This window comes from Lactuca virosa, chromosome 9 (genome assembly GCF_052849685.1).
Source record: "Lactuca virosa cultivar CGN04683 chromosome 9, Lactuca_virosa_CGN04683_v6, whole genome shotgun sequence".
Classification (NCBI taxonomy): domain Eukaryota; kingdom Viridiplantae; phylum Streptophyta; class Magnoliopsida; order Asterales; family Asteraceae; genus Lactuca; species Lactuca virosa.
The window spans coordinates 112158760-112230848 of NC_136434.1; the positions used below are offsets into that span (position 1 = coordinate 112158760).

The following is a 72089-nucleotide window of genomic DNA, read 5'->3' on the forward strand; positions in this document are numbered from 1 at the left end:
AAATTGGGCCCAACCCCTACATGGAACAACCCTTTTGAATCCATTCCATACTTCATAACCCTCCAGGGGTCAACCATTGTCAAATTCAAGTCAAGATCAAAGTCAACATCCAGGTCAAAGTCAAAGTCAGCGCTCCGAGTTGACTCAACTCGTCGAGTTATTCCTTTAACTCAGCGAGTTCCCATAAACCACAGAATCGTGATACTTCGAATCAACTCGTCGAGCTCTCCCTTAACTCGTCGAATTCCTACCCTTTTAACAGAATCGGGTCATACTCACATCAACCCGCCGAGTTCCTTCATGAACTCGTCGAGTTCTTCAGTTTGTTTACTCTTTCTTAATGCATTAAGCCCTTATTTTTCAGATCTGAACCCAATACTCTAGATCTAGACTGGAAATACCTTTTAGAAGGGTAAAGTTTCCAACTTTACCCATTAATCCCTTCCTAAAGAGAATAAGCTCAAACCCTAACCCAAAAAGACCAAAGTCTTAATCTAAAACCCACCAAAACTACAAGATAGACCATAAGGTCATAGATCTGGACTCTAGGGACTAAAATATCACGTAAAGCTTTAAGCTTTATCCACATGCATGACCATTTGGAGCAAGAAAGGCCAAAATAGAAGCTTAGAGGTTGCGTGGGACTTCCATGGCCATAAAGTTGGCACCTTTATGCAATGAGAGCCCCTCTAGACACTAGATCTGAAGTGTTTGCCCCAATGGGTCGTAAAAATCCTATCAACCATCATACTTGGACCAAAACAAGCAAAAGGTGCTAAAAAGGAGATCTAATCAACTATTAGGAAAGTTTGACACTTGATTACCAGAAAGTGACGAAAATCGAGGGAGGTTTCTGGATCTAGCAACTCTTCCTTGTTCCTTCAAACTTTCCTTCCTTCCAAGAACTTCAAGCACCCACAAGAACACTCAAAATGGCTCACAATCACTCACAATAGCATTAGGGTTTCGAGATCTAGGTTTAGGACAGTGGAGGCTTGAAATGAGGCCAAACCCTAGAGCATAAGGTGTTTAAATAGGGTGCAAAATCCTGGATCTAGGGTTTCCCAAACCCCTGCAACTCGTCAAGTTGGTCCTCCCCAACTCGTCGAGTTGGTCTTTAAATTCCCGCGTGCCCAATTATTCCAACACGTCGAATTCTCACCCTTGAACTCGACGAGTTGGCCTCTTAATTGAAGACTTTCTTTCCTTAATTAGCCTTTTGAATTATGGGTGTTACAACTAACTTCGCATTGGTGATCAAGAGCATGGAATAGTTTCGCATTGGTCACCGATAGATAGACTAACGTTAAGGCTATGGGGAGTGATCACCACCAACCCACCGAAAAAGTGTTACCACCTCTACGTCACGTCAGCTTCACCACCAACCTACCACCAACCTACTAGAAATTGGAAATGGTTACCACTCCACAATATTCCTTTTTTTATTATTTTTATTTTTTTAACTTTATATTAAATAAAAAACATAATTTATAACATAAATAAATTTTTTGAAAACATAAAAAAAATAAAATCATATTTCATTAATGAAAAACATTGAAATTTAAAACCTAAATTACTAAAATAAACATAAAACATACCAAATAAAACATTACACTGCTTAAAAAACATAAAAATTTTAAACATAAAAAACCATAGAGAAATACTACTCGTCGTTGTTGTCGTCACCGACCTCATCCGCTTCGTCATCACCGTCCTCATCCGCCTCGTCGTCACTATCCTCATCCTCTTCGTCTTCATTGTCATTTTTCACTTGGAATTGTCTTTCCCATATGTGCTCGGTCAAATTGTGACGTAAATTGTGATGTGTTTCACGGTTTTGTATTTCCAAAACCCTAGAGAAGTATGTTGGGCTGCCAACTTGTATTACTGCAGGTGGATTAAGTATATCGTTCCCCGTATATGAACAAATAGCCCTACCCTCTTCTTATGTTGTCATGTTATGCAAAATAACACAAGCAGTCAACATCGTCGTTAGTTTTGCCCAATCCCATGTTCGTGTCGAATGTTTGATTATGTGTCACTTTTGTTTTAGGACTCAAAACGCTCGTTCCACATCATTCCTTGCAGATTCTTGTGCTAACTTGAACAATTTTCGTTTTTCATCGGCCGGAAATGAATATGACATGACAGTTTTAGCATACTCTGGATATATCCTATCACCTAGGTAATACCTATACTTATATTCATTTCCATTCACAACGTATGACATGTTTCGTGCTTTACCCTGCAAAATATTGTCAAGTAACATAGACGTTTGGAGCACATTCAGGTCATTGTTTGACCCCGCCATACCAAAGAATGCATGCAAAAACCATAGGTCCTGTGAAACAACTGTCTCTAATATAACAGTCGGGACCCCATGATCACCTCGTGTGAATTGACCACGCCACGCATTGGTACAATTTGTCCACTCCTAATGTGTACAATCAATACTACTAAGCATCCCTGGAAACCATGTTTAGTTTGATGCGCGACATACAACTATTCGACATCACTTTTAGTCGGATGTCGCAAGTATATGTCACGGTAAAGCTCTATAACATACTCACAGAAAAGATATATATATATATATATATATATATATATATATATATATATATATATATACACACACACTAGCCGTTTACCCGCGCCAAGCGACGACTGCAAATAGTTTTTCCAGAAATTAGTTTCTAGAGACGATTAGCTAATGTGCACAAATAGGTAGTACATCTAAACAATTATCAATAAACAAATATTAAATCAGAATGTATACTTTAAAAATCTAATATTTTAGGACCGGTATTTCCTTTTACTAACATTGTAAGTCCGATTTCATTGTGTTGCACTTATTAATTCATAGCGTTTTTGTTAATCAATTTATACTTGGGTTTAAATATTTTTCTTAAAATGTTAACCGTAAAAAAATAAATGATTAATAAAAGTAAAACCAAAATAAATATATTTAACGACATAGTTTTTTGAGGATTTAAAAAAGGTTCCTATAAGAAAATTTGAGGACCGAACAACTATTATAGAAGCAGAAACATTTGACTTCAAATATGAAAGACTTGCAAATTTCGTTCTCCAATCTAATAATGTACAATGACATATCCCATACCACATTGTTTCTTAAATCAATATCCAACTTCTTTTGCCCAATATGCTTACAAAGTACAATACCGAAATAAGATAAAATAAATTGAAATTAATACAATGTTGTGAAATAAAAATCAAATGCTAGAATACTCAAATACCAATCAATTGATAAATAGGATAAATGCAAGATACAACAATAGCAATGTACATTCATTAAAAGTGCTTAACTTGGGTGGAGTTTTCTACAAAGAGGTGCTTACATTCTAGTTTATTTAAAAACTCACTTTCAACAGGCTTAAGAGTGCTGCTCATAAATGCAGTCAAAAGATTTGTGTTGTTTTCATCATCGGAAGTGGTGTTAAAAAGTGTATCCAAAGTGGTGATTCATTTGGTTGGAAGTCATTTTTCCAAACTTTAGAAAATTTCAATTATTAATAATAATATGTTCAAAGTATAGGATAGCAAGCTTAACCTCTTTCCTAACATATACATGAGTTGCATAAGACTGTACCACATAGTTGTGTTAGTTTATTGGAATTCAAATTGAAAATTTTCAATAGACTTTATCAAAATAAATTTATTTTATATTGTAATAGCAAGTTACTTCCAATTTTAGCAACATATAAATGGTTATTTTTTGTAATTTTGCCCTTCTATTTTTTCAATATATGTAATGATAGAATTTTGTTCTTTTGGTAATAAAATAACAAAATTGAATTCCATTAACCCTCACTAAAGAACGGTACAATCCAAATCTTTCACACGACTCCTTTTGAAAGATAGTTACTCTAAAAATAACGCTTGTTTGCTATTATTCATTCCAATGTTCAAAACAAAAATGACAACTTAATAAAAACAATCATAGCACCAACAAAGATCCTATCAACAATACTATTTTCTACTTATTTTCTAAAGTTTATTGTTATGTTTTGTTTTTTTTTTTCTGAGAAATACTTAGAAAAGATATAGAAAATCTGTTCTTGTTACATTACAAGGCTATTTTCTTGCTAATTTTTCTTTCGTAAGGAAAATATGCAGAAAACCTAATTTTTTGGAGTCCAGTGTTATCTTTTAAAGTTGTTTTCGTAATTTTCATTTCTAAAAAACTGCTAAAAATCCTCTTTTTCTGAAAATACCATGTTATTTTCGGCATGTTTTCTAAAAGTTTTTTCGTTAGTTTTCATTTTTTTTTTCAGAAAATATGCAGAAAATCTAATTTTTCCAAAAGTATAATGTTATTTTATAAATGTTTTCTATGTTTTTTTTTAGTTTTTGTTTTTTTTTCTGAAAAATAAGCAGAAAATCCAATTTTCTAAAAGTACGATGTTATTTTCTGCATATTTTCTAAAAATCTTTTGCCTTTTTTTTTGGAAAATATGCAGAAATCCCATTTTCTAATTGTAGAATGATATTTTCTACATAATTTCTAATATTCTTTTTTCGCAATTTGCATCTTTTCCTAGTAAATATTATATAAAATGAACATTAGAGTGAAAAAATATATTCAAATACATAAGATAGATTTCAAACCTTTTTGTTCAAGCATTTAAGTTCTTCATCTGTAGCCTGACCCCAACCATGTCCTAGCTGAAAAATCATAAAAAAAGTGAAGTTAATATACAAACAAAAAAAATTGAATTAAAAAAGACAATGTGATTAACCTACAATTGGTAAATGGTGAAAGTAAGAAAAAGTTTCTCATCTGCAGGAATAACGTGCATTTGATGAACCAAATCACACCATCAAATCTTCAAAGAAGTTAAAATAACACCTTTTGCAAGAACCAAAAACCAAAAATAAAGTTGTTATATCCAAAAAGAAGAAAATGAGAGAATTTTTACCTGGTTTAGTAATAGAACCAAAAACCTAAATGACCATAGTAACATGTAAATACTAAATAATAAAGATCATAAAAGAAAAAAACAATATAACAGTACATAAGTTATGCTTTTTTGAGTTTATCAACAATTAATAAGCAATTAAATAATAAATATATATAATGTATGTTCATTCTTACCTGATGAAAAACTCACAAAGAGACAAAGACCACCCTGTCTCTACACTCCAGATATCATAAAAACTACTTGATATTTTTTACAATTTTAAGTAAACAGAGTCAGAGTATGGGAACATCAAGAATGGAGTAACAATTTTAATTTATATTGACGAAAACGCAGCTACAAGAAGTTTTTTTTTTACCATTGCTTGAAATTTTTAGTGGATTGGAGAGGGGCATCTAGAACCGCATGGTTATAATTTTTTGTTTTTGTCACTGTTGTCTTGGGATTAGTGTCAACATAACTAAATCTAAGGCCTCGAGTAGATCACCAACATCATCAATCTTCAAGTGTTCATCTTTCCTATATCCCAAGCAACAATGAATGATGGTAATGTTTTAACCAAATTGATCAGTAATCTATAATACCTCATAGATAGTTATGTGCCAGACTATATTTTACCTGATTTGTCATTACAACAAAATTCACACTCACATCCTTGCAAATTTTTTTTTGTAGTTCTCTTTTAGTGCACACACCGGTATATGATGAACTTTCATTTGGTTGTCTAATAAAACATGCTCTTAACACAAAAGCGATTATTTTATCCCTTGTGTTTCCTGTTGCTACCACCTGATTTCTGATGGATGAAAAAAATTTCAACACCCTTAGTGTCCAAATCATTGACATGTACAGTAATATGATGTAGAAGTAGAATATATATAGAGAAAAAAAATGAAAATTATTAATAAATAAAATATGAAAGATATAACCAATAATAACTGAAAATAGTAACAACCTCTTTTATTAACACCGTTAAGCAACATAAATATCTTTCCAAGAAATGATATGTTGCAGTTTTTATGAAAATGGAATGTAATGGAATGATAAAAGAATGGTATTCATAGAATAAATGACACCATTCTGACCAACATCCCATCTATGAAAATGTAATGATGAATACTCACCCAAAAGTGGAAATTCTTTCACAACATAAATCCATGTCTTCGAAAAGAAGCAGGAACTCCATGGCCTCTGCAAAACCATTAAATCCCAAATTCAATCAGGCCTAGTAAATAATTACTCTTTTACCCCTGTTTTCAACTTCCAGCAAAGTAAATTACATAAAACAAATAACAAAGCTATCTCTTTTAAAGTCTTTATGCCATAAAAATCAAAATTTTTTGTTTATAAGAAAAGAAAAAACAACAATCTAAAACACCATAAGGCCTGAAAAAGCTTGATTTGAGGATTTCTAAGAAGTTTTTCTTTGCTCAAAGTGACCTTCATGTTTTTTGTTATGTCACCATGTAAGGATTTGATTATATATGGAGTGAAGAACTTACTTTTGTAACCTGAAAGGAAGTCTGAATCGAAGCAATTTGTGTAATGGTTCATATACCCTAAAACATCACAACCACCTAAATTATATTGGAAAAAACACAGAATAAGAGAGAAATATAAGCAACAGAGCATAAGAAAATTGCAATACCATCTATTTGCAGTCTACGTGACCTGTGCCATCATCAAGCAAAAATGAAACATCGGTAACCCTCTTAGCTTTGTTCAATACCACCTGTTTCGTTTTTCATCTGGCCATCACGAAAATGAATTCCATCAAATTGGAACTCTGATGAACAAACGAAATACATAGCCAGAAGCAAACAAAGAAATCAATTTCATTGCATTGTAGAAGCGTGTTGGAGAAAAAACGAAATACCTAGAACCAGAAGTGAAAAAAGAAAATTAATTTCGCAACCGACCTCTATCTATCATAAAATCAAAGCAGTGGCGACTTCATCTTCAAGAGATGGAGGCACAACAGGTGGAGAAAAACATATTGGAACTGTTGTGTAAGTATTTCTAAGAGAGTTGAAATCGCCAATTGAGAGGAGATACAGATAGAGAGAGCAGTGTGGTGACAAATTGGGAAGCGATAGAAATAAGGGCAAGGCGGTGGGAATGAGAACGTTATGTGGAAGAGAAAACAATGGATTAATGATGCCTGAAGGTAACAATTTCTTATTTCTCTCGTGTATCCTCACCCTCTGTTGCGTCAATATCTAATCTCTTTTACCTCCTCCAAATTCAAGGCTCCAAGTTCAAGTTGGGATCCTGGTAGGGGGTTCATTGTCGGAGATACGGGTGGTTGTTCGGACGCAATGACAAAAAAAAGACGATCGATTTCAGGTTGAGTAACCAAAACAAAGTTTTTGAGTTGGGAAATAAGAGTAGGAAAGGAGAAAGGGTGAGATTTTTTTGTTGTTACCTAGAACTGATGGCTGGAAGACTTTAATAGTGACGATGGCGGCAACTGGCGTTGGTTGTTGTTCTTCCTTAGAAACGGACCGGTGGTGGTAGAAGATAGTCTTCAAAAAACCTAAAAAATACCAAATATGGTGGTCTTTGTGTCGGTTCTGTAGGTGGAAATAACATCATCGACCATAATTTATTAGTAATAGACCCAAAACTCAAACCGATCAAAAGAAACTCACACACATACATGAACGGAAACAGGGAAGGGACATCAACTTACCGAGGAAGCTCTAGGATGTAAGGTTTGTCGTTGCTCTTTCCCTTGCCCTAGATTTAGAGAGAAAACGTGGATGACGGGAGAGAGAAAGAAAAGGAGGCAAGGCAATGAAAGTTGAAATGGGTGCTAGGGTTTTTAAATAGATTGTTGAAGAGAGCTTAACTCAAATTCAAATTTTGAATAAAATCGAGATTGAGGGATGTTGATAGGAACAACTGTCATTGACCGAGAACGTAGGTGACTTGGGTATTATGTTTTTTTTGACTTTTTCAATAGCCGAATAAGATCTGATTTTTTCGAATGCAAAAACTTATTGTAAATATTGCATAAGGTCTTGTACCTCTTAAGATTCAGCAGAACATGCTAAATGTTTTTTAAGGTATATATATATATATATATATATATATATATATATATATATATATATATATATATATATATATATAGGGAAGGGTTATTTGGAAAACAAAAAAATCCTAAAAAAACCCTAAAAATCATAAAAATGCATAAAAAAATACTTAGAAATCACAAAAAAATTTTTTGAATTTTTTTTTGAAAAAATTTCTATACAAATCCGCTGAAAAAAAAATTTGAATTTTTTTTTTTACAAAAAAAAATGATTTTTTATTTTTTTTTTCAGCGAATTTTAAGAAAAAGCTGCGATTTTTCATAAAAAAAGTTTAAAATTTTTTTTTGTGATCTCTAAGTATTTTTTTATGCATTTTTATGATTTTTAGGGTTTTTTGTTTTCCATAAAACCAAAACGTGTATATATATATATATATATATATATATATATATATATATATATATATATATATATATATATATATATATATATATATATATATATATATATATATATATATATATATATATATATATACAGAGAGAGAGAGAGAGAGAGAGAGATAGGTTCATTTGTTTAAACTAATTATTGTGTTATTGTATGGACAAATGTATACCAATTATTCTTAAAGGGTATTAATGTAATCTTCCAATATAATTTATATTTTCCCAGTTAATTAAATTTTGATTGATATCAATCAAATTCCTAAATATCAGGCTATTAAATATGCATTTTATCAACGAATATAACATATATATATATCTATCGTATACGTTTTAATCTATTGCAGATTAACAGTTCATCATCTTCAGAGCAATTTTCTTATTCTGATATTTCGTTAATGGAGGTATGTTGTTCATGGAAGTTTTTTTTTATAGTGTTGAAGTATCGTTTATCATATGCATATAAATTTTTTTATATTCATAGTTCAGAATAATCATTTATCAGATTCATATCATATTTGTTCTTTACGATATTTCAGTGATGAAATTCATTTTTTGAATTTTATTGTTGTGTTTTTCAGAACAAAGATAATATTGATAACAATAAGAAGGACTTTTCTGATAACAATGATCGGAATGTCAATCAATGCCAAGTGCATCAAGATCGGAAGAAAATAAGAAGATGTGGGATTTGTTTTGGTGTTGGTCATGACAGGAGGAACTGTCCTCAAACAAGGGTCAATAGAGAGTAGATGTTTACTTCGTCAACATATTTTATGATCTGAATAATGTTTTCAATTTAGTCTTATCGGATTTTATGGAGGTTTATTTCAGTATAATAATGATATGGATTCATGAATTATAGGGGTTTCTCCTTGTAAGTTTATGTTTTCATTCAATTAATATTAATAATTTTCATTTTGAGTTTGATTAAAATTCCATAATTTTCTTATTTATCATATGACTACAGAGATGTTGTTGTAAATGTATTGTTGTTCTAATATTTCTGGATAAAACAGTTCTTCGTAAATTGTGTTATACTTAATGTTATATGTACACATTCTGTTAGAATGTTTGATATAAAATTCATAATAAAATTATTCGTACAGAACAAACAAAAACACAATTCTTATTATCAACAGTAGTAGAATGTAACTGTTGATTACAATATACATAAAAAACAAAAACACAATGCTTATTATTCTTAAAGAATAATAAGCATCTAAATTCGTTTTAAGATTCCGTTAGAATTCTTGGGATCAAATTCTACCAGAATGCTAATTTGTATTACAATATACAGATCAAACATGAGCAAAATAAATTTACTGTTATTATTATCACATATATTTTTACAGAATAAGATTGTGGTATCATGATATCGTGGTATAAGTATGTCTATGTTAAGTTGTACGAGAATATACAGAACAAATGTGTGAAAAATAAATTTACTGTAGATCTTGTTTGAAATTTTCTCACAGAATAACACTTTTTTTTATATATTAATTGATTTCTTAGTATACGCGTTTATGCCATAACAAACCAGAAATCATTTGTAATTTCAATAAATTTTTTTTTAAAGTTTGCAGAATTAATTTATTAAAAGTCTAATTTAAAATGCAGGATGTGTTGAAGTCATATCTATGCAATTTATTATATTTGGAATTTGAATATGTCAAATATTTACAATATCATGATGAATAATACGATTTTGTGTTGATTATTATCCTTACAATCTTTCTAAAAATTTTAAAAAACCAAATATTTGATAACAATGAATACAGATATCACGCATTTTTAGTTACATATCAATTACACGGTTTCTCCTTTTTTAATATATACTGAATTGGCTCAAAGTTTGTAATATTGAATTTATTTTGCTTTCCCCAATCAACTGGTGTTCAATCGTGCTGTTACTTATCTTATGGATGATACAGTATCAGCTGGTGACGATCATATTCATGATCAACATGAATATCCTAATGAGTATGAAGATTTCGTGTTACGGGATCATGATTCTTTACATAATGTCGACTTTCAATTATCTGAGAGTAGCAATCTAAATTTAGGTGAATTTACTTTATAAGTTTTTTATATTTGTTAATTTGTATAATAATAATGTTGAAATTTTATATTGTTTTTTGTGATATGGCGTAACTTGCACTTGCAAAGATGAGGATCCATTAGAACACATTCAAGATCACATATATGACAATTCCAAATATCATTTCGGTGATTCTAGTAATCATAACCCAGGTGATGTATTTTAAGTATTTTTTTCGTTTTTATATATATTTATGTATCCATTACACATACTCTTATTAAAAGATGCAGAAAAGGAATTCGAGTTCAATGATAATGAGGCAGATTATACTATAGACGATGATAACATTGATTTTCAGAAAGGTTAGTATATGAAAAAAAAAGTTTAATAAACTAGATTAATTCTTTGCTACTTTTTTAATTTTTCTTTTATGCAGAACAATCTCATGTTACACATGATTATGTTTCTCCTGGTGGATCATTGTATTGGATTCCTGTTGTTTCAGACAACATCAAACCTAAAATCAATTCAATTTTTGATTCATATACAACAGCATTATCAATGTATTACAATTATGCATCATTAGCAGGCTTTGATGTCAGGCTTGGACCATTTAGAACAACCGAATCCGGCATTACCACACAACGACATTTGCTATGCAGTCGGAAAGGTAAACCACCAACCGCTAAAGTGGATACTTTGGACCCTCAACATAATAAGATTCAGAGAAGGAAAGACTCATTTAGGTGCGAATGCAAAGCGAAAATTGTTGTTATTCTAGTACATGGTACTAATAAATATAATGTTGCTGAATTTGTCGAACAACATAATCATAAGTTGTTTGGTAAGGACAATATGTTTTTGTCTCGTACAAAGAGGAAACTTGATTATTCACAGGAGATCTTTATTCATAACTTGTCAAAGCAAAATATTGGTGCCTCAAGAGCACATAGATTGTATTCCGGACTTCAGGGTGGTTCTGACATTCGAGGTGGGTTGGTTTCTGATTTCAAGAACAGTACGAGAAATCTCAATTCTTACATAGGTGTCAGGGATGCAAAATTCCTTGTAGTGAAGATGCTGGAAAGGAAAAAAAATATCCCAAGTTTTTCTTTTGATTTTGGAGTTGTTGAGAAAAAATTGAATTCGATTTTTTGGGCTGACGAAACTGCAAAGTACAACTACAATGCTTTTGGAGATGTTGTTTCTCTGGATGCCACATTCAGCATGAATAAGTATTTTTAAATTTTGCAATGTTTTCACATAATTTTTCTTGCTTCCAATAACGCTTACCAAGTTTTATATTTTTAAACAGATATGATATGGTTTTCGTACCTTTCACTGGGATAGATAATCATAAGAAATGTGTGACTTTTGGTGATGGACTTTTGAGTAGAGAAGATGCTAGTTCTTACTCTTGGCTGCTTAGAGCATTTTTGAAAGCATTCAAAAAACAACCTATGCTTGTTCTTACAGATCAAGATCCAGCTTTAAACAAGGCTGTTAATGAAGTATTTCCAATGTCAGCACATAGGTTTTGTATGTGGCATATTACAAAAAAACTTCCAAACAAGGTAAATATTTTTTTTATATTCAACCCAAACTCACTATGTTTACCTTGTTTGCACATATTGTTCAATCAGAAATTAACTATTTCAGAACAAAATCTATGCCACAACTACAATTCAAAACCGACTTCTGCTAGAATTTAAGATACATTCTGTTAGAATTTTTACAGAAATTCTGTTAGAATTTATAGTTTACAACATTCATACCCTTCATTCCTTGTGCAGCACAATTATATATTTTATACTAACATATATATTTTTTTTCAGATAACATCACAACTAGCCACAAACTCAGCCTTTCGCAAGCGTTTTCACTCTATAATTTGGAATTCTAAGCTGGAACCATATGATTTTAAAAAGGAATGGAAATCTTGTTTAAATGAGTTTAACATTTCAAATAACAAGTGGTTGCAAGAGATGTATGGGTTGCGTAGACGTTGGGTACCTGCATTTTTCAAGGACATACCGATGTCTGGTCTTATGAGAACTACATCATTGTCGAAAGGTCAAAATTGGTCGTTTCAGAACAATACCCTTACTGGTTCTTATCTCTTAATGTTTATGATGACATTTGAGGGTGTTACGGAACGACAAAGGCGTAATCAAGTTGTCAACGACTTTAACACTGCTACAATACTTCCTAGATTCATCACATCTAGTCCAATTGAACCACATGCTTCAAAGGTTTACACTCGTAAAAATTTTTATCAGGTGCAGAAAGAGATATCAGATTCTGATAACACTTGTTTCCAAATGAGTGTTACTTCTAATAATGGTGTTGACACTATTATTGTTTTGGAGAAGCAAAAGAACATAACAACAAGGCAACCATCAAGTCCTGTTGTTGATGACAAACTTGAGGAATACCATTACGATCGTCTTACAGAGGATACCCAATACATCGTACGTTATTACTTTAACAATGCATAATTTTTCTTAATCACACAACAATACTTTATTACTGAAACTCATATTTTATCATACATATTCCAGGTTACACACTCAACAATAGATGGTTCATACAAATGTACCTGCATGCATTTTGAACATGTCGGTATTTTGTGTAGGCACATATTTTGTGTTTTTATGTACTATAGTATTGAACAGATTCCTGAAGAATACATTATGAGACGGTGGCGTCGGGATGTTGTTCCAACAGAGTTGCTTAAAGGCGTTTTTCTAATTCTTTCCTAGACTTTAACTCTGACATGACGGCGATTGAATTTTTTTCAAACGTAGATCGTTGTGTTTCATTTTTAAGCCATGATGCATCGAAGTTAAAGTCATACCTTGAAGAGTTGAATAAGCTGAAGAAAAAATTTGTAGATGATTGTCCAGCCCCTGAGATGCCATCAAGAGAATCATTCTACAACCATATTATAGGCGTAGAATTAACTAATGATGCTCCCGATATTGACAATCCATCAGATATTCGTAATAAGGGAACTGGCAGTCGTGGTAAGAGATTAAAATCAAAAAAAGAAATGTTGGAAAAAGTTTGTTCGAAGCCTAAGCGAAAGTGTGCTTTATGTAAACAGATGGCTAACCATGATAAACGAAATTGTCCTCTTAAAAAACGTGTCTAAGTAGTATGCTTTTCATGTAGTTTTTCTTTTAATATTATATTACAGTAAAACTTTTTTGTTTCATCTTTATTTATTTTAATGCTTACAAATTTCATAGTCTTTAATAAAATTGTCATATAGTGTAATACACTTTTGCATAATTTGTAACAATTCTTATCTACCATTAATGACTATCCTAACTTGTAACAACATAATCTTCATACATTCTATCACGATTAATGTGTATCCTATCTGAAATATAACATTGAAACAAACATGGAAAATCATAATGTTCATACATTCTACCACTTGTAAAACAGCACATATATTCTATCATAATATCTTATACACATAATATTATTGAAAAACAAAACTTACATGTGCATTACAAACCATCTTTCAACAACTTATTTTGTTACACTTTACCAATTGTAACATAAGTTATTATATTCTTCTTCTCATAACATAAGTTATGATTCTATTAGAATTGATTTTCTTCTCATAGAATTCTTCCAGAATGCTAATAAGTATAATGTAGACACATACACAGACAATTCTAACAATTCTTACAATTAATCTATTAGAATTTTAATTATTGGGATCAAATTCTACCAGAATGCTAATAAGTATAGTGTAGACACATACACAGACAATTCTGACAATTCTTACACATTATTATTTTGTATCCTATCAAACATTTAACATTGAAACAAACATGGAAAATCATAATCTTCATACATTCTACCACTTGTAATCAAGCAGAAACATTCTATCAGAATGTCATGTAAATATACTTAAAACAATTTACATACACCATTAATGTCTACACTAACTTGTACCAAACTACCACAACAAATGCATATCATAATTACATTCTTTAATAACAAAACTTACCTGTACATTACAAACCATCTTTCAACACATTGCATATTTTCATAACTTTCATATCCATTTACACATTCCAACATCAATCAAATACTAATGATTTCCAAAAAAAAACTACTAGAACAAACATCATTCAAATTCAACAATTTCTCAAAAACAAACAATTATAGAACATAATAAAACACATCAACATTTTTCCCCAAGCAAAATACTTAGACCAAAACAAACCATGTTACCAAAAGTCTTACACCATAAACCATCCTACCATGATAAACTCTTACCCCAAAACACACAATACTAGACCAAAATAAAACAACATAACAAGTTCCCTAAAACCATCCTACCATGATAAACTCTTACCCCATCTTAAAATCGACGCCTTCCACGTTTCTGCTTCTCCCTGATTTCCTTCACTTCATTCATCATAGCCAATATCTGCAATGGATCGAGCCTCTCATACGCTTCTGCATCTTTCTCCAACATACTTTTATGTTTGTTGTACTCCGATTTCATAAGCTTTGCCATGTATTTGATTCGTAGATTATTTAATGCAAGTAAATCACTCTGTTTTTTTCTTGTAAAACCGCAATCCCAACGCCCTTCATTTTCCCCCATATATGACTCCATATGCCTCATAAGATATACTCCACAGTCTGATCCTTCTTTCTCTACTTTCCATGTCATTTTCATGACACGAGCTTTAATCTTGTTGAAAGCTGTTGACTTTTGGTAATTCTCTGTTTTTAAATAGTTCCCAAGCAACTTTTTCTGCGATATAATACAATCATTTTACAATTCAATCATAAATTCATGTATTTTAAATCTTTCAAAAAACAAAGCTTCAACATACCACATGAACGGGTTTTATTCCATAGATTTCCTCAACATAACCATTTCGGGTCACATGGTCTATAATGTAGTATGTTGGAACCCTTAGATCAAAGCATATCAGATAATATTTGCTTTTATCAACTATTGGGAAGAAAACCTGTTACAAAACACATAGTAGTCCAATAAGATAGGTTTGTATGTTAGGGTTGTAATTGATAAAAAACAATGTTTAATTAAATCACCAGTCCAATATCCTTCAGCTTTTCCTGTTTTGGTAGACTTTTAAGGTGGAGTTTCAACATCGAATCAAATAATTTTTGAGTTCTTTCAGGTGACAATGATCCACCCAGTATCTCGTCTGCCTGTACACATTAATAAACCAATCAATAAAACACATATTATTGGACTGGAACTAAATTTAATTTAAAAACTTACCAAAAAATTTGTGTCAAAGAAAACTCTAGAAACTGATCATACATCCCTTAGTTCCTCCATTCTGTTGAGTAATGATGACCAACAGTCAATGATTATCGCATGAATAAACGTGTTGCTTTTAAAATGATATGCGAATCCTTGATGCAACACATGCCCGCTCCCAATGTTCCATATTTCTTCCCTGCTCGACAATTATAAAGTGATCAATGTTATAACACCACATTTTAAAAGCAAACCACTAAATTGTATTATTTAACTTACCCATAATCTCTTTTTGATGCAAAAACTGAATTGATAACGACATTTCATCCTTCTTCACCTTGTCACTCATTCTAACAATCCTTTCAACAAAATGTGATTTTCCATATACAGGTACCTTTTGATCTCTTTTCCCCCTTTTTCCATTGTCATCATCTTCCTCACATACCTCAAATGTTTCCAAGATTTTATTTCCTTTTTTTTTCTTTTTTATAACTTTCCAACACAGCCTCATCTGTCATTTTAATTGTTGTTGCCAACACTTCAGGATTCTCCAAGAATTGTGAACAGGTTAGATTATCTGTATTATCTACCTTATCCATATTAGGTGTACTGAAACCTCCACCATCATCCTTATTTTCCCCATGAACTACCAATCCTCTAACTGGAGAGAATTTTGCTTCTTTTCCGCCATCCGCCTCTCCTTTGTTACTATGACCATCAAAACTAGCTTCTTTATATTTCATTCCTCCAGTCTCTGCATTATTCACTTCTTTGAACAATTTTTCATTTTTTTCACACCACTCCTTCAAGATCATGATGTCTGGGAATTTCTCAATTCCATGTTTTAGAGCTTTTTCAATATTCTTCTTTTCGGACAATATTACTCCATAGCTATGCTCGATAACAGCCACGTATGCCTGTAAGTTTTATATTAACATATCATGATTAATATTATAAAACCATTAATGTTCCACTTTCCAAATAAATCAATAACTATAAATCAAATCATACAATTTAAATCAGCCACATATGCGTTTATGTTTCATATTAACTTATCATTTTTTACAATTCTGAAAGAAATATTTTTCCATATTCTTAGTGAATTTATAGCTTACCTCCTCGTCACCATAATCCCTCATCATCTCGTCCAACATCTCATCTTCATCAACCATTCCATCATCATCACCAATATCTTCAAAGTTTTCCGGTAACTGCCTACCAAACCCACCAGCACTAATCTCCAACTTCTCTATTTTTTCAAGTAAAGCACCCGTAACATTTCTAATAAACGGTAACCTTTTCACTATCTTCAAACCTGTGAACTTCATACTATATACATACACCGGCTACATCAAAAAGATTAAAATTCATTAATTAATTCATTATACATATTCCTGTTGTAAAGTAAAGTAAATATTTAATATAGACAACAATATTACCGTCAAAACGAGTATAGGTCCACTGTAATAGCATGTCTTATCATCTATTCTCCACAGTTGTTTTCTGCTTACCAAACAATCAAGAATATACTTGCACCAATCAATTTTAGAGAAGTCTTTTACCAAGACCAACTTATTCACAACATTAATTTGATTGGTACCACTCAAAGTTGATTAAGCAAATGTGTTAATGAAAAGGGTCAGGAAATTCAGCCTAAACATAAGACTGTCTTGCTTTGTGTTTTTGATCCTTTTCAGGTATTCTTCTCCATTGAACCCTTTTTTTATCATATTGGCCTTTCCATTCTTGCAGAACTTCATTATCTTTATCACAACTACTCAAGCTCAAAAAGTCTTCCCCCATATTTGGTAAACCCAATATGTCATGCACTGTGTCTTTCGTAATTGTTATGACCATATTTTCCAGAACTAGACAGCTACTATCTGGATCATAGTGATCTAACAGATAGTAGTTAAGTAAACCCGGAGTAGTGTCTATGTCAATATGAAGAAGTGAACCAAATCCCATTGACACAATCCCATTTTTCTGTGTGGGTGACATTACTTTCACAGCTGAACTTATCCTTCCAGGAGTCATCCTAGTTGCAAGTCTTCTATAACCTTCTAGATTGTCCTTGCTTATTTTTCTGACCTTCCCCTCCATTGTTTTGATTTTATCATTTTCATGTTCTACTTTTCCTTTTTTTCTCTTTGGACTTTTCTTTGAATGTGCATCTTCTAACATCCGGATTCCCAGGTATCTTATTTTAAGCATTTATCTTGAGTTTAGGGAGGGACTCGGCGAGTAGGCGCTCAGACTCGCCGAGTAGGATCGCGAATTCTAGTCTGGTTTAATGATCGGACTTGACGAGTCGATGTGTGGACTCGGCGAGTCCGCGCTGTAAAGTGAAACCCTAAATCTCAGGGCCTAAGCCCTATTTAAAGGCCCTTATGGCCGTCATTTGCAGCCACTACTCCCCTGTGAAAACCCTAGAGAGCAAAGAGAGCTTAGAGAGCATTTTGGAGGCTAAATCTTCATCTTTTGGTGTGATCTTGCAAGAAGGAGTGGAGAAATCCAAGCTAGATCGATTGTTGAGCTTGGATCTGTATTGTTCACACCGAGATTCACGTTTTGAGGTACAATCCTTCCCATTTCGTGTATTTGATAGATTCCTTGAATCTAGGGTTTCCTTTGCACAATTTTGAGTTAGATTGTGAAGTATATGAGGTCCCTTTGGGTAGAGATGATAGATCTGAACCTTGAGAGGTCCAAAAGGTCCCAAGCTTCCAGCTTTATGAGGTTTCATGTGAGCCTTGAGAGTAGAACCCCATTTTAAAGGTTATTTCTCCATTTTTGGTCTTATAAGCATTGCATGAACGTAAAGTTTGAACCTTTACGTGACTTTCGAGTGTTAGAAGGTTGGATCTACTGGTTGGTGAAGCAGATCTGACCTCAAAAGATCTTTTTAGTGTTTTCATGGGAGGAACTCGTCGAGCCCATAAGGGACTCGACGAGTCGAGTCGGGTTGCCCCGCGACTCGCGACCTGTGTCGACCCGTTGAGTGTTGGGTTGACTCAGCGAGTCAGTGAGGACCAGAGGCGAAGAGGACATGCATGTACTCGCCGAGTCACTCTTGTGCACTCGACGAGTCTGGTCAAGTTTGACCGTTGACTTTTGATTGACTTTTAGGGTTGGGTCAATGTTAGGGTCTTTGAGCCATGAGAGGGGTAAAATGGTCTTTTACCCTTCTGAGAGTACTAAAAGAGGGATTAGTCTAGCTTGGAGGGTTATATTGATTAGAGTGCTTATTCCATGTGATTAGGCGGGGGCTAGACCAGATATTACCGAGTTCGAGATTTACCGAGTTACCCGAGGTGAGTCTTCTCACTATACATTACCTAGAGTGGTATCTATGTATAGACCGGAGGATCTTGTGTGCTATGTGTATGTATGAGATTATGTGCATTGTGATATATGTATGCTATGTGTTGTATAGACCGGACCGGAGGGTCCAACGATATAGACCGGACCGAAGGGTCCAACGATACAGACCGGACCGAAGGGTCCAACGAGCTATGACCGGACCAGAGGGTCCAACGAGCTACGGGACTGGAGGGTTCCGCTGAGACACATCGATCGGAGGGTCGCACTGTAGCCTCGAGTGGCGTATGTGTTGTATGTGGTATTTTGGGGAACTGACTAAGCTTTTATGCTTACCGTGTTGTGTGTTATGTGTTTTAGGTACCAGTGAGGATCGCGGGAAGGCGTCGGCATGATCAGTACACACTCATAGAGATTATGTCATGATTCTGGGAATTGTTTTGTGATGATGACATTGGATACATTATGTTTGATCTTGTTTTATGATTAAAAGTATGATTTAAAAATGAAAAATTGTTTTGGAAATTTACGTTGTTACAAGTTGGTATCAGAGCCTTGGTTTGAGGGATTCGGATGCACCTTCGGGCGTATCTGAACTCAAACTGAGGGTTTGAGGAAGTTTTTCACAAAATAAACAATTTTTCTAAGGAAGTAAAAGAATTTGAGAAAAGCGGAAGGAAGCAGTGTGTACGATTAGCCAGCGCCCGAACGGTGATTTCCCAAAATACCCTTATATTATGTGTTATGAGATATGATATGATATGTTATGCATGCTAGAGTAGGCTAGGTATTCATATTAGGACTAGAGTGGCCTGATCTATGATGCCTTAGCCTAGGGGTTTTGCTGCCAGGAGATGCTTGAGAGTGAGTAGATAGCAGCGAGGAGCTTATGAGAGATCTGCTAGAGGGTAGCCTATGCTAGCGAGATGTAGAGTACTTGGGATTTGGGATCCTAGGAGGATTTGGGGTGAATACTGATGCGGTGTGGACGGTAGTATTAGGCCCGTACTACTGAAGACACCGGATCGGTGAGCAGTCCAAGTAAGAATCCTTAGGGTACTAAAGAACAAGTAGGGTTGAGTATCGAGTGCGAGTATACTCGAGCGAATCTCTGATTTCTTTTGTGTTATATTTCAGAGACATCATAGTTGGGACGCGCCACCACCCAGGAGGCAGTGGTGTCAGTGGTACCAGTGATGAGGAGATCCGTAGGTTGATTCACGAGGAGTTGGCTGCGGCCATTCGAGCTGAGATACCAGAGATGTTCGGGTCTATCAAGACCACGCTGATCGAGACTTTTGATGAGCGGTATGCTGCTCTTACTGATGCTGCTGTTGTTGCGGCCACCGCAGCCGTCGCTGCTGCCAGGCCGCAGGGGGGTGACTCGTTGCTGTACCGAGAGTTCAGCAACACGAAGCCACCAGAGTTTGATAGTACGCAGGACCCGATTGCTGCGATGAGGTGGATTTCTGATGAGGGATGCTTCTACACCTGCTCGTGTCCGGAGCATCTGAGGGTTCGGTTTGCGCTGAACCAGCTTCGCTTGGGAGCGAAGGACTGGTGGAAGTTTGTGACGACAGACTTCACTACGGCAGAGCTTACTGCGGTGACCTGGGAGAGGTTCACCACGATGTTTCGAGATGAGTATGTTCCCCCTATGGAAAGGGAACGTCTAGCCCAGGAGTTTTTGTCCCTCAAGCAGGGAACTGAGTCTGTGACGGTGATTATGAGGATGTTTCATGAGAGGGCGTTGTTTTTCCCTGAGCACGTGTCGACTGAGCAGGCACGTATGAGCCGGTACTTGAGCATACTGAGGAAGGATATCCGTGAGTTCGTGGCGAACTCGTCATACCGGACATTTGTGAGCTCTAGGCAAATGCCCGGAAGAGAGAGATTGAGCTGGAGACTCAGGTCAGGGAGGAGGCCGAGTCTCAGAAGAGGGACAGGCGACCGACACAGGCGCAGCCGGTAGCCAAGCGGGTAAAGCCCGCCGATTCGAGATCTGGGGGTCCGAAGGGCCGCACTTGTGGGAAGTGCGGCAAGAGCCACGAGGGAGTGTGCAGAGCTGGGGTGTGTTACAAGTGCGGAAAGGAGGGGCATTATGCGAGGGATTGCCCCAAGGGGTTCACGGTTTGCTTTCATTGCAACCAGACCGGCCATCGGAAGGCCGAGTGCCCACAGCTACTACAGAGATCAGCGCAGGTATCTGCACCTACTGCTCGAGCTACTGAGATCCGGCCAGCGAAGGCTGAGGCACCGAAGGCTCGCGGGAGAGCCTTCCAGTTGACAGCGGAGGAGGTCCGCGCAGCGCCCGATGTTGTGGCTGGTATGTATTCTTTCATTTATTTATGCTGAGTTATGAGATCTTGTGCTTATATTATGATATGCGTAGGTATTTTTCTTGTGAGTTCTGTACCTGCTTTGGTGTTATTTGACTCGGGTGCGAGTCGGTCATTTGTGTCTCTAGCGTTTAGTCAGCACATCAGTATCCAGCGGAAGGCGTTGAGTCGACCACTACGGGTTTCCATAGCTGACGAACGAGCGGTATATGCTACGGATGTGATTCCAGGTTGTGTACTCGAGATCTTCGGCGTTGAGTTTCTGATTGATTTGGTCCCTATTGCGATGGGAGATGTCTGTGTCATCGTGGGCATGGACTGGTTGAGCAGGGTTGGAGCGGTTATCGACTCCGAGCGTCAGTTGGTGACCATACGAGACCCTAGTGGGGGAGTTCTTACGGTTTATGGCGAGGGTACCCGTTCTGGGTCAGCATTTTGTTCGACCGCTAGGGCGAGGCAGAGCCTACAGCAGGGCTGTAGTGGGTTTGTGGCTTATGTGGTGGATACGAGAGTAAATGCAGAGAGACCGAGGTCGATCGATGAGGTCCCGATAGTGCGAGAGTTCCCGGATGTTTTCCCCGAGGAGTTGTCGGGTGTGCCTCCCGAGAGGCAGGTAGAGTTCCGTATCGATTTGGTTTCGGGGGCAGCGCCTATCGCCAAGGCGCCCTATCGCCTTGCACCATCAGAGATGCAGGAGTTATCCTCGCAGCTTCAGGAGCTGCTGGGGAAGGGGTTTATTAGACCGAGTAGTTCCCCTTGGGGAGCGCCGATCCTTTTTGTCAAGAAAAAGGATGGTTCACACCCGATGTGCATTCATTACCAGGAGTTGAACAAGTTGACGGTCAAGAACCGTTATCCCTTACCGAGGATCGATGACCTGTTCGATCAGTTGCAGGGAGCGTCTTGGTTCTCCAAGATAAACTTGAGGTCGGGATATCATCAGATGAGAGTGCGGGATGAAGATATACAGAAGACGGCGTTCAGAACTAGTTATGGGCATTACGAGTTCGTGGTGATGCCTTTTGGGCTCACCAATGCACCGGCAACATTCATGGATCTCATGAACAGGGTGTGCAGACCGATGCTAGATCGGTCGGTGATCGTGTTCATTGATGATATTTTGGTGTATTCGAGATCTAGAGAGCAGCACGAGGAGCATCTGAGAGAGATTCTCGGGGTATTGAGGTCGGAGAGGCTTTTCGCCAAATTCTCCAAGTGTGATTTTTGGTTACGAGAGGTCCAGTTCTTGGGGCACCTCGTTAACCAGAATGGGATATTGGTCGATCCGGCCAAGATTGAGGCAGTTATGAGATGGGAGGTGCCGAGATCACCCACCGAGATTAGGAGTTTTCTAGGATTGGCCGGCTATTATCGGAGATTTATCAGGGATTTCTCGAAGATCGGCGTGCCTCTCACCAGGTTGACCCGGAAGGGTGTTGCTTTTTCGTGGGGTCCGGAGCAGCAGACCTCGTTTGAGACACTTCGCCAGAGACTATGCGAGGCTCCGATGTTAGCCCTCCCGGAAGGGATGGAGGATTTTATGGTGTATTGTGATGCATCGATACCGGGGTTGGGCGCAGTACTTATGCAGAGGGGGCATGTGATAGCATATGCGTCGAGGCAGCTGAAGCCTCATGAGACGAGGTATCCCACCCACGATTTGGAGTTGGGGGCAGTAATGTTCGCCCTCAAGATCTGGCATCACTATATGTATGGGGTTCGGTGTACCATCTACACTGGCCACAAGAGCTTGAAGTATTTGATGGATCAGCCCAACCTGAATATGCACCAGAGGAGATGGTTGGACGTGGTAAAGGATTACGATTGTGAGATCCTGTACCACCCGGGCAAAGCTAATGTTGTAGCTGATGCCCTAAGCCGTAGGGCGGAGAGTGCCCCGATTCGAGACATTAGTAGGCGGTTGACAGTGATGACTCCAGTGATGGACACCATTCGGGAGGCCCAGGCAGAGGCCGTGAGACCGGAGAACCGTAAGATAGAGCAAGTGATTGGGCAGGTACCGGAGTTCGTTACCGATAGCCGCGGGCTTATGACCTTTCAGGGTCGGATTTGGGTGCCGTATGCAGGCGGGGCGCGCACCACCTTGATGGAAGAGGCGCATAGATCGAGATTTTCGATCCATCACGGGGCGACTAAGATGTATTTGGATCTGAAGAAAGATTATTGGTGGCCTTGTATGAAGAGGGATGTAGCATGGTTTATTGAGAGGTGCTTAACCTGTCGCAGGGTTAAGGCCGAGCACCAGCGTCCGCATGGCAAGTTGCAGCCACTTGAGGTTCCCTAATGGAAGTGGGAACATATTTCTATGGATTTCATCACCAAATTGCCAAGGACCGCGAGGGGTGTCGATGCAATTTGGGTGATCGTCGACCGACTGACGAAGAGCGCGCATTTTCTGGCTATCAGTGAGAGCTCTTCTGCTGAGAGGCTGGCAGAGTTGTATGTGAGGGAGGTGGTATCGCGGCATGGAGTGCCGATCTCGATTGTGTCAGATCGAGATGTACGTTTCACTTCCAGGTTCTGGAAGAAGTTCCACGAGGAGTTGGGCACGAGGCTGCATTTCAGTACCGCTTACCACCCTCAGACGGACGGTCAGAGCGAGCGGACGATCCAGACGCTCGAGGATATGCTTAGGGCATGTGTGTTGGACTTCGGAGGAAGTTGGGACACGTATCTGCCGTTGGCTGTATTTTCTTATAACAACAGCCACCATTCGAGTATCGGTATGCCTCCCTTTGAGTTGTTGTGTGGGAGGAGATGTCGGACTCCCATTTGCTGGGGAGAGGTAGGTCAGCGAGTGATGGGCAGCACTGAGATAGTGCTTCAGACGATAGAGTAGATACAGCAGTTCAGACAGAGGTTGTTGACATCCCAGAGTCGCCAGAAGAGTTATGCGGATAGGCGACGATCCGAGCTTGAGTTTCAGGTGGGAGACTTCGTACTCCTGAAAGTATCCCCTTGGAAAGGAGTGATCCGATTCAGGAAAAGGGGCAAGCTGGGGCCCCGGTACATTGGTCCGTTCAGGGTGACCGCGAGGGTGGGCAGGGTAGCATATCGTTTGGAGCTACCTGCGGAGTTGAGCCAGATTCATGATACCTTCCACGTGTCTCAGTTGAGGAAGTGTATAGCCGACGAGTCGGCAACGATGCCAATGGAGGATATTCAGGTAGATGCGAGCCTGAATTATGTTGAGAAGCCAGTTGCGATCGTGGATCGAAAGATCAAGGTTCTGAGGAACAAGGAGGTGCCCCTGGTTCAAGTCCAGTGGCAACATCGGAGAGGGTCCGAGCTGACCTGGGAGCCGGAGTTGGAGATGCGGGAGCAGCATCCAGAGTTGTTTGAGGAGCAAGACTTCGAGGGCGAAGTCTAATTTTAGTGGGGGAGAATTATAACATCCGGATTCCCAGGTATCTTATTTTAAGCATTTATCTTGAGTTTTAGGGAGGGACTCGGCGAGTAGGTGCTCAGACTCGCCGAGTAGGATCGCAAATTCTAGTTTGGTTTAATGATCGGACTCGACGAGTCGATGTGTGGACTCGGCGAGTCCGCGCTGTAAAGTGAAACCCTAAATCTCAGGGCCTGAGCCCTATTTAAAGGCCCTTATGGCCGTCATTTGCGGCCACTACTCCCCTGTGAAAACCCTAGAGAGCAAAGAGAGCTTAGAGAGCATTTTGGAGGCTAAATCTTCATCTTTTGGTGTGATCTTGCAAGAAGGAGTGGAGAAATCCAAGCTAGATCGATTGTGGAGCTTGGATCTGTATTGTTCACACCGAGATTCACGTTTTGAGGTACAAGTTCCTTCCCATTTCGTGTATTTGATAGATTCCTTGAATCTAGGGTTTCCTTTGCACAATTTTGAGTTAGATTGTGAAGTATATGAGGTCCCTTTGGGTAGAGATGATAGATCTGGACCTTGAGAGGTCCAAAAGGTCCCAAGCTTCCAGCTTTATGAGGTTTCATGTGAGCCTTGAGAGTAGAACCCCATTTTATAGGTTATTTCTCCATTTTTGGTCTTATAAGCATTGCATGAACGTAAAGTTTGAACCTTTACGTGACTTTCGAGTGTTAGAAGGTTGGATCTACTGGTTGGTGAAGCAGATCTGACCTCAAAAGATCTTTTGAGTGTTTTCATGGGAGGAACTCGCCGAGCCCATAAGGGACTCGACGAGTCGGGTCGGGTTGCCCCGCGACTCGCGACCTGTGTCGACCCGTTGAGTGTTGGGTTGACTCAGCGAGTCAGTGAGGACCAGATGCGAAGAGGACATGCATGTACTCGCCGAGTCACTCTTGTGCACTCGACGAGTCTGGTCAAGTTTGACCGTTGACTTTTGATTGACTTTTAGGGTTGGGTCAATGTTAGGGTCTTTGAGCCATGAGAGGGGTAAAATGGTCTTTTACCCTTATGAGAGTACTAAAAGAGGGATTAGTCTAGCTTCGAGGGTTATATTGATTAGAGTGCTTATTCCATGTGATTAGGCGGGGGCTAGACCAGATATTACCGAGTTCGAGATTTACCGAGTTACCCGAGGTGAGTCTTCTCACTATACATTACCTAGAGTGGTATCTATGTGTAGACCGGAGGGTCTTGTATGCTATGTGTATGTATGAGATTATGTGCATTGTGATATATGTATGCTATGTGTTGTATAGACCGGACCGGAGGGTCCAACGATATAGACCGGACCGAAGGGTCCAACGATACAGACCGGACCGAAGGGTCCAACGAGCTATGACCGGACCAGAGGGTCCAACGAGCTACGGGACTGGAGGGTTCCGCTGAGACACATCGACCGGAGGGTCGCACTGTAGCCTCGAGTGGCGTATGTGTTGTATGTGGTATTTTGGAGAACTGACTAAGCTTTTATGCTTACCGTGTTGTGTGTTATGTGTTTCAGGTACCAGTGAGGATCGCGGGAAGGCGCCGGCATGATCAGTACACACTCCTAGAGATTATGTCGTGATTCTGGGAATTGTTTTGTGATGATGACATTAGATACATTATGTTTGATATTGTTTTATGATTAAAAGTATGATTTAAAAATGAAAAATTGTTTTAGAAATTTACGTTGTTACACATCTTGCACTACCTTTTTCCTTTTTACAACATTTTCCTTATCTTCCATATCCACACCAATTTTAGCCTTTTCATTGTCTTTCTTTGCCCCACTAATACTCTCCATAAAAATCTCATTTAAACCTCTTGGTTTTTTCCTTTCACCACTTGCCTCTGACGATTTATTATTGTCCTTAACAAGTGTATTTCTAGCAGAAGCTTTCCTTTTCAGCCTTCCTACACTTGTGCTGTCAATTTGTATTGTGTCTTTCTTATCTTTGTTAAAATCTGTTGTATCACACAAACACAATTACTAATCGTCTAATACAACTTCAATAGAATAATAAACTCTATATTAGCCATATCAGAATCATATAGTTGAACTCATTAATTACAAACACTTATTATCTAAACTGACTTACCAGATTCTACATTGTTCTTTCCATGTTCTGATCTTGGAGTTGTTTTCCTTTGTTTCTTTGTTTTGCTTGATCCAACAATATTCATATCATTTGGTCCACTTCCGACACCTTCTGCTTCATTAATTAACAAGAAATACATATTGACTACCAACATTTTCAAATTTTTTTGTTATTTTCCCTCATCAACCAAAAAAATTAAATCTACCTGTAGGTTGAGTACTGATATTCTCTTTAACGGGTGTTGATCTGGTATGGTAGTTCCTTCTCACATTTGTTTGGCTTGTAGTATCAACATTAATTAGGACTGGATCAGCTTCTGCAACAACTAATGAAATGAATGATTAAATTCGATTAATAATAGTTTTCAAAGTAACCAACCATACTTCATTACCTATAAAAACTACAAGTATTATATAAGTTTTTATTCTGTAAGAATGAAACACATATCCAAAACCTGTTTCTACCAGAATTAAAACCAGATAGTAAATACAAATAAATTAAATCATCAAACATCACAGTAATAAAAACATATACATTTACTTAATAGCAATCTCCAGATTAACCAGTCACAATCCAATCTATATGACCCCTATATACACTTATTTATGTTACAATTCAGTAAGCATGTACACACATACCTTTACAATGAATCTATTAGAATTTTAATTCTTGGGATCAAATTCTACCAGAATGCTAATAAGTATAATATAGACACATACACTTCTGTTACAATGATTCTATTAGAATTTTACTTCTTCTCATTCTGTAAGAATGCAACACACATAAGTATAATGTTTATATTACAATTAAGGCCAAAGCTTTGCTACAAAAAAACTAAATCATCAAAAAACACAGTAACAAAGACAAACAAACAAACACATATACAAATACTCAATATTAATCCCCATATGAACATTAATTTTTAAAGATTGTGTGAGAATTAGATTTATTTAACCACTACATCCCCTTCTCATGTTCCACATTCTTTACGAATTTAACACATTTAATTAAACTACTTATGTTAGAATTACATACACACTCTAAATACAACTAAACTGCAACATCAAAATAATAGGAATAAAACTACAAATTATAAAAACAAAAAAACCAAATAAAATAAAACAATACAACATTATATTACAAAATTTTATCATAACATAAAGACCTTGAAAGATTTATGCATTTTTTTTAAAAAATATCTCAAAATACTAAATTTTTTTTTAATAACAAACAAAACCTTCACACCCTAAATTACCACAACATCAACTACGTTGCCTCCTTTTACATATTTAGTATTCTGTAAGAATGTACTTCACATAAAATCAACACAGAACCTTTTAGTTCTTACAAAATATCCTCAAGACTGACTTATATCACAAATACAACAACATATTTCTAAGAAAAAAATGGACAGAAACAACATCGTTTTTGGTGGTTACAAGACACAACAAAATACACAATCACAGACCCTGTTCTTGAAGAATCACATTACCATATCTGTAAAGTAAAAATTTTTACTTAGTTTGTAAATCCCCAATTTCAGAAAACCCTAATGAAAAAAATACTCCATTTTTACAGACTTTTGTTCTGTGTTACTTAACCGAACTTAACAACCACATGCATCTACTTCATTGTTCAAAAATTCCAAAAGAATGTTCTCTAATCAAACAATTACCTTAAAAAAAAACTAAAAAAAAATACCTCTAGCCGGAGTAACGAAATCATCATCGTCTTCATCTAGATTCAAAACCGTTGCTTGTGTGCTCTTAAATTTCGATTTGAAAGAAGTCGTCCTTGTATTCCTCATTCTACTGCAATTTCTTTTTTTTCGAACGATCACAGTGCAATTTCTTTGAACAATCTTCGATAATATAACACTTTATACTAAGTAAACAACAGAATCTACCGCTATTTTTGGTTGATTATACAAGATATACATTGATTTCGTGTTCCGATACAGAGGGAGTGGAATCCGGATTTATGCGAAGTTGTAGGGATTATGCGGGAAGTGATGAAAATAGAGCAGTTTCCTATTTTAATGGAGAGGACAAATGTACACATATACCCTTCCTGATCCCTTTTTTTAAATGTGAAGACTTTTTAATTTATTGGATATCAATTTAATGATAATCATTTTCGTTTAAAAATTACATATTTCATTGGCCCACAATTAGTAATAGAATAACACAATAAATAGTGTTAACAAAATAACCTAAGTATATATATATATATATATATATATATATATATATATATATATATATATATATATATATATATATATATATATGTTCAGGTTCATTTAAGACCATGCTAATTTTGTGAGACCGTGAGACCAAATCTAAAAATAATATTAAAATTCAAAATAAAAGGAAAAATCCAAAAATTCTTTTTTTAATTATTATTTTCGGAACTTTAATCACCTAAAAAAATAAAAAAAATAAATAAAAATAAATAAATAAAGTTATTGTTTTTTTTTTTTTTTGAAAAATACGTGAAATATTCTAATAGAATATTACACTATAAATATTCTAATGTGATTTTTAGAATGTTAGAATATGTAGAATATTCTAATATTCTACTAGAATATGTAAAAAATGTATTTTATTTATTTATTTTGGTATTTTTTTTATTTTTATTTTTTGGAAAATATAAATTCCGAAAATAATATTTGAAAAAAAAAATCGAAAATTTTCAATTATTTTGCATTTTAAAAATGTTTTATTTTATCTACTAAATGTGTGGTTTGGATTGCGTCTCGCGGTCTCACAAAATTAAGCTGTCTCAAATGAACCTAACCCTATATATATATATATATATATATATATATATATATATATATATATATATATATATATATATATATATATATATATATATATATATATACTCTCGACCCGTCCTCTCAGACATTTTTAAATACTCATCTGATGCGTTTGTGGCTATGTTATATCCCAATTGTCTAAGAGCGGATGTACATTTTTATATTGTAGTAAAACCACGTTTACCTCTAACATCCCTGCTTAATTGGAAAAAAACTCATAATTACGTTCCAAATCTCTAGCTATACGTAAAAATAAATTTCTACTAATACGAAAATGTTCTTCGAATTTCGATAGATCATATAAACTATCAAAGGCAAAATAATCACGTACCAAAAGTTCACGCGTCTTAAGGCACGCCACCTCAGCACTCACACATGTTTTTCCTTCCCCATTCCGATTAGCCTAATGTCTTCATATATTTCTCGATTATTTCAATAGACTTGCAAAATCAGTTTTTAAGATGTAACAGTTATAATACATGCACTGAATTCAATTTAACCATTTTGTTACTCAACTAATATTTAGAGTTGATTTTGACACTTGTATAGATATAGAACGAACATACGATTTTCCTTTCTCTTGAGGGATCCTTCTCACCTCTTGTTGATGCCAACGTAGCAAGTGCTTACCCCACACTTGAATGGCTTTTCAAACGCCCAAGTCTTGTTGACTCTTCATTTCAAGACAATTATATATAAATATTTAATTTTTTGTTTGATCGCTCATGTTGATTTTAATTTATTAAATCCTTCGATGATAAGATGTCTTTGATAATTTGTCATCAAAATATTATTAGATAGTAAATATATTATTTTTTTGAATGGTTGATGGTTTGGTAAATGTTTTAAAGTGCATTGGAGATTTAATTTAAAAACAACTTATTGATTTATTGAGTTTTTTAAAAAGTCAATAAGTAAAAAAAAATGTTTATTAATATAAAAAAAAAATTTAAAATAACTTTTTGTTAACTCTTAAAAAAGGAGAGAATTACTAATGTAACCATTTTCCCTAATTAACTATCCAAAATAGCCAAAAATTATTAATTGTTTAAAAATAGCCCACGAAACCGTAGGTAATTAGAGTGAGCTACTGTTTCGCCAAATCGTCTACTGTTTCAGGTTAACTATTAATTTTTTTTTTTATATTTCGAAAATCTAAAACTGTAGGTTATTTTATAACCTACGGTTTCCTCTTGACGAACTACGGTTTCCCAAACCGTAGTTTACGGTTCTACGTAAAAAGTCTATGGTTTTAATATTTTTAGTTTTTTTAAATAAATTGAGAGTAGATTTACAAAAGATATTTTTTAACAAAATAATTGTCAAAAAATACTCTACAATTTACACAATATTTTTATCAAAATAATTATCAAAAAACTACTCTCCATTTATTTAGAAAAAAAAAATTAAAACTATAGACTTTTTACCCAGAACCGTAGACTACGGTTTGGGAAACCGTAGTTCGTCGAGAGGAAACCGTAGGTTATAAAATAACCTACGATTTTAAATTTTTGAAATGAAAAAAAATTATAGTTAACCCAAAACAGTAGACGATTTGGCTAAACAATAGTCATTGCCCTAAAACCGTAGATTTCCCCTTTTGACTGTAGTCAACGCTCGTTGAGCGCAGTCAACTTTGGCCAAACTACTATTTCGTGGGCTATTTTTGGCTAATGTATTTTTTTTGGCTATTTTTGGATAGGAAATTATGAAAAATGACTAATTTAGTCATTTCCTCTAAAAAAATGAGGTTGCAACAAGTTATGATTCTTAATTTTGCAAAAATTCTTATAACTTTTTGGGTTGTAAAAAATAATTCTCTCTTAAAACGTGTATATGCATCATCTGGATAAAGGAGGGGAGGGATATATATATATATATATATATATATATATATATATATATATATATATATATATATATATATATATATATATATATATATATATATATATATATATATATCAATTTTCAGAGCGAACTCAAATAATGGGAGCGAACCAACGAACTTACTATCAACCATCTGATTCATCAGATCATTCAATTGTATTGATTTTGGAACAACGACAAAGGCAACATATATCTTCCATTACATATATTAGAGCAAGTATCAATCAATAGGCGATTACAAACTTTAGAACAACGATCATTCAATTGAAACATGTAGTTCAGGTTTGCAACAACAATCAATTCAATTGAAATTCGTTCGATTAATTATTTGTCATATTTTTGCAAAGATTGATTCTACTTAATTGCAAATATAGAGATTAGTGCAACACTCGTGTTTTAATTGAAATTGACAATATACGTGATTCGAATTAATTGGAAAATATTTGAAGAATTCTTCCCGATATTGATTGTTTTTTCATGTTTTACAGAGAGAGGAGAAACTGAGATTTTCATTTTTTACAGATAAATAAACAACACATCCTTATTTCAAATTTAATGAATTTGTGACTATAAGAAATCATATGCATCAAACTTGAAAAAAAAAGTTCAATGTACACTTCAGTTAATAACTAGGATTTGTTAATTGACTTATGCATATGATATAGTATACAATTACCTAATTAGTATTTGGTATAACTAATTTACAAGTTTCTTAATATCAAATGCATAATACGCATGACTGAACATTAAAGTTATAATTATTTTTCAAATAAACATATGCATTGGATTGATGCATATGTTTTTTTACATGGTTTTTTAAAATCCAAACAACTCTTAAAAAATCGGAAAAACGTTAGAATCTATTAAGATAAAGAAACCCATTATGCATATTATGTTGGTTTGTTGGTTTTATACGTATTTATCGTCTAAAAAGAATGTACAGAACATTATTTTTTCATGCATGTTGCTTTTCGACTCAAACGGTTGACTTCCGAGGCAAATTTTGAGTCGAGGTTTTATAATTATGCTTAAAAAAATAATAATTTGGACCTTGTGATACTAACCATAGGAAGCAACTAGATATTGTTCGTAAATAGAATGAACAATAAAAGAAAACCATTTGGAAGCAATTTTCATTTTGAAGCAACCTTTACATTTATGCCCACTCGATTTTATCATTTACATTTTAATTATATGTGTAGCCTTTTCTTAATTTTTTTTAATCACAACTTAACATATTTCATTATGTATCCATCATTCATTGTTTGAGGATAAATGTATTTTTCATATTATGTGATATTACATGTTCGTGCAATGAAAAGTAGTGGTTTATATTTAAAAAATATGTCTACGGAAGTATGGCTGCATACAAAGATTTTTACAGGTTGTGTTTGTTAAAATTTAAAACATGAACAATATGTTTATTTGCATGAGAAAAATATCAGACATATTGATTGCATTGTATAGTTTTTAATATATATAATTATAATGCTAGTGATCCCACATGTGTTTTCCATCGATTAGAGAAAAATAACTCGTGTGGATGTTTTCTGTAAAAGTGAAAAATTAGTTTTATTAGGCTAATCATCACAAGTACATAGATATCATACTTAAATTTAGTTTATCTAAGTGGTCCTTAAGGCTAGAGGGAGTGGTAACACTCCTAACACCTTGCCATGTCACTTTTTTTGCCTGCCACGTCATCTTTTTATCTTAGCACCCAATTCTTAGCATTTCATAAGGAGTGGTACACTCCTAGCACTCTATTTTTTTTTTCAAATTTAATTAAATTATAATTTTTTCAAACACAAAATATTACATAAATTCAACTATTTTAATACACAATCCATCATAGACCTGGATAATTTCAACAATACGATTAAAAGATTTTTTTTCACTATAGAAATTGATCATCAAGTTGGCTTTAAACAGTTAAGTTTGTTGACTTTTGTTTGATTCACTATTTGGTTGTGATATTGACAAAAACTCAAGAAGAACCGATAAAGGGTAAAATCAGTAGTTTTCATTCTTTGAATGAAGGAATGATAAAAAATAGGGGGTGTGCGATGAATCAAAAAAGCGAAGTTAAAAGGAATCACATTCCTTTGGTAATCACTCTATCATTTCCATGTGATCAACCAAATTTTTTTTTGAAAGTAATGGAATTATCTTTTCCATTCCCTCCTTCATTCAAGAATACCAAACAAACACCAAGTCCTAAATGTTTGATGAAAGAACATAATTCCCGCTATTATCAGGATCCCCTAATCGACTCAACATATCAACTACATTAACATCTTGGAGAAAAGGTCAAGGGCGTAATTGGCATTTCCATTCATAGCAAGTCCTGAAAGGTCCAGGAAACCGAATCTTTGTGTTCCATTTCTTCAAACACTTCCAATGCATTCTCTATTGAACCACATTTACAGTACATATTGATCAAAGAGTTCCCAATGTATAAATTCTATTTTATGTTGTTTTTACAAATGTAGTCATGGACGGATTTGCCCATATCGATTGAGCCTAGATGAGCACAGACAGAGAGCACGCTAGCAACTATGATTTCATCAGGTTTAATGTTTGAATTCTGAATGTCAATAAAGAAACTTAATGTGATCGACTATACCCACAAATAATTAAAACCTCTTGATATCTGTTAGATTGACTATACCCACAAATAATGGAGTTCCAAGAAACCAAGGCTTTATATCTGAATCAGTGGTCAGGTCCTCGGTCGCGCATTTCATCACACAAATAGAGTGCAAAAACAGGACTATCACTCTGCACAAAGCATCTGATCACAATGTTCCAGATAGACAAAGTGGGTCTTTCAATTTGATCAAATACGAAAAGGATTATTTGCATCTGTAACTGGTGCAGGATGGGTACTCTCTTCATTCTGATAATATTCATCAACAATAACAAATTGCAATGTTGATTGTATCAAAGAAACACTGAAAGCAAATAGGGGTGATAAGTGGTTAATGAAGCTAATTAATTGAATGGTAACTAACAGGTACCTTCAAATTTCAATAGTTCAATGAAGTAGCCGATTACCTGATGAAGCACCGAAGCAAATTGTGAAGAATCGAGATGAAGCAGATAAGAGATTGTCAAATTGCGATACCAGCGAGACGAGCGATTGAGTTGCGATCGTTTCTTGATTAGAGGTCTGAACAATCGTTTCTCACTCTCAATAGCTGATTTGATGCAACACAGACAACTCGAAACCGATCGATGGTTTTGGAGAACATCAAGCGCAAACCCAGATCAAAAAGTAAAATAACACCACACCCGATTTCCGTTTCGTCTTCTTCCACCCAATCACAATGTGTTATTGTTTCTCTCTTCTCGCCAAAACTTCGACGAGTGCTCGGTAGCGACCCCTCTAGCGAGTGCTAGGGGGTGGTGTTTCAAGTTAGCTAGCGAGCGTAGTGAGGACGGTGGCGACCTCCACTCCGCTTAGCCTAAGTTAAAAGATGTATGTAAAAAGTATAGCATACCTATTTTATGTAGCTCCTACCAACTTTTTGGAAAATATAAAATAACATCAAAAAATAATGGATTTTATATTTTATAAAATATTATTATGCATATATGCCTCTTAATATATATATATATATATATATATATATATATATATATATATATATATATATATATATTGTAACATCCATAAAAATCAAGCCAATTTAAAACTTTTTCAACCAATCAAAAATCATTAATTATTACAAAATGTTTTCAAAATAGTTTCATATCATAGTATCCCACAAATCAAATCATAAAACATGAGGAGGTGCACGATCACACATTCGTCTTCCTGCGATCATCTGAAGTACCTGAAACAAAATCAACAACTGTAAGCCCGAAGCTTAGTGAGTTCTCCCAAAATACCAACACCATACAAACATAGACATATCATAGCAAACAAACAGCATGCATACTGAGCCATCAGCCTGAATGGACCGCCTCGCAGGGCCTACAACCTATCTGGACTGCTCCCGAGACTTCGGCCCGTCTGGACCGCCTCGCAGGGCCTACAGCCTATCCGGACCGCTCGCAGGGCCTTCGGCCTGACTGGACCTCCTCGCAGGGCCTTCAGTCTATCCGGGCCGCCCTGGGTTGTTCGCCTTCAGCACAAAGCAGGACCGCCTCAACCTAACCACTCACATACATGTCGACATACTCATAACACATATCATACATTAGACTAGCACAGATCATACAGATCACTAAGCATAACATCATCCTATCTACCAGGATACCGATCTAACATATCATAATAACATAACTACATCCTATCTACCAGGATACCGATCTAACAAATCATAACTGCCTACAAGCATACTATAACCAGGATAACAATCCAAAAAGGGTCGACCTTGGTGCCTTAGACCTTGTTGATATAGTGAGAAGAACTCACCTCACACTGCTGAAGTCCCGCGGGTAAAACTCTAGCAGCTGGATGACAGATTCCCGAACTGTCAACATCAAAACAACAACCAATTAATAATTGGGTTCCAACACTTAACCATAACTTTACACTTGGGGTAAATGAACCATTTTACCCTAACCTAGCTTGGTTCAAAACCAAGGCCCAAACTCACACTCTAAAGGCCCAAAATCCCAATAATCAACCAAGGCCCAACATATGGCCCAATTTTCCAAATTGGGCCCAAACCTCTACATGGACTTATCTTGAGGCCCAACCATTTATTCTAGTCCAAACAATTGGCATTCCGATGGTCCAATATCTTATAATCATCAAGGCCCAATTATGGCCACTTATGGCCCATTTTTCCAAATTGGGCCCAAGCCTTTCCAATGGGCCTTATCCTAAAGTCCTATAATTTCCTTAGTCCACAAACTTGTTCCCATTTGGCCCATTTGGCCCACAACAGCCCAGTCCAAGAAATGGCCCAACAAGAACCCAAACCCAATTAGGGTTTTTCACATAAAATGACGATTAGGTTAAGTGTTCCTACTTAACCCATTAAGGACTAAATCCGTTAAGGACTTAATCCATTAAGTCCACCACTCCACTAGTCCATAGATATATGGTGCTCGGGATTAATTCCTAATTCCAATCCAATGGTCCAAACATGCGGGTCCTGACAATTCCAAATTAACATATCCGAAAATTAGGGTTTTCTAAACCCTAATTAGGGTTTCCAACCCAATCGCGATCCAATTAGTCCATTTGTTAAGCTTTTAGGTTAATTAATTGTTAATTAAGTAGGACACCACCCACTACGACCTCGGGTAGTGGTGGTCAATGGCGGCTCACGGCGGCGGCCCCCACCTCGTGGTGGTGGTTATGATTTTGGATAAAAATGTCCAAGCATCTCACAGCCACCCAAGGTGGCGGCTGGTGGCGGCATAATGGCGGCGTGAGGTGGCAGCCACCACCTCACGGCGGTGGTGGGGGGTTTTTCTTCGGATTTTCCGTCCACAAATACATTTTTACAACATCACACTACTAAACACACGCAATAACATCATAACACACACACACACCAGCCACCACCACACGGCGACTGGTGGTGGCATAACAGAAATAGCAGCAGCAGCCACCATGGTTGGCAGCCATGGTGGTTTTATCGGGGTTTTTCTGGCCAACGAGCATCCACAATCGTACAGCAACCAAAACACGCACACACGCACGAGCAGAACACACACCGAGCTGCTGCATTTTATCCATGGAGGTGGGTGACGGCGACGTGATGACGAACGACGGGCAGCAGCAGTGGCTAACGACGACAGAACTTCACCAAGAAAATGGCGACCTCGAACGACAGCAACAGCAACAGAGGAACGGACCCACTGGTGGTCCTCTTTGTCACCGGCAAAGGAAGAAAAGTTGATCCACGATAACAGCAGCGACGCTATACGCCCGGCGACCCACTGATTCAACGTCACGTGTGGCCCTTCGTCGTTGTCGGCGATTGCACCGACGGTTGGCTTCGATTGGCGACACCGGGCGGCTAGGTGGCGGTTCATCGTCTTCAATGGCAGCAGAACGGAGTCGGTGGCTTCTCGGTGGTTGACGACGGGTGCTCCGATTCAACAGGTAAAGAGGTTGCGCCGAAAGTCGTAGTGAAGGAGGGTGGCGGCCGGTGGTTAGGGGTTATAAGGTGGCAGCTGTGAGCATTCCTTAGGGTTAGGGTTACGGGGTGACGGGTTATATACCCCGACCCCATGAAACTTCCTTCCATAAAGACGCAAATGGTCCCTCTTTCTCCTTTTTCTTTCAACTTAAGCCCATAATTTATCCTTTTAGCCCCAGCCTCTAAAAATCATTTCATAACAAGACCAATATTTTACCAAACAGCCCCTCTTCTACAAATTATTTTCAACTGAAGTACATATATTACCATTCAGCCCCTTAGCCTCCAAAATCTCTTCAAATTAAGTCCAAATGATACCAAACACCCCCTGACTTCTGAAAATCTTTACAAAATAAATCCCAAAATTACACTTTAACCCCCGAAACTCCAAATCACGTCATTTGACTCCCCGAAACGAACACTCCGATAAATATTATGGGTTTTAGGGCTACTATTCATTTATTAATCCTTATCTATTTATTTATTTAATAAACGAGATGTTACATATTTATAAGCATATATACATGCATATTCATATGCATAATGCATTATATTGATATTTATATATTTATATGCATATATGGATAATAATATATACATATGTATATATTTATGTAGTATTAATATGCATCATATGACTATGTATAAATTTATATACATATTATGCATATGCATCATATATATGTATATATTTATATTTATATGCATATGTATTTGTGATTGCTTATTTTATATAATAAATCATTTTTGATACATTTATATATATATATATATATATATATATATATATATATATATATATATATATATATATATATGCATCATATGCAGATGTATACATTTATAAGCATATATACATATTAATATATGCACATGTATACATTTATATGCATATGCCTCATATGTGTACGTATATATTTATATGTATATATACATATTAATATCGTATGTTTTTTGTGGTATGTTTATGCATTTACGATTTTTTATGACTGAAGTTGACAATGTATTTTCAAGAGCTGATAAGATGACGATGGGGCTGGTTAGGGTGGCTAGCATCAACCTTTTTGCATTGATGAGATGATGATAGCAAAAGTCTTACTTTCTGTGTGGTACGATTAAGGGTATTAGTACTTAGTAAAATTAGGCATGACATTCATATTTGGCATATATATTTATATCATGTGTTAATTTGTTCATTTTTGTGTGTGTTTTAAATATTTCTAAGCATGTGTGTTATGCGATTGTGGTGCAGTTATATGATTCGCTGGCTAGATGAGGTTATAGGAAATTTGGCTCATCAGTTCACGACCGTTACAATATTTCTATCTATCACAGTTACAAAAATGGTATATCTGATGATGAAAAAAAATTCTTTTGTTCTGCAAAGTTCATCTTTTGGAGCTTGTACGTTGTATATATCACTTTTGGAATGTGTTTTTTTTATTGTGGTAGTCAATTCGAGATATTGGTCGGATCTTGGAATGACTAATGCACATTATGGCAACACTAGATCGACTCATGGGACTTGTATGTCCCAATTTCTCTACTTTTTGTTAGTGTTTGAAGTAAGATAATATACCTTATATTCACCTTAGTTGTTTAATTTTTATCTTGAAATTGAACTCCCATACAAATTGGTCTTGTTTGATGATGAAATCAATGGATAACTTTCTTTTAACTAATCTAAACATTGTTATTTTGTCTTTCCTTTCTTTCCAACTGTCAAGTCTTAGCCTAAACTATATACTATTTAACATTCAAAATGGAGCAGGTTTAGATAACAACGACATTTGTTCATTTTCACATTTTAAGAAAAAAAAATGCATCAATTAAATGCATAAGATATTTTTTAAAGTTTAGTTCAAATTAATTTGTTTTTCAATTTCTATAACCAAACAATGATTTTAATTAAATTTCTATGCAACAAATATGAAAAAAAAAAAACAATGCATCAACCAAATGCATAAGATTTGTTTTATGTTTACTTCAAAGCCAAAATTGCAAGAATGCTCCCTGTGGTATGTCGAAAATTGTCACTTTGCGCCAAACAGGTATGGACTAGCATCATTGGTCCAAACGTTTCCATTTTGTTGCGAGTTTGGTCCATTTTGGTTTAATTTTTTCTAAAATGATGATTTTTCCCTTTGTATTTTCTTTTTTATTTTTTTACTACAGAAATAAAAAAAAGAAATTACCCTCTCACTCACTCACTCACTCTTACACACACACACACACACACTCTCTCTCTCTCTCTCTCTCTCTCTTGTTTCTTGCTTACCACATGTAAAAGCAGAAGAAACCGGCGGCTATCGCCGGCCTAGGCTAGCCCTCTGCCTCCTTCCGGTTAGGTAGCACCACCCAAAAACCCACGTCGATCTTTGTTGCTCTCCCTTTGAACCTTGACAGCCGACAACGAGAGAAAGGAGATCGAGATATGATGTAAGGGTTTCATGGCAGCTAGGGTTTTTAGATGGGTCTTCCTCTATCTCCTATGCTCCGACGACTTCACCTCGACGACGAGTTGAAGATTGGAGCGGCGATGGTTTCGAGTTGTTAGGGTTTGCAGTGTCTCATTTCTTCTTCACATCGTTGAACAGATACATACACTCCAGATGTGACTCGATGAAGGAAACGAAAGTGAAGCCGTAGAAACCCATTCTCTTTACGGAGGTTTGCTGACGGCGGTGACAACTTCCTCTCCCTAGCTTTTTAGATGTGTTGTGGTGTTTGTGTGTGTGTGTTTGTGTGTTTGTTTAATATATCTGGTCCTGTTAGTTTGTGGGTGTGTCAAATCGACCCCAAGTGTCTCCAGTTTGCAACGGTCGTTGTTTCGAGTTGTGGGTGTGTCAAATATGTCATCCTCCCTAGCTTTTCAGATCTGTTGTGGTGATGGTTTTTGCCAGAATATCGATGCTGGTGGTGGTGTTGAACTAGTGGCGATGGTTTACGATGGTTGCCAAAAAATTCGGCTAGTGTTGGTGGTTACCGTAAAATCCGGCTGGTGTTGGTGGTTGCCGGAAAATCCTCTGTTCTTTGAAATCATACGATAGAGGTGGTAGAAGGGAAAGAGGTTGTAGAAGTGGGTCGAGAGAGAGAGAGAGAGAGAGAGCATTTTTTTCTTTTCTTTTTTGATTTATGTAATAAAAATTTGAAAAAACAAAATACAAAGGGCAAAATTGTCATTTAAAACCAAAATGGACCAAACTCGCAATAAAATGAAACTTTTTGGACCATTAGTGCCAGTCCAAATCTGTTTGGTCCAAAGTTACAATTTTCGACATATCATAGGAACCATTCTTACAATTTTGTCTGCTTCAAATCAATAAGTTTTCAACATTGGTTATGTTCAATCGTTTCGAAGGAAATTATATAACTATTTTTTGTGTGCCTTTTTTTAGTTGTACGTAAGTAAAGAAGCACCGTTTTACAGTTTACGTTTTTTTTTTCTTTTTTGCTCCATGTATCTACGTGATCATCAAAATTAATAAAAAAATCATTGTTGTTCATCAAATCTATCTAAACTTCTTATTTAAACACATAAACATGTTGATATTTTGGTTTCGTTGGCACAACAATCATAATAGGAAAAAAGTAGTGCAATAATCAAATGCATAACCTTTTTTAAAATTTTACTTCAAATTAATTAGTTTTAAATCTATGTAATCAAACAATAAAAATTAGTTGGTCAGTTATTTTCTTTAATTGCGAGGAACGAAAGAAATTCAATAAAAAAATCAATCGATTCAAGGTATTTGTTATTTAACTATAAATGTGAAGTGTGTTTCAATTGATTAGAAGTCTTAATTGATTCAGAAAAAGTAATCAAAGGCACGAGATCTAAATAAGATCTGATTGGCTCAATATATTGTGTGAAGAATACACACACACACACAGAGAGAGAGAGATAGATAGATAGATAGATAGATAGATAGATAGATAGAGATAGTACAAAAAGTTGACTGAATGTTCGAATCTTTTTCAAACTCTAAGTATATGTCCTATTTATATGATACAATAGACTCAAAAAGTACAAGGGGTAAACATGACATAACAAAACATACAATGCCTTGTAAATAGATACTATGTCGAAAGTACAATTGCTTTCGACACATACAGAAAGCAAAGGAAAGATACAACTTTTGACTCTCACTATATAACTTTCGACTCTACAATCTCCCCCCTTAGTGAGAACAATCGAAACATCAAGCTATAATCATTATTGTCTGTAAAAGCTCTCTTCGAACTTCTATATACCACAAGATAATCTTCTTTATCTGTGCCTTATCTTCATCGTCATTATTTTTGCAATTGTTGATTCGAAACAAGATATTTGTGAAATAAGAATTTGTATATCTTTCCATATCAGAGACTTGAAACAAAAACTTCGTCAAATTCCCTCTCTTGTTCTTTCCCTATAATATCAAACCATAAGGCTGATGAATGATTTATCCGTCTTCAAAATCATTAACATTTAATTGTGCCTTCGTCAAAGCTTGTGGCACTTACGCAGTCTTCTTGATAGCTAAGTGTCATGCCCCACTAAAGCGGAAACACGAGGCGCAACAGTAAGAAGGGTCTCATAGCAAAAGTTAAAAGACAACACCAACCATAGTATTAAAAGCTTTACAATTTACATTAAGTTTGAAGAACTTTTAAAAGTAATTACAACGTATAAACGAATCACACATGTGCCACTTACTCGATGATTCCTGAAAAAGCATATAAAACGAGCGTCAACTATAAAAATAGTTGGTGAGTTCACAGGTTTACTAAAATACTGGTTTCATGAATCGTAATCAAAGTTTTGATATAAGTTTCTATAAATAAAAGTACATTGCTAAAATGAGTAAATAAGTTTGCATAAACAATGTTGTTGTCATCATGAGAAATAAAGTACATTTCCAAATTGAGATACAAAGTTCATATTCTCATGGGAAATACAGGTTTCGTTGCTAAAATAAGTATACAAGTTTCGTTGCTGAAATAAGTATATAAGTTTCATTATTAAAATAAGTATACAAGTTTCGTTGCTAAAATAAGTATAGAAGTTTTGTTGCTAAAATAAATATAGAAGTTTCGTTGCTAAAATAAATTTACAAGTGTCGTTGCTAACATGATTATACAAGTTTCGTTGCTAAAATGAGTATATAAGTTTCGTTGCTAAAATGAGTATACAAGTGTCGTTGCTAACATGAGTATACAAGTTTCGTATGTGCATAAAGATTCCATTCATGAGTTCACAACCCAAGCCTAATGACCGAATCGTGCCCTATTGACTACTATGTGTATCGCAAACATAGTGTATAAAATAAAGTAAAATGCACCAAGTGAATCGTGCAAGTGAGGAGTTTTCTACCTCCTAATAGCGCTATCCATAATGACCATGGGCTCAAAAGAGTTAATGAGTTGTGTCAAATGATTCCAGGGACTTAACCGCGATACAGTCCACAAGAATTAAAGTAACATACACATAGATGCAAAATATAGCAACCAAGAGTATACGAGTCAAAATAAATGCAACGAACATAAAGAATTTAGGACATGCTTTTCCACCCCAAAACATTTAAAAACCTAAAATAGGAGGAGGTGTGAATACTCACAATGATGTGTGAAGGTATTTGTGATGCCTTGAGCTAACTTCCCTCACATCCTACTACCGATTCCCTACGATAAGGTTATGTTGGGTTTTGAGCATTCTAACACTCCTATGGTGTACATGCAACCCTATAAACCTTGGATCTATGTTTTCTCTAAAATACATGCAAATAAGAATTTCCAAGGTTTACATCCTAACTAGCATTGCATGGGGAACTTGAACCACACGCGCTCCACCGATCTATGATAAACATTAAGTCACCCTTTTCCATCCTTACTAGTACAAGTTAGTGTGTCGGTTAACCACACACGCTCCACCAACGACTTGGTAAGGTACAAAGTGTAAATTTCATGGGTTAGCACCAAATTCACATTTTCCTAAAGTAACTAAGATTGGGAATTTATAAAAGGTTTAGTTACTTTATATTCATCATTATACTTTTAATGAGAATTATAGTCCTTGTCCTACCCGTTTGGCTAACGACCCTCCACCAGTCAAGGAAGCGGTGGGTGAGAGTGGACACACATTAAGCTGCCATTTTATAGGCAACAACCTTATACCCCCCTTATAGACCGGCTTCGTGAATGAGGCCTACTAACGGTAAGACTGACTTGCTCTTATACATATATATATATTATTAACTTATAATACTATAAAGTATAAGGGTTGAATTTTAACTTTTAAAATTCTAAGGGTTGGAACTAAAGTGTGTGTGAGACTTTACAAATTCCAAAACTTGAGGGCAAGTTTTGAACAATTCAAAAACTTTTGGATTTTCATAACTTATGAGTTTAATTAAGGTTTAAAAAACTTTTAATGAAGAGACTCTTGGACATCCATAACTTGAGGACAAGTTATGGAGTCCATAAAACTATTTATGATGAAAAGACTCTTCAACTTATGTAACCTATGGTTTTTAATAGACTTTAAAGAAAAAACTTTTGGTAATCCATAACTTGAGGACAAATTATGGATTCCATTAAAACACATCAAGATCAAGAATTAAATAACAAACAATTTTCAAATAATTCATATGATCTAACAAAACTCATAAGTTCATGAACATCCATATCAAAATTTTTAAGAATCATATGAACACATACAGAACTTGAAATTTTGATAATAGCCTTAGAAATTGGATTAGCATAATCATTACAATATCAAAAACAGGTTTTATAAGTCCAAAACAGTTTAGTGTAATGATTCTAGTCCAATTCCAGCTTAAAAACTCGAAAAACTGCACTCTAGGCCTCCTACTCGTCGAGTGCATGAACCTACTCGACGAGTAGGATGAATATATGCTTAGACTCGTCGAGTCCCCCCATGGACTCGGCGAGTCCACTGTTCAGACAGCAAGTTTTTTCGTTTTTTCAAGTGTTTGCATCAAGAATTCAAGAAAACAATCATAGGCTCTGATACCACTGTTAGGTTTTGAGCATTCTAACACTCATATGGTGTACATGCAACCCTATAAACCTTGGATCTATGTTTTCTCTAAAATACATGCAAATAAGAATTTCCAAGGTTTACATCCTAACTAGCATGGCATGGGGAACTTGAATCATAAAATTACTAGTAGAATGACATACCTTTTAGTAGTGGTTGATTGCTTGGAGTTTGAGAGCCTAGCACCAATAGTGTGGATGCCTCAAATGGAAATCACAAATCACCACAAACTTTGGAAAACTCTTGAGAGAATAATGCACACTCTTGAATTGGCCACCACTCTTCTATACACACAACTAGTCCCATTTCAAGTGCCAAAGACTCCTTTATATAGTGTGGTGGATTAGGGTTACATCCATGTAAACCCTAATACCCATGACTCTTCCTTTCCAAGGATCCATGGGTTAAAAGCTCCATGGACTATCCATGGACTCCCATGCAAGCCTAGCCCATTCCAAATGAGTATTAGCCCACACTATATAAAATACAAGAGCCCATATTTAATTAGTCACCTTTTTGATCACCAAATTAATTCTTAATTAATTTATGATCAATACTAATTAAATAATATGATTTCATATTAATATATTATAACTTATAATATATTAACAAATCATAAACATATTATTCTCAAAAGGTTATCCAAATCGTTCCGGTGAAGTGCAACCCAAATGGACCATGCCGGGTCGGGTCAAGTGCATCTCAAATATTGTTATGGACTTAGACACCTTATCCAACAGGTTACACACGAGTAAGTCTCTAGTCAAAAATCTAACACTAGTATACTTAATTTCTACAATAGAATTATGCCAATATTGTGTCAAAATTAGGTTTTGTATAAGTTACAAACACTTTTCTATAAATTCAGATTTCCATGGATGAATTTGTTAAATAACAAATTTAAGTGAAAAATCTCATTTTTGGCAATGTCAATTGAAGTGTGACTATAACATTTTGGAAGGTATTTCAAATGGTTAAATATTCAAAACTAAGTTAAATAAGTTATAAAATTTTCTAAACTTTGTATTTCAGTTTTAACTAAAGTCAAAGACATTAAAATAAATTTTCTTGAATTTTTGATTTATCTAACTATTTTTCCTTTATTTAATTGCTCAAATCAACACAAATTCATGAAAAATAGCAACCAGTTAAGAAAATTCTCTAAAATTTTTGTAACAATGATATTCATCATATATAATCTGGTAAAAATATAAAACTTGGTTTTTAAATAGATTAATGTGATTTTATGTTTTTTTTTGTATTTATTATAGCAAAAATCAAAATAAATAGGAATCAGTTTATAAAATTGTCCAAACATTTTGTGCCAATGTTATTTAACATATATAAGCTAGGAAAAATATCAAAGATGGTTTTCAAATAGTTTAACTATTTTTCTTTGTTTTATTTATTTAAATAAGCTTTAATTCGTGAACAATTATTAACCAGTAGGTAAAATTCACTAAACTTTTTATTTACAATTAATATCTAATATACGATATTCTGATGAATTTTCATAATTTTTGGATAAGTGTGCTATTTTTCATCAATTTAATCCCTTATAAATTCATTAAATCAGAAAAAATAAGAAATTGTCTTGGAAAAATCTGAATAATTTTTCATGGAGTCTTTATGAGTTTTAGAAGATGTGAAAATTATCAAATATGGTTTTGGACAATCATAACTATATTTTAAAAATTATTTATCTTCAACAAAAATGAAATAAAAATAAATAGAAAACAGTCATAGAAATGCATGAAACTTTACAAAATGTTGGTTGGGTATTTGATGTTGCGTCTTTTGGGCCTTTTACTTAGGCTTTTTGTGTATCCGGGTTGGGCCTGTCCACACATGTCTAATGATTAGGGTTTTACTATTTAAGGTGCATGTATTGTGACAACCTGAAAAATTTTGCCTTGTAAAGCCCAGCCAGTCAACTCAACTGAGTGTCAGACTCGTTTCTGCTATCATTTATCCTTTTTTAGAGTCCGTTTAAAGGTTCAAAGCTCAGTACATTCAAGCATTGAGTATAGGATTGGGTCGCGTACACTTCTAAGCTTGAAATCAAGCCTTACACTCCATCATAAGGAGTGTACGGCCGCACACTTGGGTGTGCGGCCGCACACCCCTCTCCTGGCAACACACTCTCGTGTATATAGGTGGGACTTAGCTTTCCTTTACCTCTTTTCACCCTCCCAATCCAAGAACTCGATTTCCCTCTCAACTACCATCCGATTTTCATCCTAGATCTTCAAGATTGTAAGTGTTCTTCCCTTGATTTGTTGTTAATCCTTTTAACCTAGTAACACCCTTTGATTTCATCCATTTGAAATCATCTTTTGGGTAGATCTTCAAATCTTCATCCATTTCACCAAGAACACCAAGAACACACACTTGTTCTTGGTGATTTTGAGCCTTCTCGAGCCTCCGGATCGTAAGTACTCCTTCCCTATGCTTAGATCTTGATAGGAACACTAGATTAACACCATCAAAAATGCCCATAACTCATAAACACAAGGTGTATGCGGCCGCACACCCATGTGTGGCCGTACACCCCTCAAAACACCCCTAAAGGGCCATCAAAATGCATTTCTAGCTTCAACACTTGATGAGCATTAGTCCCACAAGCCTCCCTACCTTTGGAAAACACTTTTGTGCACTCATTACCATGAGTGTGCGGTCGCACACTCCCTGGGCGCACACCCATGGCCGCACACTCCTCAAAGTGGCCGTACACTCCCCTTAGATGAATCACATGTGATTCCAACACTTGGTCCAAGTGTTTCCTAGTCCCTGAAGGTGTTTCCTTGCATGTGGTTGCTTCTAAACACTATATTCATGCCAATATATGTCAATATATGTCATTTAGGACTCGTTTGTGTCTCGGGAATTCATTCGTGGAACTTCTCATCCTTACGCGCATATACGTTTGAATCACCCACATAAGGTGAGTTCATACCCCTATAATGAATATGTTAACTGTTTTAAATGCTTTTAAGGGGGGGGGGGGGAATACAAGTTGAACACAATGATAATTGTGTAATTGTTTGTTATAAACATCTTTCAAAAGATTGCTTATGTCTTTTATAAGTGATCAAAACATTTCAAAAACTCTTTTAAAGTTATGTTACTTTATAGTTGAACAAAACTCCGTTTTTTAAAGTACAAGCATAACTTAGTAGAAAAATGAGTCTTTTCAGTAGCAGTTCAAGTAAAGTAGTAGTAAACTATAAGGGGTATAGTTTAGGGGTTCAGTTCATACTAGATACTAGAGCATACTATAAAGAGAAACAGGGAGGTTATAAACAATACGCAATAACAAAGAGAATATACTAAGATACTATAATAGAACGAACATACTAAGATACTATAACAGAACAAACATACTAAGATGCTATAGCATAGAACAACTACAATATCTAATTATACCAATGAATCAATAACTCATTGTTCTAAACAAAAGGTGATAGTAAAAATTGGGTATACATGATCATATAACTTTAATGTGAGCCTACTTCACGGCTCAGCAACTGGTTTGCTGAAGTCGCGTTTGGTTCCCAAAATCTCTTGCAGGGAGAGCGTATAGTATGGGGACTATTCATCACATTATGACCTTAATAAATCAATTACATTTAAGGTAATCAGTACTGCAGGATGTCAATTCAAAAGACAACTGGGTACTTATAATTTCCCATTACTTTCATTTTGTGACAGTTCCACTTGAAAGTTAATGCAAACTATTTTCGAGTCAAGATAGTTATAAACTAGGGAAAACTTACATTTTACAAACGACAAACAAAACAGTCGAGTCTAGTACATTCAGTAGAAAGGGGGCCTATAATGCTAACTTTATGATTCCTTAGTGTATGCATTCAGGGATATATATATTAATCGTGTCCGACAGATAGTAGGATGTGGGCTTTCCGCTTCATTTCCTATTCCTTGTTTGGTTGTGGGCTTAGAGCAGATTCACCCAGCCTACTATCTATCAGATCTTAGCTATATATATGTTCCGTATACACCAAGTAATCATAAGGGGTACCAGGTATGGGTCAGGTCATAGGACACTAACTCAATGCACAACTTTCTAGTACAAAACATACTTTTCAAATAGAACGTTTGATATACAAAACTAGAAACTTACCCAGTAAAGGGTTTAATCCATTTTATTAAACCAGTGTAACTTAAAGGACCTTAGGTGGTTAATTCCATAATACCTTAGTTTATACATCAAGGTTATATATAATTAATATCCGATAGGTAGTTGGATGTGCGCTTTCCGCTTCATTCCCTGTTCCTTGTTTGGTTGTGGGCTTAGGGCAGATTCACACAATTAACTATCAGTTCGATATTAGGTTATATATAACTAGTATAAACTAAGTGATTATAGAAGGAACCACTGTGGTTACCATTTTTATTATAAGAAATAAGGGTTTTCTTAAAGAATCTTTTCATCAAATATAAAGTAACTATTACAGTTAACTCCGTGAGTACCAAGTGAATACGCCAGGGTTATATACAACAATGATCTAACAAACAATGAGATGTGTGTCTTCCGCCTCATTTCCTGTTCCTTGTTTGGTTGTAGGCTTAGGGCAGATACACACAACCGATTGTTTGTTTACTCTGAGTTTTATATAACTTGTATCCATTTAGTACTCGTAGAAAGGATTGTAGAGTCATTTTTACTTATCTTTCATCAAAGCAGGAAATATAGGATTTTCTGGAGGAACAGGCGAACTTTTCTAAACAGAACTTACAACTTACTACAAATTTCTTACAAGTTACTTACATCACTAAAATCTTATGAACTCACTAGCTTAAATGCTGATCTACGCTTTCAAAATAACTTGTATTCTCAGAAGACCAGTAGACAGGTACGCGCACTGGGATTCAGAAGATGGATCAGTATAGCTTCATGTCTTATTTTGTTATTTACTTTGTAGTCTATGTTATGTGAACCACATAAATTGTAAACACTTTCTTTCTAATGAAATGGTTGTTTATTAATTTTATTACTATGATGCATGTTTTTTGATACTAAACATGACGTCCTCCATCCAAGAACGTTTCTGACGTTCCGGTTTTGGGGTGTGACAGATTGGTATCAGAGCATTGTTTATAGTGAACTAAGTATATCAACCGATAAAAGATATACAACTATAAATACAATGGGGCCGAAGTGCTCTGGATAAGAATATATTTTAAATATATAATGATACCTTATAAAAATATACATACGTGCTTATACATATATACATACTAGAACATGTATCACAACGAGAGCAGAACAAAAGTATTTAAAGGCTGAACACTACGGTCAAACCTGGACAGTTATGTAATCATAGCTAGGATCAATATAGCCTGATCAACTATATTCATTCGAGATGTGACCGACATGTGTTTGGGGGTGATGTGGTGTTGCAATAGTCTTAAAACTTACCTAACGCTAGTCAAGAGATTTCTAGATCAATACAAAGAGTTAGAATACTGTGGGAGTATTTTATGTTACTATAACACGATAACAAGTTTAAAACATACCAAGTACATTACATTAAAATACTATAGGAGTATTTTAGGCACTATATAAATAACTTATGTGATAACTTAAAAGACCCTTACGGATAGGTCTATAATCTTGCAATGTATACTCCCAAGGTTATATATAATTGAGATTTTATAGACTTAGAATTTGTGATCTACGCTTCACTACCTGTTCCTTGTTTGGTTGTGGGTTTGGAGTAGGATCACTTATTCGAAGGTCTATTTAATCTTAAATTATATACAACTTGTATACATTGTGCAATTATAGAAGGACTCTGTAAGGATCACCCCATAAGGTTTCACTTAATCTCATAGATTCTTTAGACACTTCCATTCTCGCAGGACAAACCCAGATAGATGTAACCACTTCCTCATAGCAGTCAACAGAAGAGTCAAGGAGGAACAAGAGCAATTTCATGAGAAGTTTTCAAAGAAGGATCAACCGAAGTAACCAAAACGTCTTATGCGTCACACTAATAAATAATAATATTGGTTAACTTAATGAGTTAGTGGAAACACTGCTCACATTATGTGTTAGGATTATTTTCTAACATGCAGCTGGTAACAGTTATTCAGGTTACATATATTCATTCAAGGATAGCCACTTCTGATTCATAAAGTTTATTTGGTATAGACTCTTTTATGAATTGTTTCCAGAACCCTGCGGAAGTCAGGACCCGATACCCTCAGAACTAGGATAACCTTGTCGTTCAGCTTTCGGCTTATATCCACTGCTATAGACTTATTCCATCTCATCTTTGTATTCTTTTAGCAAAGATGCCTCCTCGCAGATCAATCAGACGTACTACTCCGATAACTCCAACTCCAACGCCATAATTCGATCCTGCTGCTCTTCAAGCAGCGATATCCTCCGCAGTGGCAACTACTCTAGCTCACTTCAGCGAAAGTGGTACCTTCGGATCTGATAGCGGTACCCACTTAACCAACCCCAGAGTTACTCACGAACACCCAAAGGAGTGTTCATACAAGGACTTCATGAACTGCAAACCCAATTCCATTAATGGAAATGGTAGAGTCATCGCTCTGATGCGATGGTTCGAGAAAACATACTCGATCTTCAAAATCTGTTCGTGCCGAGAAGGGAGCAAAGTGAAGTTTGCTGCCTGCACCTTCTCTGACAGAGCCCTGACATGGTGGAACAGCCACGTTAAGTCACTGACCCTATCAGTGGCTAACTCAATAGGTTGGGAGAACCTGAAAGAGTTAATGCTGGAAGAATACTGCCCCTTGGGTGGAGTTTAAAAGCTGGAACAAGAACTATGGGAGCTCAAGATGGTCGGCTCAGACATAGTGGCCTACACTGACCGGTTCAGTGACCTAGTAGCTCTATACCCCGGGATGGTTACCCCGGAGAGCAAAAATATAGAAAGATACATCTGGGGTCTAACTGCCCCGATCCAAGGAGATGTGTTGTCTTTTAACCCAGCCACATTCAATAGTGCTAAATGCCTGGCTCAGCGGCTCATCGACCATGGAGTCCGCCATGGTGTAGAAGTCCCCGTTCCCGAGCCATCGAGGGAAGAGGACAATAGCCAGAAGTCGGGGAACAAGAGGAAGAAGAAGCGAACAACACAGGAAACCCCGCAGGAGCAACAAACGAATACTATGTACGCCGCCACAACACCTGCTACTCCAACACCTGCCAGTCGATATGCTGGAACCCTTCCGAAGTGTGGAAAGTGCAACTATCACCACACCGGAGTATGCCGGGAAATGCAGTGTCTGAACTACCACAGAAAGGGACACACAGTCCGTTTCTGCAGGGCACCAGCTCAACCGATCTCCCAAGTCCCCGGAGCTGAAGAAAACCAAGCCTGCTATGGCTGTGGTGAGACTGGACACTACCAAAGGGACTGCCCGATAACAAAGAACTCAGGAGTGGATGGATGAATTCTGATGATCACCGCAGGAGAATCAACCCCGGAGTCGTTAGCGAGCAGCGGTGCATTTTCGAAATGGTAATTACTTTGAAAAATTAATTTATATTTATATAAGATTAAAACTTGGGGAAAACACTTAAAAGTAATTATAATAATTCACTTATTAAAATAAGTCACAATATTCAAGAGAACTAAGAGATCTGTTCAGAGAAGCTATGATGGCTTAGTATGTATATCAGGGTTGTGCATAGCAAAGATTTTGCAGACTTAGAGTGAGTGATTCCGCCTTAATTCATGTTCCTTGTTTGGTTATGGATTTGAGGCAGAGTTACTCAGTCAACTGTCTTATTCATCTTAATTATTCATAACTTGTATATGACAGGCGATTGTAGTGGTACCAAGGAGGATCGTAGTCTAAAGTATCTACACTAGTTACCAAGGCACTTTCGCAGTATGTACGCGCACATCGTGGTGCGATACGTAGAAGTGTTAACTTCTAGGGGAAAACAGAGAGCACTAGAACATTCACAAAGGGTACATTTTCGAGCACACTAGGGGTACATCATCGTATAACAAACGTTTCTTTCAGATCGGCCAAAACTTTGTTCAGTAAAGAGTCCGTTACTATCATTCATCATGAGTTGGCGTGGTCCTCACCATACTAAGTTCATATGTTTCTACCGCCGCGACCGTAAAATTCGCGAAACCTTCGTCATTCGTAACGACAGTCCGACCTAGACCTCAGTTTTGTCTTTCGTATTCTAAACCCCAAAGTACTCATGCGAAGGGTACTTTGTCCTCCGAAGCCTTGCCGTCGTATGTTCCACAGACCTTTCCGAAATACCACTCGTCCAGCAGACCAAGTTCGAGCACAGAGGCTAAGGACGAATACAACCCACCTATCACTATTTAGTGTATACGCGAGGGTGGTATATGATTATGATTACGCAGATCTAGTATGTGTGTTTCCGCCCTATCTCCTGTTCCTTGTTTGGTTGTGGACCTGGGGCAGAGTCGCACATCCGACCGTCTAACAAATCCTAATTATATACGACTTGTATACATGAGGTAATGATAGATGGACCGAGTATGAATCATATCATAAACAGTAGGGCAAAGTTTCCAGGTCTACAAGTGGGTATTCTACCAATCAGAGGAGCGCAACCCCAGTAGTACTTCTAAGAAAGCTAATTTCCGGACGGAATTCCATCTAACGGGGGGATGATGTGACAACCCGAAAATTTTTGCATTGTAAAGCCCAGCCAGTCAACTCAACTGAGTGTCAGACTCGTTTCTGCTATCATTTAGCCATGTTTAGAGTCCGTTTAAAGGTTCAAAGCTCAGTACATTCAAGCATTGAGTATAGGATTGGGTCGCGTACACTTCTAACCTTGAAATCAAGCCTTACACTCCATCATAAGGAGTGTACGGCCACACACTTGGGTGTGCGGCCGCACACCCCTCTCCTGGCAGCACACTCTCGTGTATATATGTGGGACTTAGCTTTCCTTTACCTCTTTTCACCCTCCCAATCCAAGAACTCGATTTCCCTCTCAACTACCATCCGACTTTCATCCTAGATTTTCAAGATTGTAAGTGTTCTTCCCTTGATTTGTTGTTAATCCTTTTAACCTGGTAACACCCTTTGATTTCATCCATTTGAAATCATCTTTTGGGTAGATCTTCAAATCTTCATCCATTTCACCAAGAACACCAAGAACACACGCTTGTTCTTGGTGATTTTGAGCCTTCTCGAGCCTCCGGATCGTAAGTACTCCTTCCCTATGCTTAGATCTTGATAGGAACACTAGATTAACACCTTAAAAATGCCCATAACTCATGAACACAAGGTGTGTGCGGCCGCACACCCATGTGTGGCTGTACACCCCTCAATACACCCCTAAAGGGCCTTCAAAATGCATTTCTAGCTTCAACACTTGATGAGCATTAGTCCCACAAGCCTCCCTACCTTTGAAAAACACTTTTGTGCACTCATTACCATGAGTGTGCGGCCGCACACTCCCTGGCCGCACACTCCTCAAAGTGGCCGTACACTCCCCTTAGATGAATCACATGTGATTCCAACACTTGGTCCAAGTGTTTCCTAGTCCCTAAAGGTGTTTCCTTGCATGTGGTTGCTTCTAAACACTATATTCATGCCAATATATGTCAATATATGTCATTTAGGACTCGTTTGTGTCTCGGGAATTCATTCGTGGAACTTCTCATCCTTACGCGCATATTCGTTTGAATCACCCACATAAGGTGAGTTCATACCCCTATAATGAATCTGTTAACTGTTTTAAATGCTTTTAAGGGGGGGAGGGGGGAATACAAGTTGAACACAATGATAATTGTGTAATTGTTTGTTATAAACATCTTTCAAAAGATTGCTTATGTCTTTTATAAGTGATCAAAACATTTCAAAAACTCTTTTAAAGTTATGTTACTTTATAGTTGAACAAAACTCCGTTTTTTAAAGTACAAGCATAACTTAGTAGAAAAATGAGTCTTTTCAGTAGCAGTTCAAGTAAAGTAGTAGTAAACTATAAGGGGTATAGTTTAGGGGTTCAGTTCATACTAGATACTAGAGCATACTATAAAGAGAAACAGGGAGGTAGAAACAATACGCGATAACAAAGAGAATATACTAAGATACTATAACAGAATGAACATACTAAGATACTATAACAGAACGAACATACTAAGATGCTATAGCATAGAACAACTACAAGATCTAATTATACCAATGAATCAATAACTCATTGTTCTAAACAAAAGGTGATAGTAAAAATTGGGTATACATGATCATATAACTTTAATGTGAGCCTACTTCACGGCTCATCAACTGGTTTGCTGAAGTCGCGTTTGGTTCCCAAAATCTCTTGCAGGGAGAGCGTATAGTATGGGGACTATTCATCACATTAAGACCTTAATAAATCAATTACGTTTAAGGTAATTAGTACTGTAGGATGTCAATTCAAAAGACAACTAGGTACTTATAATTTCCCATTACTTTCATTTTGTGACAGTTCCACTTGAAAGTTAATGCAAACTATTTTCGAGTCAAGATAGTTATAAACTAGGGAAAACTTACATTTTACAAACGACAAACAGAACAGCCGAGTCTAGTACATTCAGTAGAAAGGGGGCCTATAATGCTAACTTTATGATTCCTTAGTGTATGCATTCAGGGATGTGTGCTTTCCGCTTCATTTCTTGTTCCTTGTTTGGTTGTGGGCTTAGAGCAGATTCACCCAGCCTACTATCTGTCAGATCTTAGCTATATATATGTTCCGTATACACCAAGTAATCATAAGGGGTACCAGGTATGGGTCATAGGACACTAACTCAATGCACAGCTTTCTAGTAAAAACATACTTTTCAAATAGAACGTTTGATATACAAAACTAGAAACTTACCCAGTAAAGGGTTTAATCCATTTTATTAAACCAGTGTAACTTAAATGACCTTAGGTGGTTAATTCCATAATACCTTAGTTTATACATCAAGGTTATATATAATTAATATCCGATAGGTAGTTGGATGTGCGATTTCCGCCTCATTCCCTATTCCTTGTTTGGTTGTGGGCTTAGGGCAGATTCACACAATTAACTATCTGTTCGATATTAGATTATATATAAATAGTATAAACTAAGTGATTATAGAAGGAACCACTGTGGTTACCATTTTTATTATAAGAAATAAGGGTTTTCTTAAAGAATCTTTTCAAAAAATATAAAGGAACTATTACAGTTAACTCCATGAGTACCAAGTGAATACGCTAGGGTTATATACAACAATGATCTAACAAACAATGGGATGTGTGTCTTCCGCCTCATTTCCTGTTCCTTGTTTGGTTGTGGGCTTAGGGCAGATACACACAACCGATTATTTGTTTACTCTGAGTTTTATATAACTTGTATCCATTTAGTACTCATAGAAAGGATTGTAGAGTCATTTTTACTTATCTTTTATCAAAGCAGGAAATATAGGATTTTCTGGAGGTACAGGCGGACTTTTCTAAACAGAACTTACAACTTACTACAACTTTCTTACAACTTACTTACATCACTAAAATCTTATGAACTCACCAGCTTAAATGCTGATCTACGCATTCAAAATAACTTGTACTCTCAGGAGACCAGTAGACAGGTACGCGCACTGGGATTCAGAAGATGGAGCAGTATAGCTTCATGTCTTATTTTGTTATTTACTTTGTAGTCTATGTTATGTGAACCACATAAATTGTAAACACTTTCTTTCTAATGAAATGGTTGTTTATTACTTTGATTGCTATGATGCATGTCTTGTGATACTAAACATGACGTCCTCCACCCCAGAACATTTCCGCCCTTCCGGTTTTGGGGTGTGACATGTATGCATCGTGTATTAAATAATCGTGTCATTGTAAACCCTACACACCTCTACAGTAGTAGTTCTTAATTGAGCTCTTCCGAGGCTATGATTTATAATCATTAGACACATTCTTGATTCATATGCTGTGTTTGATTGCTTTTACTTGTTTGAATCTAATCGATCTTTAGAGTTTTCAACTCATCAATTGGTATTAGAGCAGGAGACTGTGTAATCTATACACATCTCTTTTGTTGAAAGAGTTTTTACGGTTTCCGCTATTATTGGATCTAGTTCAGCCGTCGTCACTATTGTTGACACTGATATTTGTTCTTGATATTACCCAAAAACAATTTTAGTTTACACATCTGATTCATACAGGTTATAATCGATCTTGAAACATGTCAGACGATTCTCAAGTTGACTTCATAAATCTTTCAAGCAGCATTGGATCCACAACCAGAATCCCTATTATTTTCCCTAATGATTATGAAGTATGGGCGTTGCATTTTGAAGAGTACGTCCTCGGGCTTGAAGACCATGGCTATTTGATATGGGAAGCCATTACTGTCCAGACATTTACTCATACAGGAAGTAGAAGAGAAATTAAAACTCAGCAAGACTACAACAAACTTCTTCTTGATTTGAAAGATGTATCACAAGATGAGAAGGATGGGCTGATAAGCAATGTTAAAGCGATGTGGATCATCAGATTTGCTTTGCCACCAGACACTTTTAATTTGGTTAGTTCATGCGACACAAAAAAAGCCATTTGGGATAGACTTAAGGAACTATATTCAACTGATGCTGATCTTGAGCATTCTACTCAAACTCTACTGCTTTCAGAGTTTGGAGCTTTTCTACAAAAGCCTGAAGAGAGTCTTGATCAAACATTCAATCGCTATAATCATCTTCTCAGTAGGATGATGAAGCACAAGATTGGACGTGAACTGATTGAGCAGAAAGTCACGTTCATGAACGGGCTAAGATCTGAGTGGAAGGCTTTTGTTTCTACCGTAAAAGCACATGAGCAGTTCAAGAACTACACGTTGGCAAAGCTAGTTGGATTACTGAGGTCACATGAAGATGAAGTGACGAAAAAAGGGAAGATAATTTTTGGGATTAAATCACTGGCCCTTGTTGCGAAGGGTAAAAAGGATGTAGATGATGATGGTTCGGAGTCTGATCTCTCCGATTGTGAACTTTCTAAGTAGGAATTTTCTTTGATTGTATCTAATCCAAAGAGATTCGCAAAGAAGAACTTCAGTCGTAACAAGAACCAAAACTGGCAGGGCAGTTATAGCTCAGAAAGGTAAATGAGGAAAGTGTGAATAACTCTCAGAAAGAAGAAGCGAAGAAGGATAAAAATCTTATGGGGGACTTTGGCTATGATTGTAACTACTGTCATGGAAAAAACCATTTAGCCAAGGAATGCATGCTGAGAAGATTGAACGAGAAGAAGGAGGGAGAGGATGATGAAGCTTATTATCTCCGAAAGCTAGAGGAGATAAAAAAGAATAAGAACGCCGATAACACCATACCTGCTTTGATTGTGCAGGAAAACGAAGCTGAAGATGAATTTGGCAGAGTCGAAGTCTAGTCGAATGACTCTAAAGGTGAAGATATTCGTAAACCTGCTCATGGAAGGAGCTTCGTAGCAAAGGATGAAGTTTCGCAGTTCAATGGAAGTTGTTTGATGGTTACAAGTGAAGTGTCAGAGATGAGAGGCTATGCAACTGATGGTGGACGTGGCGCCGATAGCTGTTTCGCTACGAAACCGGTTCCTGAGCAGATAAGCGAGTGCGAGCAGGTGATCAAAAAGGTAAACTCCATTCTTGAATCTTTGAATATACATGCGTCTAGATATGAAATTGAATTGAACGACTTAAAATACACATTTTCAAGTTTCAGTGATAGTTTAAAACAAACTCGCTTAACAAATTCTAACTTAACCGATCAACTCGGCAGTGTTTCTCAAAAACTGAAGAGAGAAGCATGTGGATTGAAAAGTAGGAGTCAGATTTGTCTAAGTATAGGGACGAGTCTATTTATCTGCAGAGAGATAATTTAGGTAATTTAAAACAGCGTAACATTTTCTGTTTGATTGCCAAAAGACTTTATTTTAATATTATTCAGTTACATCTAAATTGTGAGATTAGAAAGAAAATTCACAAGATGATTTTTCACTTTCTTGAGTTGAAAGAGGACGAAATCGAAATAGAGTGTTACAGGTGCAAATCCATCGTCTCATCAGACGAAACCTCAGATGCATACAGAGTAGGACTAGACAAAATTGAATCTTTCATAAAGTCCAAAGATCACAAAAACATGCTTAAACAACTTATAGATGAAAAAGACAAAGAGAAAATTAAATCTGAAACTGTACAGAAGTTTGACTCATTAAGCACCAAGTTAACTTCAGAAAATAAATTTGATGTTGAAAACGTTTCTGAATTCGACAATGAAAGTGATATGAGTGAAATCTCTGTGGAGGATGAGGTTGACTGCTCTGAGTTCGTCAAAAACGAACCTGTACCTGCGAAAGTCATAATTTCTGAAAATTCAGTTGAGTTCGCACATGTTTCTGAGAACAAATCTAAAGTTTTAAAAGCTAAAGCAACTGTTTTTCCACAAGTTCAAACTGTTAATAACCAAGTTTTTACAACTAAAGGACTGAACAAAAATCAAACAGTTGAATTAACGTCCATGGTCGAGGATGATAACAAAGATGGCTGTGATGAGCTCTTCTGGTCTGCTCCAATCGATAATGCAGACGAAACCAAAGGTTTATCTGAAATGACCTCTTGGAAAACAAAGAGCCGATACATAGCAGAACCCCTTAAACAAAGTCAATTCAAGCTACGAAAAGGGAAGTCCCAGTAGAACTAAGAACGTTCCAAGTGAGACATCGTCAGTTCGGACCGAAACTCCTACCAGAAAGCCAACACTTAGGGCGAGTATTCACAGATCCTCTGAGCAGTTCGCAGCTCAAAAACTCCAAAGGAATGCAAGATACAACAAAAATCTCAAGGAAAGAAATCAGTTCTGGCAGTCTAAGAATCCCAACTTCGTTCATAGAGAAAAATCCAATCCAAATGCGAAAGTCTCTTCACCTGCGACATCTAATAATTCTCAACGAAATAAATCTACACAAGTTTCAAATCAAAAAGTTTTTCAAAAACCATCTATTCCAAACCATGTGAAACCTGTGCAGAAAACCAAATATCACTTTTCTCCTAATATGAATGTTTCGCATTCAGCCAAGACTTCGCATGATGTCAAAGGCAAAGGAAAGATTGTTTCGGAGCCTAAAGTTCCTCTCAAAAGATCCGAAACTAATCTCAAGAAATATGAGAAGAGATTTGTCAAGAAACAAATCCTAAATAAACAAAAGAAAATATCTCCTAAGGACACGAACTCAAAAGACAATAGGATTATTGTTTTTCAAATCACAAAGAAGGATAAAACAACCTTAATAAAACAAACTTATTTGGTTGATCCTGCTATTTTTTTTCTTGTGAAAAACCCACGAGGACCCAAACAACTTTGGGTTCCTAAATCTGCTTGATTTTCGCAGGTAATACGTGACGAACAGTTTGAATCTGAATGGTACATCGACAGTGGCTGCTCGCGTCATATGACAGGTAAGAAGGAGGAACTGCGAGAGTTTAGAGCACTAAAAGATGGAGGCAGAGTGAAGTACGAGAACAATTCACTTGGTGAAATCAAAGGTTATGGAATGATAACCAATGGAGAGTTTTCAATTCGCAAGGTGGCGTACGTGGAAGGACTGCAACACAACCTCATTAGTGTTTCACAACTTGTAGTTGGTACAGGACTCAAAGTATCATTTGACGACGAAGGATCAGAGATAATCGAAAAGAAGTCCAAGACTGTGCTCCTGAAGTCAAAACGAAAAGGCGAAATGTATCCACTGAATCTGAATCCCATCCAAGGGAAGCCTGCAATCTGCTTACTTGCGAAAGCTTCCACTGATGACAGCTGGTTGTGGCACAGGAGACTCTCGCATCTCAATTTTAAAGATATCAACAAGCTTGTTCTTGGTAATCATGTGTGAGGTTTACCACTCCTGAAATTTGACAAAGAACATCTATGTGCAACCTGCGAAATGGGGAAACAGAGCCGGAAGAGTCATCCAACGATTGTAAACGCGAAAGTCATTGAACCACTTGAACTCTTGCATATAGACCTTTGTGGTCCTTCTGCAATTGAAAGCATTGGCGGTAACATATATATATATATATATATATATATATTCTTGTTATTGTAGATGATTTTTTCAGATTCACTTGGGTGCATTTTCTTAAACAGAAACTAGAAGCCACTCCTAAGCTCAAGGACTTCATAAAGCAGATAGAGCTACAACTGTGAAAGCTGGTTCATAAAGTTCGCAGTGATAACGGTCTGGAATTAAAAAACCAAGCGTTTGAAGAATTGCTGACTACGAAAGGAGTAACTCATAATTTTTCAGCTCCTTATACTCGTCAACAAAATGGAGTTGTTGAAAGACGAAACCACTCGTTGTGCGAAGCTGCGAGGACCATGCTGTCATTCGCAAATCTGCCACTTTACTTATAGGCGGATGTAATAGGAACTGATTGCTTTACTCAAGATCGATCTATCCTCAATAAGCGATTCTCTATCACCCCATATGAATCATAAATAAGCGAAAACCTAATGTCAAGTTTTTCCATGTTTTTGGCTCCAGGTGCTTTATCTTCAACTCAAAGGAGCAACAGAACAAATTCGACGTGAAGGCTGACGAAGGTATCTTCCCGGGGTATTCTTTAACTTCTAAGGCATATAGGGTTTTCAAAAAAAGATCCAAAAAGATAGAAGAAACCTACTATGTCACTTTTGACGAGAATTACTTGAAGAAGTTTCGGAAGAATGACAGTCCATCAAAGGAGATCTTTCCCAAAACGAATCCTGCTACCATCCCACTCTCCAATCTGTACGAGGAGTTCTTGAATTTATTTGATGAACTAGAAAAGGCAATCTCCTCAGAGTCCAAAGCAACAGAAAATAAGGAAGACGAACTAAAGAAAATCATTGATGATGCTGCGAGAGATATGGAACATGAACACCCCACTACGAAGGGTCTGAAAGCTTCGTCTCAATCAACAGGTGTGAATGCTACACCGCAGGGGGGGCTCAACGTCTACCTCCTCATCTAATCCACCAGTTGAGGGGGAGAACGAAACCCCTGAAGTCAGCTTAGAACCACTTTTTCAAGGGGAAAATCCGAATCCAGAAGAAGACATATATACATCATTCGAGGGGGAGAATGGAAATGCGAATGATGATTCGGATGTACAGTCAGAGTTTGAAGAAGTGAATGCAGAATTGGATCCATCATATGATCCAAATTACCCTCCATTGTCTAAATGGACCAAAGATCATCCGAAAACTCAAGTCACAAGAGATTCGTCTTCAGGTGTTTTTACGAGAGCTCAACAAAAGGCGAAGCGAACTGCACTATTCTCTAAAGTGGAATTTTGCATGTTCAATTCGTTTATCTCCAAAATTGAACCTAAAAATGTTCAAATTGTTCTTGATCACTTTGATTAGATGCAAGAAATGCAGGAGGATCTCAATGAATTCGAACGAAACAAAGTCTGGAGACTTATTCCCACTCCAAAGGATGCATCCGTTATTGGTCTTAAATGTGTTTTTCGCAACAAGCTGGATAAAGAAGGTAACATGATAAGAAACAAGGTGAGACTCGTTGTTAAAGGGTATAGTCAGATAGAATGCATCGACTACAAAGAAACCTTCGCACCCATTGCAAGGTTAGAATCTGTTCGCATCTTCCTGGCATACACACCACACAAGAACTTTGAAGTTTATCAGATGGACATCAAGTGTGCATTCCTAAATGGGGAACTTGAAGAAACAGTGTATATGGAACAACCACCAGGGTTGATAAATGAAAAATATCCGAACCACTATTCCGTTCTGGACAAGGCAGTTTACAGTCTAAAGCAAGCTCCAAGCACCTGGTACGAAACTCTAACTCATTTTTTAAAACACGCTAAATTTAAAGAGGGATCAATCGACCCAATCTTTTTTCACGAGAAAGATGGTGAACATTTGATGATCGTCCAAATTTATGTTAATAACATCATCTTCGGATCAACTAACCCCAGCTTAACAGCCGAGTTCCGAAATTTGATGGAAACTAAATTCGAGATGAGCTCCATGGGTCCGATTAACTTTTTTCTTGGTTTGAATATAAGACAAAGTCAGGAAGGGATCTTTATCAATCAGGAGGCTTATACAAAGACCTTACTTTACAAGTTTGGAATGGTGGGAGATTCAAAAGTGAAGGTTCCAATGGCATTCAGAACGAAACTAACACCATCTCTGGATAAACCAGCTGCTGATATGACTCTTTATCGTCAGATGATAGGGTCATTGATGTATCTAACTGCTAGTCGTCCAGATATCATGTTTCCTGTTTGCTATTGTGCTAGGTTCCAAGAAAATCCTCGCGAACCTCACATGACAGCTGTTAAGAACATCTTCAGGTATCTCAAGCGAACATCCTCATTGGGAATATGGTACCCTTCTGGTTCATGTTTCTTTGTGAAAATGTTTTCGAATGCTGATCTTGGAGGTTGCAGTCTAGATAGTAAAAGTACAACGGGAGGATGCCAATTTCTTGATGGAAAACTCGTGAGTTGGCAATCTAAAAAGCAAACTTGCGTCTCCTATCGACTGCTGAAGAAAAGTACATAGGCATTGCATCCAACAGTTCACATGTTATCTGGATTCAAAGTCAGCTTCGTGACTACGGAACCAACATGAAGCGAGTCCCGTTGTATTGAGTATCAGAGAGTGTCATTCGCATTTGTCACAACCCAGTGCAACATTCAAAGATAAAACACGTCGCACTGAGGTATCACTTCTTTAAAGATCACGTGGAAGATGGAAATGTCGAGATACACTTTGTAAGATCCGCTGATCAGTTAGCCGACATCTTCACGAAAGCCTTACCTGAACAATCCTTCTATCGCATTCTTCAAGGCTTAGGAATGATAGAGGCTTAATCCGTTCCGAAACCACCTTCGTAGTCATAAGTTTTTGACATGCCTACGAATTGGTGCGAACGCTCGCAGTGACTCGCAGTCATCGTTTTGTCCTGCGAATGCTCGCAGTGACTCACAGTCATCTTTTTGTCCTGCGAATTGGTGTGAACGCTCGCAATGACTCGCAGTCATCTTTTTTGTCTAGCTAATCGGTATGAACGCTCGTAGTAACTCGCAACCAACTGTTCACTGCAAATTGGCACGAATGTTCGTAGTGACTCGTAGTCTACTGTTTATTCGTGGTTTGGAATTTCTTTGTATCCTTTGTATACTTTCTTAATTTCATTTTATTTCTTTTTCAGAAATGTCAAAAATCCAAAAATATTTTATTTATTTCTCTTTTTATTTCTTTTTCAGAAAAACAAAAAAACAAAAATATGTTCTTTATTTTCATCATTTCTAAAATTATAAAATACCAAAAACATTAGCTAATTGAGCAGGTTTCAAGGCAAACATCTTGGTGATCTTAATTACAAATGATGGGACAGGTATAATTTCTGAAACTTTGCACTAGTTAAGTGTCCCTAGAAGCATGCTGCTGCATGTCGCCCAAAGCCTCAAAGACTTTCTATGTTGAAGCCTTAATGAATCGATAACACAAATTTTTTCTTCCCAATAAGGTTGTTTATTCACATAAGTCAAGAGCTACCTGACTCTTCTCACATTGAGTTAAGAGTTAACTGCTTTGTCACTTTCGCATAGCACAGGTACATTCATTCTTTGGAACCACCTCATATCATTTCTTCACCACTTTCGCATTCACAAAAGTAACCCTTGAGACTCTCAGCTGTTACCATTGAGGTTTATGGTTACAACCAATTCTGTGTTCATGATCTTAAATTCGTTATAACCACAAATTGAGTGAAACCCAAAATCCAACACATATATACGAATTGACGGTGAACAATATACATGTTCTAGATATTTCACCTTGGAATTAACGAATGTCCACTTTTGTGGTCAGTACCATGAAATCTTTTTTTCCTTTTGTGTGATCTTAATGAGATGTTCTAGACCTAAGACGTTTCTTTCCAATAGATCCAGTTTCTTAATTTTTTTTTACATTTCCATTGTTACCCTAGTCACTTAAAATAATTCCAAAGCATCCTTGATTTTATGGCTACACCGGTCAGACAAGTACTTCATCCGAACGTTCGAACTTATATCAAGTTTCGTAGTTTGGTTGAAGATAAAACTGATGGGTTTTGAGCACTATAACATCCCTATGATGAACATACAACCCTAATGCTTTGGATATAAGTTTTCTCTAGTTATACATGCAATTTTCATTTTCCAAAGCATGAAGCCTAACTAGCATACAACATTGATATTTGGAACATAAAAACGAGTTAGATGATTACCTTTTTGTTGTATCTTGTAGAACTTGGCCTTACAAGAGCTTAGCACCTCAAATGTGATGCCTCAAATAAGTCACAAAACACCAAGAACAAATGGAGGATTATGAGAGAGGCTTAGGAGGCACCAAAATCGTCTATACTCTTCTTAGAATACTTGTCTATAGATTTTAGGGGCTTAGGGGTTACATATATAGTGTAGAATTCCAAGGGTCACTTGTAAACCCTAATCCATTTACTTAGGTTTTTGATCCAATTATTCATTTGGACTAACACTTCATGGACTCTCACATAAGTTTAATCCATCACTAATCAATCATGGATCATTAGCCCAAACTATATGTATCATTGATTTACATAATCAACCCTTGTTAATTTAATCAGTCTCTTTTGATCACTAAATTAATTCCAAATTAATTCATGATCAATACCAATTAAATAATATGATTTCTCAATTAATATTTTATTCTTATAATATATTAATAAATCACAAATAACCTCTTTCTCAAATATCCTTCCTATCAAATTGCTCCGGTGAATGCAACCCAAATGGACCATGCTACTATCAAGTCAAGTACATACCAATTATAGTTATGGGCTTAGACACCTAATCCAACAGTCTCCCACTTCAATAAGTCAAATAACTATAATTGCAAGTACGACTTGAAAAACCGACTAGCAATCGTAGCTCTCAAAAGCCACTGTCAAATCTGATCAATAACACGTGCTTTAGATAAGGGATCATATATTCCTCCATTCTTCAAAATATCATATGGATTGAGACATGGATTATAATCATTCTTTCTGTCCATGTGTTGTTTCCCGACTTCCGATTTATGACGACTGACAACAGACTACATTGAACACATCAACTTAGTCCAAGCTTGGACAAGCGCTTAGGGTGTCATCACTAAATCATCGAGGGGCCCATAGATATCGCTTTTATCCCTCTTAGGGTAAAAGGAACGGATAAACTTCGACTCATATGCTTGCTCAATTTGCTCATCAAATCACACACAACAATACATTTTATAACACCAAGTTACTGGTGCGTTTACGTATCATGAATGTGCAACCGAGTTGTAAACTACAACTCATATGTCTCTGTTTCAAGAATATTAGATATTATTGTCTCACAATCACTCGTGATAAAATCCATGAAGTGATTCATGTGAGCGTGGGTTTAATCCAATACTCAAATCTTATTTACAGGAGTACTCATGAACACTGCAACAAACTTGTGTTATGTCTAAACACTTAGACAATCTACAGTCTAATTCATGACAACGTTACCTCATTACTTACTTAAAAAGTATGATTGATTGTGGTTGTTTGAATAACCTAGTTATTCGGGAAGTAAAACATGCGAAGTGAAACACAAGAATAATTTAATCCAATATGGTCTCAAAAAATTTGAATATAAATAAAAGCAATTTTATTTAATCACCATATTCATTAGACCTTATTCATTGTATAATGTTTCAAACAATCAACTTAATACTTGAATTAAAACAATAGTTATACCATGCTCCAAGCATGCATACTATGTTCATCTATGGTCCTTTCCTTTATCAAATAGATCAAATGAAAACATTTTCCAATGATGCTAATTTCATAATTTCCTAATCCTTATCACAAGTGTAAGAATACTAGATTCTTGCCACTACTAGAATCTGTTCGAGTCTAAACTTACATGCAATGATCATTTTGTAATGTCTAGGCACAAAAGTCACAGAGACTTGGCCAATGATATTACAAAGTATTCCATTTGAGAATGTTACAAGACAATTCACTGGAATTGAAGTCTCACATTCAAAGAGCATTCCTTGAACATCCTTCTTGCATTAAAGTTTCTAACTCACACAAAGATTCTTAATATCCAACTCCCATTATGGAAACATTTCCATAATTTCCATATGACTATCTATTCAACATGGAATCCTATCTATTATGAATTATATCAATATAGTCCATCAATTAGTATACCTCCAACTGTTCACAAGCAACCAATGTTCGGTGAACCTTAGATTGTCCTTGACAGTTGTTTAACAACTTTAGTCATATAAAGTTCTGGTCCTTTTTCCCTCTTAATGCCCTAGGCATTTGGAAAATTAGAACATACGATTATTATAACATATGGAATCGATCCTATACACAAAACATATGGGATACAATTCATAATAAAGATATGATACTTTACCAATTTCTTGTTATAATATTTCCATACACAGAATTTCCTTATGTTAAAACATTTCAACATAACATTCAGGCATGTATGTGACTAGATTCTACAAAAATCTCAATCTAAGCTTTTATATTTGAAATGAAGTATAAGTTCCACTCCCTTACTATAGCAAAACAACTTTTCAAACTCTACAACTTTGCAAATTAAAACTTTGTTCCCTATTAATAGTATTGCCTACTCGCAATACCTATCATAATGATTATGCTGCCACTAGCACAATAATTATGTCCTTACTAGCATAACAGTTATGCTCCCACTAGCTTTGACATGTACCTAGAAATTAGGTGGACTTCTTGAAATCAATTCTTATTGACTTTCTTACCAAAGTTCAGATTTCTGATACAAGATGCTTCGATAAGTCTTTATCTAGACTTCTTAAGCTCATACACCATTCATTAGATAGCACACGTGTGTGTTTAAACCTTTCAGAACTTAAAACAATAAGTCCTAATGTTAAAACTATTTGACATTTCTCACAATGCAAACTATGAAAAGGGATGTCGTAATCATATTCGAATTCGAGAACGCAAATATCACATCTGCTAACTCTAAAATCTACTAGTGATTGCATTTCCTCACAATCATTTTCATGAAGGAGAGAAACCTTTTGCAACTTAGATTTTATAGTGTATGTGTTCCTATCCATGTGAATTTGTCTTAACCATACTCACAAGACAAGGTTTGTGACAAATCCGAACTCATATGGACTGAACTTGTTTAATCTTAATTTCTTGCCTTCTGGTAGAACAAGGGCCCACCATTGCTTCCAAGTTGTTCAGCAACTCACCCAAACTGATCAATGTACTTTCACTGATCCAGGTTCCTTTCCTTATGCAAACAATTGAGAACTCATAGAACTCACAAGCATAGTCGAATTAACTGGAATGGGCACAGAAACAAGAATATGTCAACACGATAGGTTACAAACCTCAAGTCGTGTGCTAGCGGTAAACAATAGGTTTATTCTTGATTAGTTCTTGAAACTATTCAAGATTATAAGACTCCCACTGACCTCTTTACATATAAGATTCTCTTGTCAAGTAACATTCCTTGACAAAAAAAATATTCAGGAGTTAGTGCGGGCTCTTATCATGAAAATAACTTCATACAATTAGTCTTACTTGGTCTTTGTTTTATCCAAAACATCACAACTACTAATCTCAAATGTGCATGAGCAAGAAAACTTTTCTACTCCACATTTCATGATGTGTTATAATCCTATTTAGGATACGTCACTCATAACTCTATGACTCGATTTTGGAACGAAGTATGACTCACCTTCTTGATTTTAACCATTTCAACAATTCCCGATTCCTCTTCTTAGTCATACTTATGCACTAAGGTGTCCTTAGAGGATCAATTGTGACATGGTTCCATAATTATTAGGATGATCATAAAACATAATGCTAAAGTACTTTCCTTTCCTTTCAGATTGGAGAAACTTTTATCTTTCTGCCTAATTGATTCTTCTTATTTGTTTTGCTATAGATTGAAACTTTTCAAGGTATTAGAATTACACTTAAACTTGTAAGCATAACCATATTTACTGAACCATTAGTAAATCATGACGAATAGTCTTTATCATTCTTTGTGGTGGATCTGACAAGTACACATCAAATTGCACTAGATCCTTAAGTCTTTCACATGACTCACATACATATGTGAACAAGGAATTAGTCTTAATTTCCCAAAGATGAAAATTCTCATTCATCACACAATACAAGTCTCATGATTCCAAGTCTCTGTCCAATTTAAACTTGGGTGATGACAATCCTTCCTTATTTGGTAAAATATGACACTTTACCACAAATGATATAACTAAGAATCAAATCCATATTCAATACAGAAATATAAACACCAATTTTCACAAACACCATTGCAAGGATATCATAAAATAAGACAAAATCAAATTTTTTCTTTATTTATAAAAAAAATGCGAAAAACTTGTCCTTACAATGCAAATTCAAATGAAAACTATGTTACTTAGTATTCCTAAACAATCTATCATAACTCCTAAGCAGTAGCTCAAAAATCTGATCTTCAAACCATGCGATCGAAATCCATCTCTTCGCGACCAGACTCAACTCATTCTTCCTTTAAGCTTCCTTTCTCTTCTTTGATCCTACAAAACATCAAAATGTAATTTTATCACATCATGTATTAAGAATTTATGAATAGGAACTTATTAGAACTAGACAGTGGACTTACCTGGAGTAGAGTCATACAATTTGACTTTACCATCTCTAAGATCTCTCAGGTAGTCAAGGCAGTTTCGCTTCCAATGTCCCTTCAAATGGCAGAAAAAACAGATGACTTCTTTTGCATCGGCGCATGAGATAATTCTAGAACTGGCCATTCTCTTTGCCATTTGGTCAAACGGTTTGACCTTGGCCGATCCCTTTCCATTGGGAAGAGAAAACCTTTCTTGGCTTCCAATTTTGTCATTGTCAATGTCCATGGAAGTTTGGGAGATTGATCTTCCAATCAAATTTGCTTGACCAGTGACCCAAATCATTGCTGATTCAGCAACAATTAGCAAATAGGTAAGATCGATAAGGGTCACATCGTTATCTATCATTTAGTAATCTTTAATGAACTCACTATATGACTTAGGAAGTGATTGAAGAACCAAGTCAACAACCAGCTTCCTCGAGACATCGACACCCAACATTCCCAACCTGTAACTTCATCTCGAAGACGTGAGCACATACAAACTTTCCATCTTCGTGTTTTCTTGCCAACATGGATTGAGTGATCTTGTACTTTTCAATCGACAAACATGTGGGTCAGGGAGGATAATTGGAGGAGGTGGAGGAAGTGAAGTATGATTTCTAGTTCCTTGATCAAAATGTGGAACATCATCTTCATGAGGAAAGCTTTTTCCAAAAGGATAAGGAAGACCATAGTTGTCAAAACTAGACATCTACAAGGGGAGAAATTCAAGTAAGTTGATTTAATCCTTAATATAACAACCCAATGAAATACTAAGGCTAGGACCCAACACAATTTTCTACAATTCAGAAGAGGGATGCCGTAATCCAATCACAAAATATTTGAAGGTAGGCAAATGACGATTTACCAATTCCATAATGAAAACAAAATTTTAAACGAATTAGGTTTTAAATGAAATTAATAGATCTTTTGAGATTCATTGAATTTTCCAATGGCATGTTTAATCTCGATTATGCCCTTCAAGTTTGTGACTGGGGATACCGAGGATCACAAACAAGGTGTGAATAACCATGCAAATTAGCTTGGTACTCTCGAAGTCATTTATCACCTAATCAATGTGCTTGTTAGCCACACACGCTCCATTGATCTATGATAACCTACGAGCTACCCATTTCCATCCTTCATTAGTCCCATATTAGTGTGCCGGTTAACCACACACGCTCCACTAACGACCAATAAGCTGCAATGTGCAATTTCATGGGTTAGCATCGAATTCACATTTTTCCTAAAGTAACTAAGATTGGGAATTTATAAAATGTTTAGTTACTTTATATTTCATTATACTTTTAATGAGGATTTAAATGTCCTATCAAACCCATTCGGCTAACGACCCTCCACTGGTCAAGGGTGCGGTGGGTAAGAGTGTATACCCAATGGCGGTCATTTTACATGTCGCTTCCTTAAACACCCCTTATAGATCAGCTTCGTAAATGAGGCCTACTAACGGTAAGACTGACTTTTAACTTATACATTAATAATATATTAGACTTTTAATTTTATAAAGTATAAGGGTGTATTTTACACATTAAAATACTAAGTGGTTTAATTTATTAATAAATTAAACTTTTAATTTAATTAAATTTAAACCATGTCATTATGGATTTATTAATTATCTCATTTAATTAACCACTTAATTAATTTAATAAAACCATAAGGGTGTAATTTGAACTATTCAAAATATCAAGGTTCTAAATTTAAGATTTCAAAATTAAGGCTATTTAATTAAATTTTAAGTTATAAAACCAAGAAGTGCACTTATGAACCTTTTCAAAGTACTAGGGATTTAGAATTTAATATTTCAAAATTGAAACCTATTAGATTACAAACCTTGAGGGCAAGTTTTGAAACTCTTCAAAAAAAAAAACAAAAAAACTCTTGAATTTTAGAATTTAATGTTTCATAAATGAGACTTTTCAAATTCCATAACTTGATGGAAAGTTATGAAACTCTTCAAAACCATTTAGATCAAATTTTAAACTAATAAAATAATCATATAATTTATCATTTACCAATTTGACATAATTTAACTCATATAGCAAGATAATTTCAAATCAACTAATACAAATAATTAGCTTATCATATCAACTAGCAATCATCTTAAAATTTTGACAATTATCTTTTAATTTGGATGAAGATAATCATTACCTCATCATAAAAAACGATTTTTAATTAGTCAAAACAGTTTGTGGTAATGATTCTAATCCAAAATGACAAAAAACTTGAAAATTTGCCAACTGACGAGCCACCACGTCGTGGTAACTTTGACCATGTCGTGGTCACTAGGCAGATTCCAAAAAAACGATTTTTTTTTGCTTTGAACAATTAACCAATGCATCAATATAACAGAAAACACCCTAGGCTCTGATACCACTGATGGGTTTTGAGCACTATAGCATCCATATGGTGCACATACAACCCTAATGCTTTGGATCTAAGTTTTCTCTAGTTATACATGCAATTTTCATTTTCCAAAGCATGACGCCTAACTAGCATACAACATTGATATTTGAAACATAAAAACGAGTTAGATGATTACCTCTTAGTTGTAGCTTGTAGAACTTGGCCTTACAAGAGCTTAGCACCTCAAATGTGATGCCTGA

At 36.0% G+C, this 72089-nt stretch overlaps 1 protein-coding gene and 1 long non-coding RNA gene across 2 annotated transcripts; one reads left to right on the forward strand and one right to left on the reverse strand.

Moving 5' to 3' along the window:
- Positions 1 to 7400: 7400 nt before the first annotated feature.
- LOC145139671 (protein FAR1-RELATED SEQUENCE 5-like) lies at positions 7401 to 12960 on the forward strand. Its single transcript, XM_079073413.1, has 10 exons — positions 7401 to 7415; positions 8769 to 8825; positions 9003 to 9158; positions 9287 to 9298; positions 9392 to 9446; positions 10356 to 10487; positions 10753 to 10824; positions 10899 to 11697; positions 11778 to 12036; positions 12298 to 12960. The coding sequence occupies exons 1-10, from the start codon at positions 7401 to 7403 to the stop codon at positions 12958 to 12960; spliced, it is 2220 nt and encodes a 739-aa protein (XP_078929539.1).
- A 22343-nt stretch (positions 12961 to 35303) lies between these two features.
- Positions 35304 to 37740, reverse strand: LOC145141309 (uncharacterized). The gene is made up of 3 exons (XR_013722594.1): positions 37278 to 37740; positions 36022 to 36079; positions 35304 to 35437 (listed from the first exon to the last, which is right to left on the reverse strand). It is a non-coding gene; the product is annotated as an uncharacterized LOC145141309 (long non-coding RNA).
- Between the last annotated feature and the right edge of the window lie 34349 nt (positions 37741 to 72089).

What these genes read in the sequence shown, in the direction of transcription:
- LOC145139671 (XM_079073413.1), top strand. An exon ending in TCTGGATAAAACAGTTCTTC is followed by an intron (nt 9,447 to 10,355) that starts GTAAATTGTGTT and finishes TGGATGATACAG; the next exon opens with TATCAGCTGGTGACGATCAT. An exon ending in GAGTAGCAATCTAAATTTAG is followed by an intron (nt 10,488 to 10,752) that starts GTGAATTTACTT and finishes TAAAAGATGCAG; the next exon opens with AAAAGGAATTCGAGTTCAAT.